This window comes from Miniopterus schreibersii, assembly GCF_964146895.1.
Source record: "Miniopterus schreibersii genome assembly, chromosome: 18".
NCBI classification, from domain to species: Eukaryota; Metazoa; Chordata; class Mammalia; order Chiroptera; family Miniopteridae; genus Miniopterus; species Miniopterus schreibersii.
Window position 1 is genome coordinate 18,973,029 of NC_138121.1, and position 70,937 is coordinate 19,043,965.

The following is a 70,937-nucleotide window of genomic DNA, read 5'->3' on the forward strand; positions in this document are numbered from 1 at the left end:
GGGGTCTGATAAATTCCAGAGGAAACGTCTCCCCAGCAGTGTGCCACGGGGGTTGGTGGGAGCGACACCCCCACCCCCCACCCCTTTGCCCCACGTGCAGGCAGTAACGGGGATTGCTGCCTGCAGAGAATTTTAAAACAGTAATAAAACCAAGTCAGGAAATGAGAGTTGCTCAGGGTTTTATTGTCACCGTGCCCCAGCAGGTCTCCGCAACGGGCTGGTGATAAACCCTCCTCCCGGGGGACGCCCACCCCATCCCGCACCCCGCATGGTGAAGTCTGGCGAGTCAGCATCCGTAAGGAGCAACTACTCTCTGTTGGTTTCTTTTTAAATGTTTTTATTTTTCAAAATATACAATTTATTTACACCTGTATTTCACAACTGTAGTTTGTATATTTATTCCAAAATCTTTAAATAACTCCGCAGTAAACAGTACAAATCACAGGAGCGCTCACACTGCTTCTCTTCAGCCTTTATGCTCATCGAGTTTTTTTTAAAAGTTTCAAGTAGTAACGGTTTGTGGGTAAGAAGGGAACAGAAATAGGACAAAAGGTTTACATAAGCTCAACACATAGGATTAGAAAGGGCAATCTGAGCAGCTACTCGAGCGTTTATATAGTTTATAAATAAGACCCTCTTATGAGCAGTGAGGGTTTTGGTTATGAGGAAGAAGGGGCTGGAACCTCATCTGCTGGTGGGGGGGGGTAGGGAGCAAATGGGGAGGGAGATAAGGCACCGAATAAAGGCTTCATCTTGGCCTAAGGAGGCACTGGCTGGAAGGGTCCTGAGTGAGGGGGGCAGGGGCCCACCTGTGCCAGGTGGAGGTCAAGAATGGCTGGAAATGGGGTGGGGCTCCAACCCATAGAGAAGCCACGTTAGCCTCCCTCGGAGAAAAGCTTTGTGATTCTGGAGGCAGGGAAGAGATGGCTAGAGCAGCTGGTGGTTCCTAAAAAAAAGGGGGCCTGGGCTCCTGCCAGCCTTGAAGCCAATGCCAGCTAGCCTCAGCCCATCTGCACAAGCAGGTGAGGGCCAGGCATGTGTCTCAGCCTGAGGCATCTGGTGGTACAGCTGGCATTTGTGACCAGCAGTGGGCAGAGGCACTGCCCTGGGATCTGGGATGGTCTGCGGGAGGCATCATGCTATCTCTTCTTGTAAGAGCCCTCCACCCACCTCAGTGTTCTCCGCTCATCAGGAGAAAGTCAGAGCCAGGAAGCCGTCACCAGGAAAGGGAGGTGGGAAGACTAGGGCCAGGGGCCCCGCAGACCCCACTCTTTGCTGTGGGGTTGGCTCCCAGGGAGCCCGAGGTGCTAAGACACAGGCGGATCACACACCTGTCAGGAAGTCACAGGGGTCCGTTTCCTTCATTCCCCTTGGGGCTGATAACGTTGGCCAGATCCTAAAGCAGTCCTGTGGGCTAAGACTCTGGGAAGAGATGTTGGTGGAAAGGCCAGGATGCTGCAGGGAAGAGCTAGTCCCTGAGAGCCATTCGGCCACCAAGTGGATGTGGCCCTCCTCTGGTGGGTCAGGAGGGAAGTCTCAGGGCCAGTCTCAGTCTTTAGGGTCTCCCCAGCACCCTTCACCAAGCCCAATAGCTGGACAAAGCCCATCCTGCTTGGCCAAGCAAACCTTCTTTGCAGGGTCTGGATGGGGTAGGGGTGGGGCAGGGACCACAGTGGAGCTGGGAGTTGTCATTGGATCTTCGGGTGGGGTTCTTCCGGCATAAGAGTGTGGAAAACGTAATCCCAAAATTTAGTGCTGATGCCAAATCCTAGAGAGGGAGACGAATAGGGAGAAGGTGAGGCGCTGTCCGGAGGGGGGGGGGGGGGAGAAATCTTCTTGGAAAGGGAGCCGGGGTAGGGCCAATACTTGGGAAGATTTTAACATCTATTCCCGCTGGCCTTCCCAACTCTCAGGGCCATCGTGGCAGAAGTCAAGAGCAGGGTACCTGTGTTTCCAATTTCCCAAGGATACATTGGAATAAACCCAAATTCTTTATCTGGCAGGACTTCCTGGGAGAGCCTGGCCCCTGCCTGCCTCTTCCTTCTCTTCAAAGAGGCCAAGTTCGTTCCCGCTTCAAGGCTTTGCACCTGTTGCTCCTGAGATGCTCTTTCCCCCAGACATCAGGTGCTGGCTTCTCTTAATTTAGGTCTCAGCTCTAACGACATCTCTGCAGTGACATCTTCCTGGACCACTTTACCTAGCGCTCTGCCATCCAGCGTGGTAGCCGCTAGCCCACATGACTGTTAAGCACTGGAAATGTAGCTAGAGCTACAGAGGGACTAAACTTCTAATTTCATTTAATTTTAATTAACTTAAAATTCAATTAAAAAGTATATACTCAGTTCAGTTACTAGAAATCTTTCAAGTATATTCAGAGCAATTTGGGTATGTGAATCTACTTTTCCTTTTTTAAATATAAATTCTAAATGCATATTAAATATTTCCAATGAAAATTTAACACCTGAATTGAGATGTGCTGTAAGTGCCAAATATACACCGGATGTGGAATTCTTAATATAAGAAAAAGAATGTAAAATGTCTCATTAACGATATTTTACATTGATTATATGTTAACATGATAATATTTTGGTTATATTTGGCTTAATAAAATATGCTATTGCAATTAATTCCATCCATTTATTTTTACTGGCTAATGTGGCCACTAGAAAATTTAAAAATCAATCTGTGACTTGCATATTTTATTAGACAGAGCTGGACCCCTCCCCTGACATATATGGTCCCTCTAACATCATCTTGCTTTATTTTCTTTGTGGCACTTATCATTGTCTGAAATGATCTTTTACTATTGATTGATTTCCTTGTTTGTCTCTGCACAGTCCCCCACACCAGAGAGTAGGATGGGAGCCCCAGGCTTGCCTTCTGTCCGTGTATCCCCAATACCCAGAACAGTGCATGGCCCTTGGTAGGGGCTCAATGGAGGTACTGGCCGATCCTTACCTGACTTCTGATGTGCAAAGTGATGCTTGACGTGGTGGGCCTTCATGTTGTACAGGTAGGAGCCCTTGTGAGGCGAGCCGAAGTGCAAGTAGTAATGGGTCATGTCGTAGAGGACATAGCCCAGAAGGCCCCCTGCAAACACCGTGCCCCCCACCGCCTCGGGCAGGAGAAGCTGTAAGATTGTGTAGAAGAAGGCAATCACCAGAGAAGCTGGCGCAGGGGGGAAGACCAGGCGGGACTCATCGAAGGGTGCCTGTGGGTGGAGAGGCTCAGGTGTCAGAATGCAGCAGGGGGGTCTGCCTAAGTCACAGCAGAGACATTCCCCACCCCCACCCATCCCAGCATGGGGCAAAGCAGCCCAGATATCCCAGGGAGGGGGCAGCGACTTATCATGTGTAGGCTTGGCACTTTCAGTGGCTTTGGGGAGGGCAGGCCTCCATGCTAGAAAGCCCTAGAGAGACTGTCCTGTTCCCAGTTTCCAAGCCAGGATAGGGCCTGGAACACTGTGCAAGAACACAGGGGTGGGTGTGATGTGGGCAGGATGTTCAGGGTTTCAAGTCCTGCTTTATGCTCAAGAGGCCACTTTGGCTCTGGAATTCGTTAGGTGCTAGAGAGAAGCCCTAACTCCGGTGACCAGGTGGGGTACTTAGACCAGGACCTGCCATTGTCTGGGAAGGCAACACACCAGCAAACTGGTGTTATGCAGATTCACATGGTAGGATGATACTGGAAGTGTTAACATACCCCCCCACCCCGTCCTAACAGGGGCCCTTCTTTGTTCCAAGGGGGTATTTTCACATTAAACAACAAGAGAAATAGGCCTTAGGCTCTGGGGCTTTAAAAGCCAAAGGCAAAGAGGTAAGATTTTAGTGACTGCTTGCTGAGGATTCTGAGAAGAGACAGACCCTCTCTGGACTGGAAGAAAAGAGAGAAAACAGGCAGTAGTCATAGAGTCATATGCCGATGAGGGCTTCTCCCTGCTCAGACCACGAGCAACAGGACCAGTAGTATGCTGGAAAGCCAGCTCCTGCAGGGAGGGAGGGATATGCTGAGACAGGCTGAGAACAGCATAGTGTAGGAACAGTGGGATGCAGCTTCCTCTGGGCAGACCTGGCTTCTAGTCTCTGCCACTGGAACCGTCACATTCCCCTTGAAAAGCCCAAGGGTGATGGGTGGTTGAGAGCATAGACTCTGGGATCCACAGAATGAGGCACAAGATCCTGGTTATGACCTTGGGCGAGTTCCTTAGTTTCTTAATTTCCCCAAGCCCCAGTTTGCTGCTCTGTGGAATGGGAAGAACTACAGCACCACCTTCAGAAAGAAGCTCCACAAGGGCAGTGATTTTTGACTCTCCTTCAATGGTGTCTAGAACAGTGCCTGGCACAGAGGGAGGGCTCAGTGAGCATTTGTTGAATGAATGAATGAGTTGTTGTGAGGATTAAAGATGGCACATGAAAGGTACCTGCAGAGTGCCCGGTGTCAATAATTATGGCATACAGACACACATGCTCACCCTGTCCACGCCCGCTTCAGGTTAGGACCCAGTCCTTCCTCTGAGCAACATCAAATGCCCTGATTTCCTCTTGTTCCCAGCCTGACTCCCGTGAAGGTCGGCAGCTCCTGTGAGTCAGTCAGAGCTGCAAGGCCCTGGGTGGGAGCCCCCCCGCTCACCTTGTGGTGCTGGCCGTGCAGGACGAAGTGCAGCGTGATGAGGTAATAGCTGTTGCTGGGGGGCTTCATGTGGAACAGGAAGCGGTGGAGGAGGTACTCTGTTAGGCTCCAGAGGAGCATCCCCAGCACGAACAGGCCCGGGAACACGGACTTCGGCATGGCCACGGAGTACTCTGCAGGGTTGCAAGAGAGAGGCAAGGTCAGGGCGGATGGCCCAGTGGGCAGCAGTGCCTGGTGGCTCCAGACGTCCATCTTACTGCCCCATCACCTTGGGATCTGCTGCCCTCTGTCCAGCAGCTATGGGGCCGGGCCACACTGCTGGGGCTCTTGGGTCAAAAATGGGAAGGAGGTGGTGAGGACCTGTGCTGGGCTTGGAGGGGTGCTCTCAGGGAACAATGGGGTTGCTGGCCAGAGACCTGAGGTTTCCTTAGGGGGACTAAGAGGAGCAGTTATGGCCAGTAATGGACCTTTGCCGGGTGCTATGGTCTGAATGTGTCTCTTCAAAATTCTTATGTTGAAAGCTAACCCCCAAGGTGATGGTATTAAGAGATGGGGCCTTTGGGAGGTGATTACCTCAGGAGGGTAGAGCCCTCATGAATAGGATTAGTGCCCTTATAAGAGGGCCCATGGCCTAGCTGGGTGGCCCAGCTGGGTGAGCATCCACTGTGCATTGAAAGGCTGCCAGTGTGATTCCCAGGCAGGGCACATACCTGGGTTGTGGGTTCGATCCCTGGTCAGACCACGTATGGAAGGCAACCAACTGATGTTTCTCTCTCACATCAAGGTTTCTCTCTCTCTCCCTTCCTCTCTCTAAGCATGTCCTGGGTTGAGGATTATAAATAAATAAATAAGTAAGTAAGTAAATCCCACAGAGCTCCCTTTCCTTTACACCCATGTGAGGACACAAGAAGTCTGTGACTTGGAAGAGCACCCTTCCCTGACCAGACTGGCACTGATCTGAACTTCCAGCTTCTAGATCTGGGAGCAACAGATTTCTGTTGCCTTTAAATCACCCAGTCTTTGATGTTTTATGCTATAGCAGTCCAAATGGCTAAGACACCTGAGAAGGGTGAGCTTGCCTCAGTGGCATGGGGGAGAGGGAGGAACGATCCCAATTAAGACATTAAAGCTGGGCAGTCATTGATGAAAAATGTTAACAACCAAGGACTGGAAAACAGAAGGGACAGGAAAACACATGTAGAGAAATCTCAATGGACAAGACTTGAAATCATAGCATATCTGAGGAAGATTTGAAAAAAAAACAAAACTGAAGATGATTAGCCTGGAGACCAGAAGACTGGAGATGTAATTGTCATCAAGTGTGAGGTTCCCAACACCCAACACCCAACAGCCTGCAATTTCTCCCTCACATCAATGACAGCCTGCAGTCACTGGGGCTCTCGTTTCTTTTTCTTTTTTAATTTATAGTTCTTTTTATTATTTACTTATTTATAATCCTTACCCGAGCATATTTTTTCCATTGCTTTTTCAGAGAGAGTGGAAGGAGGAGAGAGAGAGAGAGAGAAACATTACTGTGAGAAAGACACATTGATTGATTGCCTCCTGCATGCCCCCAGCCCCCAGGGGATCAAGCCTACAACTGAGGTGTGTGCCCTTGGTCAGAATCGAACCTGGGACCCTTCAGTCCGCAGGCTGACCTGCTCAGCCTCCCCTTGCCTTGCTCGGAGGCTCTTATTTTCTCTGCCTTGCCTGACAAGCTGGGAGGTGAGGGAGGCCTGTGGAGATATATCTCTCATGCCACCATTGCTAGCATCATGGCCACAGGCTCTTCACTGGACCTTTATTAAACAGCACATCTTGGCTCTCTGCAGAGGCCTGCACTTCTGACCAAGCCCTCAGATCACCCTCCCTGCCACGCAGAAGGGCCCCCTCCTATAGGTCAAGTCTCCTCTTGCTCCCTCACCCCAGCATCATCCCTGTTGGAACATCCGCTGGGAGCTGGTACAGAGTGGCATCTCTAGAGGAATCCTGCAGAGGGACCTGGGCCAAAGCTCCGGCAGCCCCTTCCCCCACCGGCCGCCAGCCCTGGCAGCACTGCCACTGTTGCTGATTGTTAGAGGAGCGCCGGGTGGACAGTGGGCGATTCAGTGAGCAGGCCTTCTGAGCAACAAGCCCTGTGCTGTGCCTGAGCTATTCAGCGTGGGCCGAAAAGGGTAACCTTGGCTTGCAGGGCATGCATGTTAACCCTTGGTGACCTGGAGCAGTTCTGGGCTCTGGGGAACTTCCCGCAGCTTGTTCACCAACCCCCAACCCCACCACATCCTGGGCCAGGTGTGTGGAGGGGGACACAGAGGCTCCCATCACTGTGGCTGTGGTCCCTCTCATCTAAACCATTCAGGTCCTCACCTTGCCACTCCCAGGACAGGTGGGCAGGAGAGAAGCCTCAGAGTGTGGGGAGAAGGAGCCTGTATCTGGCAGAGAGGAGGCGCTCCAAAGGTTCAGAGCAGGAACATTATGTGATCGGGAAAGGAAAGCCCACCTGAGCTACCCCAGCACCCCTCTCCTGCCTGTCCCCTGACCTGGCCTCCATCTGAGCCACCTGTCATGGGTCAGTGCCTCCTGAGGCAGACTGTGCTAGGACAAACAGACCACCTGGGCAGACAGTATGTACCTGGAGGCCCAAGCTAGGCAGTGAACTTTGGAGGCAGGCTGACAGAAGTGGCTGCACCCAAACTCACAGCTGTCCTGAGACTCAGCCCCATAGGCTCTTCGGAAGCTGCCCCATGTCAGCCCTTCTCTCTATCCCCTGATCCTTGAAACTGGGAGGCACTTGGCATCTACATCCCAGCCACATGACCCTGAATTGCTTGCTTGACTTCTCTGAGGCTCCATTTCCTCATCTTGAAAAGGGCATTAGGATAGCACCTTTTCTGTGGGGCTGTTGGGAGAGTTAACTGAGATGGTCCCTGGAAGGCATCAGGCTTGGCACAAGGTAAGTGCTCAGTAGAGGTTAGTGGGGTTGTTTCTCCGAGTCAGGGGTTCTGCTACCTGGACCTTTACCCAGGAGACACTGCAGGACACTCCCAGATCTTTCTCTTCCAGGTTCTAATTTTGCCGTGTTCATGGACCATTCTGAATCTAGCTCTCAGCTGTACCACCTGGTGAATGATTTCATTTAGTTTCTTGACAATCCCAGATCATGCCTTTTCTAGTAGTAGAGTCAGTGATAAGCCTCTTTCTTTATTGTTATGTCTCCTAACAAAATGGTTTCATTTAGTTTCTGCTAATATGTTGCTCCCCCCTTCTTCTTTGTAATCTATTTAGGGTTGGGGTTGGGGTTGAGGGAGTCTGACTATATTTTTCTTTGGAAGACTATTTCTACAAATAGGTCTCATTTAAAAAGTTTGTGATATGATTTTGGGTTCTGTTCTCTCACTGTCAGAAAGAACATCAAGGTCTCCCACCTCCAGGAGCCATGGGAGCGAATCAGGAAGGAACCAATATTACCTGTGGTAAAGGAAGCGAAGAGTCGGACGTTGCCCTGGGCGAGGGTTCGGTAGTAGGACCAGCTGAGGTACAGCATCAGGGGCAGCCAGATGATGGGGACGCTGTACCTGCAGGAGGGCCACCAGGGTGAGAGATATACATGCCCAGGGGCTCAACGGGGTCCAGTTTCCCCAGGCATACATCTTGACTGGAGGGGGGATGACATGATACCAAAGCATGTGCAGAAAGTATATGGAGACCTTGGATCAAAGGGACACTGCTGGGGGTGGGGTGGGAAGGGGAAAACAAAAGAAAGGTCATGAGTCTATCTGCCCGGGTCTCTGAGATGAGTTATTGGCAGAAAAGAACTGTGTCCCTGTGGCTAGTCTGTGCAGCTGAATAGATGCTGACCTCTTGTGGCAAAGGAGCTAATTGCAGGCAAAATTGTTCCCATGGACATTAGAGGCTGGAAACCCTTCATAGGAATCTGGAATAGAATAGGGGTGGCATTCAGAGTGGTTTCTGGCTATATGTTGGGGTGTCACTCACTCAATGAACAAACCATGCATAGGAATGGATTATACCTATGGCATGTTCTACTGTCCCCAAGAGTTTATAGTATATAGCTCTGGGCTGGGGGATGGGGGCAGCCAAATGCCCCTTCCCCTATTGTATCTGACTGATACCATCAGGAGAGAGGGACAGCCCACCATGGGCTCAGCGTGGGGCTCACCAGACAGTCTTGGTGAGGGCCTCGATGAAGTCTGAGTAGAAGAGGCGGATGGGCCTGCTCACTGGCTGGTGGACCCACTCATCATACTTCTCTCCCAAGTGGCCTACCTGCCACAGTAGGGGCTTCTGCCAGTCTACCAGGTCCTGCAAAAGACAAATTCAGTGGACACTTGATATTCACACCTGCACACATTCATTCTTCTATCTCCTAGTTATAGTATCCCAGTCACCATCCTCTACCTCATGTGGTCTGTGTGGGGCTACCTACCCTATCACTTCAGTGATTCAGGACTGATCAAGCTGCTCATCTCAACTCCTGGACACAGAAATGGGATCCAGGACAGGCTCATAACCTAAGCTGGTGCAATAAGCCATCAGACACCCTCTCTTCCTCCTGGAGTTGCTAAGTTGGCGGGGCATGACCCTGGAGTTGCTAGCAGAGCCTGCCTGAGAACTCAGTCAATACAGAGGGTGGCCAATCACTGAATCCAGGTGATGACACCTGAGCACCCAGATTCAGCCATGCCTGAAGCTTGAAGTCATGTCCAGGACTCTTTAAGTACAGGAGCCAATACATTCTGTACTAGGAATGAAATAGGTCCTTTCTCCTCTATCATACGCTTTCTCCTTGGTGTTGGTCTGGGCAATGCATTCACTCATCCATTTAAATAGCCATTCATTCAAAAATGTGCTTCATATTTCATATATCCATTTCTGTACTAGACAATGGGAAGAATAAACAGGAATGTGAGAGGTCATCTTTGATCCACATAGCTTAGTGCTTAATCAGAGTTCAGTCTCTGAAGTCAGGCCTGGGTACAAATCCTGGCTCTATCACTTACTGTGTGACCTTGGGCAGATTACTTGATATCTCTGAGCCTCAGTTTCTCCAGCTATGAAATGGAAGTAATAATGATGGTACCAGCATAAAGTGGTCAGCAAGATGAGGCATGCGAGGAGAGACAGTTTAGTATGGATACAGGCACGCTGAGATTGGAAGGCAGAATGACTGCTACAAATGCCTGGGTCCAGGGTAGAAGAAAAGGGCTTTGCAGAGAACTTGGGGTTTGGGTTGGAGCTCACACAACATGGAGGACTTGGTAAGGGGGAGAGGGAAAAGTGGGGGAGGGAATGTAGGCAGAGATGTGGAGTTGACAATGATTGTGGCCCCTTTAGTACCTTGACATTGATCTGTGAGGCAGAGGATTTTAGATGACAGAATACCCCACACCAGGCCCAGGAGCTGCTACTTCACCCTCCAGGCCAGTTGTCTCCAAGGTGGGGATGTGTGCACACACCAGGGCTACTCACAGGTTGATCCTCAGAGGCATGGAGAGAATATTAGAGACTCTATTTGATATAGTTATATCATTTTTAAACTGTATTTCAATATTTTCACATGCACATAATACAGTAGTACATGCAAATAATTTATAAATAATTAAAATGGAAATATAATGGAAATATAATGTGCTCTAAATGTTTTACTTATGGGGGTGTAAGATTGAAAAGTTTGGAAGCCGCAGCTCTAGGCAATGGAAAACCCTTAAAGATTTCTGATGAGTCAATGTACTGAAGAAGAGTAATCTGGACCAAAATCAGTAAATCAAAACCAGTAAAGGACAATGACGTTGTAGTGAGGGACCACCTTCAAAGCCTGGCTCTGCCATTTATCAGCCGTGGGATGCTAGGCAAGTGCCTTTACCTCTCGGAGCGCCTCAGTTCTCTCATCTATAGAGCTGATGTGCCACCACCCATAAGAGAGAGGGCAAGATGTGTCTGGTGTTTGGCGCATAGTGGATGCCAATAAATCTCCAATACAAGGGAGTTAGGTAGCTACTGCTGGTGAGAAGGGAGGTAGTATCAGGAAAGAAAAGGAGAGGAGAAAGAGATATACATGGAGGAAGAGCACTCAAGCCTGGGAGAGAGTCAACAGTGATTTTGAAACCTGCCTTCCTGCATCCATGGCTGGAATCTCATCTTGCACAGGCCTCCCCACCAAAGCTGGCTCAGTCCCAGCAGGTCTCCCAGCTCTGCTGGAGGCAAAGCTAACACAGCCATCACAGCCTTGGAGCAAGGACAGAGCAGTCCTGGGTAAACAGGGCCCACTGAGCAGTCTCCCTGTGCCTGCAACCAGGGAAAAAGGTCCAAAGATGGTTGTGATTTCCTGTTATGCGAACTTGACAGTCCCCAGGTGCTGGCTGTCTTCCTGCTTCCCAGACTGGAAGATGACTCTGGTCAGCCTGGAAGCATCCCATTCAGCTAAATATCCAATTAAATAAGGCAATCATCCAAACCCCATTTAGTTGTTTGACTTCCTCCAGTCCCCACCTCTCCTTGACTTTTCCCCTTGGGTCTAGCAGGAAATGGATTCACTGGGTGCATGCGCTCTCATTCCTTCCATTCCTCTGCCTGAGGTCTCTCCACACACACACACACACACACACACACACACACACACACACACACACACAGCACCACCACCAGGGGGGAAAAAAAAACTGGAGGAACCAGCTATTGCCCTGTGTTTACACCTTATCTTACACAGTCTACAGAGCCCCACCTCAAAAGAAGCTAGGCCAGGGTCATGGTAAGAGCTTTAGGCTTTGCCCCAATTGCAACACCATTGAGAGCCAACACTCACAGAGCATTTGTTACATGCAGGCATGGTTCCAAACATGTAATCATCTGAACTTCACCATGCCCCTAATGAGCCAAGTACTATTATTAGTGTCATCTTGCAGATGGGGAAATTGAAGCAGAGTAACTTGCCCAAGGTTACCCAGTTATGTCTTTTTGATAAATTGGCCCTTTTGGCATTGGGAAATAGCCATCTTGGTCCCTGGTAATACTACTTGTGCTGAATCTTAATAAAGCCACACCAGGCTTCCTTATGCTTGGCATTTGCATGGTCTATCTTTTCCCATCTTTTACTTTCAAACGGTGTACATCTTTACATTTAAAGTGCATCTCTTGTAGACAGCACATAGTTGGTCTTGCTTTTTTTTTTTTTAATCTAGTCAATCTCTGCCTTTTAGTTGAAGTGTTTAGTCCATTTTTATTTAATGTTGCAGTAGTCCCATCATCTTGCTATTTGTTTTCTGTTTGTCTCTTTATTTTTCCTTTTTGGCCTTGTTTGTATTAATTATGTATTTCAAAAATATTCTATATTATCTCTTCTATTTTGTTCACTGTGCCCTTTTGTCCCCCCACCCCAGTTGTTACTCTAAGGATGATAATATGCATCCTTAACGTATCACTATCTTCCTCAAATGAAAACCCTGGTTTTCATATGTTCTACTTTTGCATGTTACACATGACATTCTATGCCTGCTTTTCATTTGTATACTTCAAATTAACTCCCTTAGACAATGAATGTTTACAGCTATAGCACAGGGGTGTCACCCCAAGCAACAGGCTGGTCCCCAAAACGCACATGCAAGTCCAGGGAGAGTTTGGCTACAGCACCTAGTGCCAACTGTGTGTATTCCCTCCCCCTCCCCTCCCTCCTCCCCCACCCAGCTCTGCCCCTGCCCCAATGGGAAAGGGGGGGCCTTGGGCTCTCCGGGCTATGCGAGGAATGCAGCTCCAGCAGGGCCAGGCAGGGGGAAAGGGCAGCCTGCTGCCTGCTGCCCAGAGGGTGGGTGGAAGGGCATGCATACTGCCAGGCTGGGGAGGGGGCCTTCTTTGCTCTCCCCTTTCCCCACTTCCCAGGTCTCCCTCCTCCTGGGCAGCACAGGAACCAGGTGGCACAGAACTCTTTCCAGGGGCAGCCCCAGCTCAGGAGCAGAAACTGGGTATCTGCTTCTCTCCAGAAGGGCAAATGTAGGGAGAGGGGGCAGCTACTTTGTGCCAGCAGCTCCTCCCACAACCACATTCGCAAGCCATGGCAATTGTTTAAAGAAATGTCCACCCAGACCACAGAGCTCACAGCTCTGGGGCAGCTTTCTGAGCCAGGAAGACTGTGATGGGCTTCCAACCAGTGGGGGTTGGTAGGGAGGAGAGTGAGGATAAGGCTCGATAGGAATCTCAGAACATGTTGTTCTTGCATCCTGGTCACAGTCCCTGAGCTCAGACCTCACGTCCATTATCCTTTTTTGAGAACTAGGGCCTGCAATGGCCTCATTTTACAGATGAGGAGACTGAGATCTGACGCTCAGCTGTAGATGCTAGAGGTGGGACCTGCACCTCAGTCCATCTTAACCCAAGGCCAGCAGGCCTATCTGCTGGTTCAGGGCCCTATGGCTGTGAGTCTGTCAGCACAGAGGCTGTGAGGGACCCAGCAGGGGTGTTTAGTGTGGGGGTCTATGAGGGGCTCTTGGTGGCCTTGCGGGGTGGCTCCTCTAACTGGGAGCTCCTATCCTACACTCAAGTCCACAGAGGCACTTCTGGACCACCTGCCTCCTTCCTGTACCCAGGTGATGGGGTAGCTGGGGAGGTGGCCTCAGGCTCCCCCTGAGAGGATTCAGGGAGATGAGAGTGGCCGGGAGCAGGGGGAAAAGGGGTCAAAGCCTGGGAACAGAGGGAGGATTGCCATGCACCTTGCAGAACGCCAGTGTGCTTGGGACAGAAGAACAGCAAAGGAGCTCTGTTGTTGTCCCGCTCCCCCCAGCCTGCCCCCCATCCTAAAGCGAAGCCGATGGGTCTTCCACTGGTAGCTCGCTTTCTGATACCCCTTTGTACGCTATGCCGGACCCTCCTGACAACCCCACACCGTACCAGGTGGGATTAACTTCCTCCCTCTTGCTGAGGGGGAAAGAGAACATAGCTGCCTATGGTCGCCCAGCGGTTCTCCCAACTTGAGCCTGCCTATCCACTGTGCTGGCAGGACTCAGAGGGCCGCGCCCAGCCACCTACTTGGTTTCTCCCTGAGGAAGAGGAAGGTGGGGTGGGTATTTTCTGAGTACTCCTGAGTTCTTCAGAAGAGGGGCCAGGGTCTCTGGGCAAGGGGGCAAGCAGAGAGAAACTCGAGACCCTGGCCCAGCAAGGACAGTCTTGGGGAGGTGCCTGTGGATCCCTCTGGACAGCCAGACCCTCCAGGCCCCTACTCTGGGGCAGGTGAAAGGGAGATAGGAGGCCCAAGGGGACACAACAGGATGTGAGTGGAGGTGCAGAAAGCTGGAAGGTGAGCCAGGGCTGCACCCACAGGGTTGAGGTTGGCCTCCCCAGTGGTGGGCTGGCCAAGAGGGCCTTTGTTCAGATCCAAGGGCTATTTTCCTGAGAAGTGACTTAACTGAGGGTTCCAAAAGGTTAAACCCATGTGACCAACATCAACATCTGGCCAGCCCTAGTGACCCTCAGAGCAGCCCAATGCTAAGGAGTGTGTGTGTGTGTGTGTGTGTGTGTGTGTAGGTGGCAAGGGGGCTTTGAAAGCTCGCAGCTGCATTTGCTTTGTGATACACCTGGCTGGATAATCCTACCTGTCTCTTAAGGGAAGAGACTGGCCTCCACCCAGTGGAGCTAGAGCGGGTTCTGCTGGGGTCTGGCTCAGCCTGAGGGGCAGGATGGGAATAAGGCTGAGCAATGCTTTGGAGACACCTCCCTCCCGGGACCTGCTCAGCTTCCTCCCTCCCTTACACCATGGCCTCTCCCAGTCACAGGACTCAAGGGTGGGGGGGTTCCAGGAGCATGGAGGGGTGCCCGGCAGGGGAGGGAGCTCAGTGGTAAGCGCTGGCTGCGCTAAGGGGACCAGCAGAGTGACTCTGGGCAAGAGACTAAACTCTTCTTCTTCCTCTTTGCTAAATCAGGATCTGATAATCTTATATCTGTGTGTAGTGGCAAGATTAAATTAGATAATTGGATCATAAATTTAAAATGCTTGGCCTGCAGCATCTGGCACTTGGTCAGAGCTCAATAAAAGAAATGTTAATTTGGCCCTAATTTTGCTGCCCAGAGGGATCTGGGCAAGGACTTCTGCAAACAATTTCAAACACACCAGTTTCATCTGGTTCCAGAAAGCTGGCCCCCAAAGTGGGCAGGGCAGAGGAGGCTGCCGGAGGAGGGCTCTGGAACTGATACAGTGAAGCAGTGAAAGGAGGGGGTGAGGCAAATGGGAAGGGCATGCCCAGGCTGGCTGGGTTCCAGAAAACAGGGAGAGGTGTAAGGTAGTGTAGGGTGAGGGTCTACAACCTGGATTCTTGTCCCACAAGGAAGCCTGAGTCCTGCCTGACTGGGTGATTGGAGGGATGACTTAGAAATAGTTCCAATAACCTTCCATGCAGAAACCAAAAATCAGACCATACTGCACCCCCAAGCAGGGTGGGGACACCCTGGGCTGGTTTCCTGGCCCTTCTGCTATCTTTTCAGAACCTTCTCCCTGTGCCCCAGCACTCCAGTTCCCCTCACTCCAGCATGGCCCACTCTGTCCCAGCTCCTAGGGCTGGGGAGGGTTGGCCATGGGAGCCCAAAGCTCCCTTCCTCAGCAGGGCCCAGAGGAGGTCCCCTTGAATGCAAAACACAAAGGGTTAACTTTGGCAAGTCCCTCTGCCCCAGGGGTGGGTATGTAAATACATTCAGGCACAGGACCCCTGGCAAAGAAAAAGCTGCAGCCCTCTTGGCCTCTTTCCATAGCTCCTCCAGGTCCAGGCCCAATGGATCCACCCAAGCCCCTGGCCTGGGTCAGAAACAGAATTAGACAAGGGGAGTTGGGGGCGCTCCCAAACTCTCCACTCCCCCAAAGGGTCTGGGATTGACCATGTGGTAGATGAATTTTTTAAAAAGGAGCTCCCAGCCCCCCAATCTCCATGGGGGGGCTGGGAGCTTCTTGCTAGAGTGGGTCTCCACGCCCTCTCTTGGGCCAGCCCTTGCCCCTCTCTCTCAGCCCGGATGGGAGGAAGACAGAGGTTGTGTGAAAGAATGACAGAGGTGGGGAAGGTGAGTCAGGTGTGCCCTCTCAATGTGCTGGCAAGGAGGCAGGAGCAGGCCCTGGAGGAGGAGGAAGAGGGGAGGCCCCTCTTTCCCTCGGGTGGGGGCACAGGTGATGGTGGAACAGATCTAGGTGGCGTTGATCTCCACCCACCTGACCCTCCATGCAACCTTGAACTTGCAGCCCAGGTGGACACTTATGGATAACCCACTTGTGTCTTTTCCAGGAGGAAATGGCAAAATGACATTTCCCATGACCCAGCTTGGAGGGAAATGGCTTCTACGTCTGGTTCCCTCCAGGGCCCCCAGGTCATGCTGCTTCTCCACTCCCTACCCTCCCGACACTGAGCCGCTCCACTTCCAGCTGGGACTACTCAGGACTCCCCTGACCAACAAAGGGGGTCTGCCTAATCCCCCAAGAGAGGATGTTAGGCTCTGCAGACGAACACTGCAGATGGTTCGCCCTGCCCCTGCTGGTCCCAGCAGGTGCCCACACAGGTGACCCTTGCAAGCGATTGCTGGTCAGGGCAGCTCTGCCTGTGCACTGGTCAACCTGGGCACGTCTGGGCCTGCTGACCCTGCACTGTGTCCTTCTCAGCTTCAGGGGTCCGTGGGAACACACCTCCTGGGTGTTTGGGGCCTGGCTCTGCGCACACCTCCTCACGCGCAGTTTTCCTGCACCCATCCCAGCCTTGGTCATGCTTGTATGCTGTGGGCACCTGCTTCCCGGCCTCATCTTTCCTGACCAAACGTCACAAATAATCACAGCCTTTGGCTCCACACACCCTCTCCTCAGCCCTGGGAGCCCCAGTCATCATTCCATCCCATCTTGTGCCAGTTACCTTGTCCCAGTCGACCACTTTCAGCTTTGGCTCCAGCGCCGGGTCTGTGTTCTGAGTGTTCGCAGAGGCTGCAGCCTCGATCTCCATGGCACCCTGGAGGAAGAAGGTGCGGGCGATTACTTACAGCGGGCGAGGGCAGAGGGCCCCGAGCCGCCCGCACCCGTGCCCGCGGTGGGGCAGCCAGGAGTGGTGAGCCCCGTGGCAGGGCAAGGTGGGCGAGATCACGGACACTGAGAGCATTTTGAATGCAGGTAGACAATGATGTGTGTGTGGTATTAGTCTTTCTGCATTTTTTTTGCAGAAAAAAGTAATTTCTGCAAAAACAAGAGGCAGGAAGATCTGGGACAGAAAAGGAGCAGCAGAGAGACTGTAGGGAAATGAGCTGTCAGTGGGAATGCTCTGGGCAAGGAGGTCCCCAGCAGCCTCCCTCCTGTTCCCTGGCAGGTGTCACGCAGAGGGACTCACTGTGCCACTCCCAATGACTCCCCTCCCTGGTAATTCCACAGAGCCGGTGGGTCACAGGCTGGGCCATCTAGGTCCACGTGCCCACAAGAAAGAGAGGCAGCAGAGAGCGAGGGAGACGGTCCCTCCAGGAACTCCCATGTGTGGGTCAGTAGCCACACATGGGTGAGACTGGCAGACGAGTGCCCAAATGGGCTCAAGGTCAAATCACAGCAGCAAAGAGGCAAAGTCAGAAGGAAATAGAATGTACTAGGCAAGTCACATGGCCCCAGCTGGCCCTGATGTCACACAGGGTGAGGCTGGAGAGGGCAGGCTGGCATGTAGCTAAAACTCATGCTTCCTTGCAGGAAGGGTGGGGGGAACCACTTGTCATGGGGGGCCTGCCCTCTGAGCCCCTGTGACTAAAGGACACCATGGTGCTGGTGGCCATGGAGGATACCTTGGAAGCTGGGCATTGGCAGGAACCAGGAGACTGAGCAGCCAGTTGGGGTTTCTATTGTCATAATTCTTACATTTCGGCTTCTAAGTGAACCGAGAGAACCTGACAGCGACAGTGATGCTGGCATTTTCTGGGAAAACCTAAATAAAGCCATTTTCATGGTCTTGCCTTGGTCTGAGTATCTCAGTATTTTTAGTCTGTGTCACCATGTGTTGTTGTTTTTAAAAAAAGCATCTCTGATGACTCTTAAGGACAAAGAAGAGTGGACTTTATAGCATATCATACAATGAAACTCCTTAAGTATCCAATATAAATGTCATATAATAATCTTGCCCCTCCTAATTCTTTTCTTTTTTTTACGGGGGAGAGTGCGAACACAATCCCCCCTTCTAATTCTATTCCACCCTCGAAATACCACAGAGAGCCCCTGACCACCAAGTTCTTGATTCTCCCTCCCTCCTGAATAGTTATTTTCTCCTGGTCACCCCAAGCCCTTTCTTAAGTAGGATAATCCAATCCTCTGTGCACCCAGCCCCACTTATTGCAACTCCATCATCTCTCAACAAAACAAAAGGCTCATTTTGGGGCCTGCCCAGCCCAAGCAGGGGAAGGGTTCTCACATATATTATCTTTTAATGGGTTTTATCTGTGTTACACTTTTTAGACATCCCTGCATGGCAGACACAGATCTGTTTTGGGCACATCCACCTAAACAATCACTGGAAGCAGAAGAAAGGGTGGTCGCCTCTGGCCCTGGGCACAGCCGTCATCTACGCAGCCCATTTTCTGCTCACTGCAGTCTGGACTGTTTTCTTTCTGGGTGCTCGCGTCCTTGGCTCAGCTGGCTGCCTCAGGTTTGCAGGGATTGCTCCTGGTCCCTTCCCTCTAGGACTGTACAAGCTCTTTCTTTTTCACTGGCAGGACTATACACACCTGCAGACAGCTGGTACCCTCACCCCCTGCCATGAGCTTTTCCCCAAGATCCTCTTAGGACAAGACAGGGTCTCTAAGCATAGGGGTTGGTCCCCGTTCCTCTTCCAAAGCAGGTGTGATGGCACCAGTGCCAGAAGGGCTCCGCCTCCTTTGTACAGGATGCCACATGTCAGGTCACGGGAACCGAGCTCCCGTTGGCCCTTTGGCAGCCATACCGCATGGTTCATTCACTGAGCACAGGGCCACCCGAAGCTTATTTCACGGGCTGCTGCTGCTGGCACCGTGTGGAGAGCATGTGTGCTCCAGACAGTGATATGGGCCCCCCGGAGGGCCACAAAAGATGTGTGAGGAAGACTGGGGCTCAGAGTGGTGATGAATGGGAAGTACTGGGCAGTGGGAGGTGGAGAAAACCTGAGAAATGGGGTCAGCGAGGGGAGTTTGCAGGGACGGGAAGCCTGGCTCCCTACCGGTCTCCTCTATTTTTCAAGTCTTTCCCCTGCATTTCCAAACTCCTCTCCTGTTAAGCCCTTGGATTAACCCTAACATTGCCCTCTAGCCAGCAGGGATGATTTTCCATTTTCTAAACATGCCTTGCATTTTCCTTCTCAAATGTCAGTTACCCTGTCTGGGACGATGACAGAGGTTAATATTCATGATGCTTACTCTGTGCCTAGCCTTTTAATCTTCACAACTGAATGAAGCAGGCAAGATTATTACCCCCGCTTGACAGATGAGGGGACCCAGGCACAGGGCAGTCCCACAGCTAGGGAGAGGTTGGACTCCAGAATATTCTCTCGACCGCCATGCACATCTTCCTTAACCACTCCAGCCAGAAATATCTCTTCATTTTCCAACTTTGAGAAAATCATACTTTCTGTGTCTCTCACGGTGACAGTTGGTGTGTACAATTTCCTGCCCCTTGTCGTCTTTGGGTGTTTGGGTAGCTATCTTGTCTATCCAGTGGTGTTACAGATTCCAATAGGGCAGGAAACTACTGCTTCCTTTTCTCAGGGTGCCTAGGAGGGGCTCTGGATGCTATGAGGTGCTCCATTCACATTTCCTCAGTGGACCATGTTTTAGTGCTAGATCTTTGCAAAATAGCCATCAACTCCTGCAGTGCTGTGGGCTTGGCTGCTGGGGACGGAGCCCCGAAGCTCTGCAGGGCACGTGCTTCTTGGGAATAGAAAACAAATGGGTGGGCACGTTTGCTTAGATGAGAGTGGTGGTCCAGGATGCTGAACACACCCTCTTAGAACATCCCTCTGGGCTGGACAGGGCAGTGCCCAGAAACAAGGGTCAAAATTCCAATAATTTGGGCCATATATTCTCAGTGCCCTTTGGCTTAGTACACAGGATAGACATGAGCAGAACTAAAAGTACATTAAACTGATACAAGATTGCCAGCATTTTATTTTGCCAAATAAAAATATTTCCTAAACTACACATCATCAGCATTTCATAAATGAAAGGAAGTTTTGCCCTGGCTGGTGTGGCTCAATTGGTAGGACTGTCGTCCCATACACCAAAAGGTCATGGGTTTGATTCCCGGTCAGGGCACATACCTAGGTTGTGAGTTCCATCCCCATTTGGAGCATGTGAGGGAGGCAACTGATCAATGTTTCTCTCTTACATGGATTCTCTCTCTCTCTCTCTCTCTCTCTCTCTCTCTCTCGTCTCTCTGCCCCTTTCCCTCTCTCCAAAAATCAATGAAAAATGTCCTCAGGTGAGGCATAAAATAAGAGAAAGAACATTTTAATACCAAGTAGGTAGGAAATGCACACTTTCAGAGTAAAAGTCAGTGCTTCCCAAGGAAGAGCAGTTGGCAACTTTACATTGACATAAAAATAAAAAAAGATTCTATTTAAAAATATTAATGTAAAAAAATTACACTCCAAAATTTCCTTTCATGAGCATGAACTGTACGTCATTGTTTTTTTGGTTCAAGGTGGCTGGTGTGGGGCTCTCTAATTTATGGGTAACAGGAAGTAGACCAAACGCTCTCTATGTTCCAGTTCTAAGGTTTTACTTGAAAAATTACTAAGAATCCAGTTTTGCAGAGAGATGTTGGCTGAAATCGGAAACACTACTTTTGAGGTTTTTTCCTTCAACTGGAAATATTCCAGGTGAAGTGAGGGACGTGGAGGAGCCCCAGGGTTTTCTACCTCCTTTCCGGGAGCAGCTCACAGGCTGGCATCCCCAGCACAGAACAGTGAGGGATGCTCTCAAGACAGCTGTCCCTTTCCATACAGTCTGTCAGTGCGTTCTTCCACTCGGCACACATGGCAGCACACACAGTCCGCATCCATGTTTTCCAATGTGGCATAATAGTCACTGCAAGCACACACCACAATTTATTTAACCAGTCCCCTACTGATGAGCATTCAGGTTGCTTCGTGTCCTTTCCTGTAATTAGCAATGGGAAAGTAAGCGTTCTCAGACAAACATTTTGGTGCATCTGTGAACCAGCACCATTGGGGGTGCGCTGCCCACAGGGGATGAGGGAAAGAGGGGAGGAAGAGAGGCAAGTAGGGGTCACTTTCTCCTGCCTCTTCCTCCCCCCTCCTGCTGCCCCGGCTGAATCACAATTTAAAAGTCCTGGAACCACCACGCAGCCATGTCATGGGTGACGGGCTTTTGGCAAATAAATTCCCAGACTGACCATATAAACAAGGTGCTTTTTGGGTGGCCTCTCTAGGACCACACCCCTCCCTGGCAGAAGCCCAGGTAATTAGTCACAAGACTGGACACACCTCCAGTCCAGGAGGAGACTTCAAGGAGAGCCAGAGTGCGCGCAGCACGGTGGCACCGCCAGTAGCAGAAATGCCCTCAGGTATGAGGAAGTGTCCTCTGGCGCATCTTTCATTGACTATTTTTCTCGAGTCTAGCTGTGAGCTTTCAAAGGGTCTAATAACCTTCTCCACATGCAGACAGGACAAAGACCCTTCTGAAGACAGTCTCCCATTCCCACTAGGGGGGTTGCTCATATCTGAACCTGGAGGGGAGGGGCGGGGGGTGTTCCAGGATTCGAGTCCTGCTGGGAGCCGCCACGCCACACACTGATCTGGGCCACGTTTTCCAGACTTCCAGGCCCTGGTGTTTATTTTATAGTTGAGCCAGGCTCACCCTTGAATTCCACAAGCAAACACCATGCATGAATCAGACGTGTGTAAAGGTCATTCCTGGGAACTAGGGTACTACTCAAACATTAAAAGGCTTTGGAAAAAAGTTTCTTGGAAACTTCCACAATGCATTATTTAAAAGACTCGCCTGATCCTGGAAGCAAGCCAAAGAGAGCTTTAAAAACCAAAAAGCATCAGAAAGCGAAGACGATGTGTACTCTTTTCCAGTATTTGAAAATTGTTCTGGGTGATGCCTTCGGGTTAAGTAAGTTTCAGTATTTTGGTAAGGGAAGGGAGTAATTCTGTGGTCAGACATACCAGTTTTCACAGGCATGGTCAGCCCAAGTATTCATGGGTGTGGCTGGAGATGGGGTGTCCAACCCACCTGTGTCAGGTGGCAGTTTTCTTAGAGGGTCCACCTGAGGGACATCAGACTGTCCTGGGGCAACAAGAATGGAGGTTAAGACCCACCCCTCATCCTGGGGCCTCCTGACTCCTCCATTCCTGGAAAGAAGGCTGGGGGGTGGCTAGGAACATTTGTGTGGTCAGGCCCAAGGCTGTTTGGAGGAAGCCTGTTGAGTCTAGCAGGGTAACGCTAGAAACATCTGGCTCTCCTTGCACATTTCCCTGTGACTGTCTCCCAAGCTAGAACATAAGCTCCATGAGGGTACAGACTCTGGCTGTCTTGCTCACTGTTAGGTCCCCAGTAGCTGGCACAAGATCAGCATCAGTACTCAAATACTTGCTGAATTATCATTAATGAATAGATGGTGGCCTGTTTAACCGCTGGAGGCCCTTGGCCTGGAGAGGCCACCAAAGTGGGGGCAGGACAGGCAGGAAGAGAGCTGCTGACACCTTCCAAAGGCTGTGTGGTCTTGGAGAGAGAAGGAAGTTGGGGAAGCAGGCACTGCCCATTCTGAGCTGAGAATCAGTAGACCTGCTGGGCCATGTGGTGGGAGCGGCGAGGAAAGCATGTTGACCTCTTTAGCTTCCCCGCCCCCATTCCCCATCCCCCGCCACAGCACAAGCCACAGGGAGAGAAGCCAGAGAAACAGGATGCCGACCTTAGCTTCTCCCAGCACAATGCCAATTCCTGGCTGGTCACGAAGCATTACTTCCTCTCAGGTCAGCCCTCTCATGGAGATGGCCCTGTTGACACCACTGCCCCTCCTCCTGGGTTCCATCCTCACCTGCCTCTCTCACACTGAGTTCAGCACCCCAGGCCCAAACTTAGAGCACCCAGGAGTTGTTCCCTGTCAGATCTCTGAGATTCCAGCCAGTCTATGTAACACTCCTGTCCCTGAAGGAGGCAGTCCTCACTCAGGGCCACTGGGGGCAGGGGGAGAATCCAGGGTCAGCATCTAGCCCTAGATGCTGCAATTCAGGACACAGTTCTCATCCAGGCTCCATTACCAACAGGCCATGGGCCCTGAGGATCTTCCTCCTGGAACGAGAAGTCGCTTCTCTCTGGCAGGGGCACCCCAAGTTCCTGCTCTGTCCTCAGAGATTGGGCAGATGACGCCAATGAATCAGGCAGGCAGGGTGTGTTACTTAATATGGACTCATTTTGTTTGCATAATAAACATGTAGGAATATTCATCTCACAACGAAAGATGCTCACATTCATTTTCCTTAAAACACGAGACACCAAGAAACAAAAAACAAAGCCATGAGTTACCCTTTTTCTAGAGATGTTGGTACAGAGTGAAAAAGATGGAAGCCCAGACTGCACCCACATGGGCGAGCCAGACCTGCGGGTCAGCTGTACCAAGACCCTTGTTATCCTGAATCCTAGCACCTCATGACGTGACTTACTTTGATAGGGTCATTGCAGATGTAATTAGTTAAGATGAGGTCATTAGGGTGGACCCTAATCCAATGTGAATGGTGTCCTTATAAAAAGGGTTAATTTGGACACAGAGACACACACAGAGAAGGACATATGAAGATGAAGGCAGAGATTGGGTGATGCAGCTACGAGCCAAGAAACGCAAAAGATTTCCAGGAGGCCAGTAGGAGCCAGGGGGAGGCTGCAACAGATCCTTGCTCACCGCTCCCAGAGGAAACAACCCTGTGGACACCTTGATCTCAGACTTCTTGCCTCCAGACTGTGACACACACATTTCTATTGCCTTAGCACCCAATTTAGGGCACTCTATTATGGCAGCCCTAAGATATAAACTAACAGTCTCCCCTGGGATCAAGACACAGCCTCAGAGAGAGAAGGAATTCACCCAGGAGAGAGAACAACCAAGGGAGGCATCCAGGGAGATGTAAAGACCAAATTCTGCCTCTCCTCTGATGCTGAAGGGGTGTCAGAAACTGGGATCTGGTCATCAACACAGCCATCCTACCAGGCCCCCAGTGGCAGCCCACTGGTACAGCTCCTAAAGGGGGGGCATTCAAGTACCCCCCTCCCTAGCCCACTGTTTCCTGTCCAGGAGCTGGGTGGCCTTGCTCCCCTTCTTCCAGTTTTCCCTGTGCTGTGTGTGGGAGGCAGGTTGAACTGGGGGGTCAGGCAAACTGCAGCACTTAGCGTCTTGGCCTATTTTGTACCAGCCTCCCACCTAGCCATGTGGCTTCTGGGACAGCCGTGCCATCTCCCTGGTGAGTGTCATTACCACCCTGACATCTCATTGATATCAACACAGTTCTCTCTGAGAGATTGGCAAGAGGTGTTCCACAGACGGGGAAACTGAGGCACAGGGGGACCAAGTCCCTAATTCAAGGACTCTCAAATGATTGCTGGGAGAGCCAGACAGGAACCCCCTTCCAGTGCATCCTTGCTAAGACTTCCTGTGCCCTCCTCTGCCCCCTCTGGAGGACCCACCGGGGGCCCCAAGCCCTAGCGTGGACTCTGCTTTAGACCCAAGCCTTCCTCCAGTGCCCAGAGAGGATTTGCTTGGAGGGTACACGAGGGGGAGAGAAAAGAGAAGGACAACAGAGAGCCTGCACTCTGCACGGCAAACAAACAAGCCGCCCACAGAGGCGGTGAAAGGAGGCAGTGTGCTGGGGGGCGGGGGCTGCGGGGGGCGGGGGCGCCAGCATAAAGGAATGTTGTTCGGGAAAGCCAGGGCTGGGCACCGAGGGATGGACAGATGGCCTTTTATGCTGAAGCCCGGGTCTGGCCTGAAAACCCCTTTTCTGAAATGAGATGGTGCCCTAGGCCCTGTGTCCAGCTGCCACCAGCCCATGGAGCCCCAGAGGAAGGTGGGGGCTCGGGGTGTCCCGGCACACCTGGGCAGCACAGGCCCTGGGCAGGTGGAAGGGGCAGGTGGGGGGCGGGCGGAGAGGACCTTGCGGGAGCCAGAGCTGCACCTAGTCTTCCTTGGCGAAAAGCCTCTGTGTTAAGCCCACCTCTGAGGCTCCCAGGGAGCACACTCCTCAGAGCTGGCTCTTTTCAGTAGCCAGAAATTTGGGGCTAAAATGAGGATAGCGGGAGCTGCTTTTTTCCCTTTCTAGTAAATCAGAAGCCAGGCCCAGCCAGGTCCTGTGGCCTATCCTATCCTTAAGACATTTAAAATAAACCCTGTGCGTAAAAGCAAAACAAAACAAACAAAAAGACAGAAGTCATATATGGCTAGTGACAAACCACAGAACCCCCCCAAGCACAGACGCTCCTCACCTGCCCACAGTGGCTGCAAGGTGACTAGCTCTGCCAGCCTCTATCCCAGTGCAACCAGTAGGAAGAAGAAAGAAGAGGAAATGAGTAGGAAACTTATGCTCAAGGTGTGACCAACTTCTCCTGCTCAGGAGATGCAGGGAGCTGGACGGAACAAGACAGTCAGTCCCAGTCTCCTGGGTCCCTGACATCGGCTCCCCGTGGAATTGGCATTGCCTCTACTCATGAAATGAGCCCCCTGGATGACGTCACCGGCAACCTCATCACTGAAGCAGAAGCCAGCAGAGGTGGGCAATTCAGGACATCAGAAAAGGGGGCCAGTGGGTTGAAAATATGACATTACCACTCAAAACTCGCCAGAGTGCGCCCACAGGGTTTCAGACTGTTGACCTGACTCTACCAGATCCTGCCATGGACTGTCTGCATCCACACAGATCCTTCCCTCTCCAGCCTCTAACCTCACATGAGGGCACCATTCCAGGAAGCCACCAACAGCCAAGAGGACACATGGTTTTTTTCCTAATGAAAGCCTGCTCTGGGATTTGGAGCAGCCTGAGGGGACAATCCCAGCTGGGAGCCGAGGATTGGGGGTGTGACCTGGGCTTGGTCTGGTGGGCAAGGGGAGCTCTCTGAGGCTTACCTCCTGGGTCCTGCCTCACAGTCTCTCCTGGCACTACAGTGGTAGGAGGGGTGGGGGTGGGACCGGAGCTTCAACTCTGATGAGCAGCTCCCGCAGTGTGCAGCAAATGAGTGCCTGATCTTTTTAGAGTTGATGGCACATTTCTAGACAGTGGGCTCTCAGGATTTAGACCTCAAGGCACCACAGGTAGGCTGATGGAATGTGCTATCCACAGGAAAAAATACTTAAGCCACCTAAAATATATTATCTCCTCCCTGACCCCAACCTCCGTAATAAAAAAAGTTTTAGATCTATTGTGGGACACTCTAATTTGGAAGAATTACCCTCAAAATACTGTATTTTGCTGTTTTTTTAAAGGAAAAACAAGAGCATTGATTTACAAATTACCTCAAATATCACTATTACAGAAACAACATTCCTAAATTTTCCTTTTTAAGTCTAATGATTTTAAAAAGAAAAATAATTGTTCCATCATTGTTTACAAAATGGCAAATGGCTATATAGTCAAAAACAATAGAAGTCACGGAACTGTTCTGTAAACAAAACACTAATAACAAACAAAAACAACCTGCTGTACACCTACTAATTCTTTGTCCTGATTCAGAAATATGGATTCAATCAATTCCGTCTTCCCCGGCCAAGACATGGAATCTTCTCCCATCAGCAGTTGAGGATGTTTCTGTTCATAGCGATTGCTGGTTTGGCGGGCTCATCTCATTAGCATGGTTAGTTCTAGAAGACAAGGCTGCTGCACTCTAAGCCTGTGTCTTCGTTTCTACTCTCATTTAGCCTGACAACTTCCAAACCCATTGCACATTTCTTTTCTGTTTTTAAATAGTGTATTGATTTTTAGAGAGAGAGGAAGGGAGAGAGATAGAAACATCGATGTGAGAGCACAACCTTGATCGGCTGCCTCCTGCACAACCACCACTGGGGGTTGAGCCTGCAACCTGGGCATGTGCCCTGACTGGGAATCGAACCAGCAACCTTTCAGCCATTGCACATTTCTTAAACTACCCAAGTCTCTACAGTGAGCCCTAGAACTGGTATCTCCTTGTAAGCTATTGCCTATAGCCACGTTTCATCCTCAGTAAGCCCCATATTTATTCTTGTCACTATAATGGTGCTTCAGCTCCAGGGGATGATGTCCTTGAACAACCCCAGGGCAAGTGTCCTTCTGGGTGGTCAGTGTCTCTCTGACACGGCCACAGGTCAGGGACATCACTGAATATATAATCCGGTGTGGTCAAGCAGAGAGGACAAGAAGGAGTCATTGTGAATGACGTGAATGACACAGGGACCCCAGCTTCCTGGACCAGAGCCACCCAATTAGGATGCTGTTATCCCAGAGAGAAATGCTCTGTGACTCTGGGCCACAGCTCTAGACCATCACTGTCCAACAGAACTCTGGGCAATGATGGGCGTGTTCTTATCTGCACTGTCCGACATAGCAGCCACTAGCCACGTGTGTCTACTGGGCACTTGGAATGTGGCTAGTGTGACTGAGGGACTGAATTTTAATTTCATTTCATTTTAATTAAATTTAAATAGCCCCGTGTGGCTAGTGGCTACCATATTGGAAAGCATAGCTCTGGACTCATGTATTCAACCACTATTTGAAATCTCCACCTGGGAGTTCCCTTGGTACCTCAAACCTAATGTGGCCCCAGTGAAATCTGCCCCATTCTGAACCTGGGCTCCCAACCCAGTATTCATCATTCCCATAAATCAAACAATCCTGTTGCTCAGGTCAAAACCCTGGCATCAACATCTTTTTCGCTTACTCCCAACATCTAATCCATCAGCAAGTTGGTTCTACCTCCAAGACATTTCCATTTTAATCTACTTCTTTCCATCCCTATGGCCACCCATCCAGGCTACCTCCTGCCTGGACAACAGGAATGGCTTCTTAGCTCTCTTCCTGCTTCCACCCTTGACCCCCTTCAATGTACCCTCCACATGGCAGCCAGAACAAATTAAAAAATAATAGATTAGTTTTGTCAGTCTTCCACTTAAATTCCTCCAACCCATTCTCAAAATAAAATCTAACCCCCCCTACAATGACCCATGCAGGGCTCCTGCTTACCTCCACACTTTATCCCATACCACATTCCCCTAACCCACAATACTCCAACAATACTAGAGCCTCCTTTTGGATTCCTGATGTCATATCCAGAGCCTTTGGTATACACAAGTCTTTAAAGATTTCTTTTAAAAAAATAGTAGAAAGTGAAAGTAAGAACGTGGTATTGGGGATACAAGTATTCCCTATTCCCTCTGCCTGGAATGTTTGTTTGTTTTTTAACCCAGTTCTTCTTATGACAGCTCCTTTTCATCCATTAGATGAAGACTTCTCTGATCTCCCTCATCAGAAGTGCAGCTGCCACTCTGTCACAGTCCCCTGTTCTAAAATAGATGATCTATTCTGTTATATATAATATATATACACGGACTATATATATGTATATGTATTATATACACACACAATACATATGTATATTCTGTAGTAGCTCTTGCCACTACCTGTAGTTGTCCCATCTGCCTCCCTCCCTCCACTGGCAGCTGTGCTCCATGAGGGCAGTGACCGATTGTTTTAATTCCCAGAGGAGACATCCACTATGCTTGTGGTTGAATAGAGGAAGGAACAGTGGGGAAAAGGTGGCAGCCCTGCAAGCCCCTGGCACCACCTGGGGTCTCTGCCAGCCTCACCTTTGGAGACTGTCCATCCCTGGCCAGGGTGAGTGTCCCAGGGCTGCCCTTTCCAGGTGAAGATGGAATGAGGGCAGCAGGTCGATGCAGACCCCACATGCCCAGGCGGGTGGAAGGAGCAACCCTGAGGGACTGGAATGTCAGCGCCGTCCAGCTCCACGGTCTTGCCCAACAGGGTCTGAGCACATAGGAACCAGGTTCTGAAAACATCCATCCTGATCACCTAACAGGAGTTGACCTTTTCTTAGCCAAAGCTGAGGCTGAAGGGGTTTGTAGTCATCCTGTTTCAGTTTAAGCTATACGTTCTGTTTTGCAAATCTCATGTGATCTCATTGCAGCCCCCCCCCCCCCAAAAAAAACCAACCAACCCTGCAGAGAAGAAGGAAGCCAAGACTGGGAAAGGTTAAATGATTAACACAAGGTCACACAGCCAATGAGATGCAGAGCTAGACCCAGAGTGCTGTCTCAGGGCTGCAGATCCCAGGCTCCTTCTCTCTTGGGGGACAGTGGAACAGGGTTGGCTACCATTCAATGCCCGCTGCACACCTGCTCTGCACCAAGTCCCACACTGGGTGTTTGGGATGCTGATCTTTGGAAATCCCGAGAGATCTGCCCACTGAGCCACTTTCAGTGCCTCTGGTTTTCCATCTCCAGTTTCCCTCTGCCCTTAGCCTTCTAGAACAGAGGGCTGTAGACACTGGTGCTGCTGACTCACACAGAGTGCTTGTTAAAAATACACATTTCTGGGGTCTTGTTTCCAGAGATTCTGATTTTATTGGTTTGGGGAGGTTCCCAAGAATCTATTTATACATATATAATTATAATATATAAATCTTTATCCTAATTAATTCTTTAATTTAGTTACATGTGTTTTTCCCCTACTCAAATGAAACATCAAACTTTTCACGTCTTCAATATTGGAATCTCTGTCAGTTCTAGAGTCATTTTTCTGAAATATAACACAGTTCTCCAGAGCACCTTCCTGAAGACACAGGCAGAGACTGAAGTGCTGAATCTGTAAGCTGAGGATTGCTGGCCACGCCAGAAGCAAGGAAAGAGGCAAGGAACAGATTCTCCCTCAGAGCCTCCAGGAGCAACCAACCCTACTGACAGCTTGAGTTCAGACTTCTAGACTCTAGAACTGTGAGAGAATAGATTTCTGTTGTGTTAAGCCACCCAGTTCCTGGTACTTGGTTACAGCTGCTCTAGGAAGTGAATCAATATCACTTGAAATGTGATGCCTTGCTGCACACATCCATTCACGTGCTGTCGCTTGCTTTATTTTATTTTCCACTCATCCTTTGAGAACATATCTGTGAGTGATGTCCACAATGCAACTGCTTGGTATTCTTCCCAACATTTTATTATGAAAAAGTTTAAACATACAGTCAAGTTGAAAGAATCTCCCCTTGAATACTTGTATCCCCAATACCACATTCTTACTTTCACTTTCTACTATTTTTTTAAAAGAAATCTTTAAAGACTTGTGTATACCAATATCTAACTCTAGCAGTCATGATGTCACATCCTTAAGAGTGATTACTAATATGTATTAAATGTGTTTGCTTCTGTTGAAAAAAAAAAGGGTATAATTTCATATCATAAAAATTGCCAGTCTTCCGGGTTCAGGGAGAGGGGAGGTAGAAGAGGGGATAGAGGGGGTGAATTACCAGTCCTAAAGTGTGTGGTTTCATAAGTTTTGACAGTTACATGTCTCCTTGTAGCCAATGCCCAAGCCAAGATGTAGAACATTTTCATCATCCCACCAGACCTTAGGAATCTGTTTTAATAAGCTGCTCATTCAGTTATGATGAAAGGAAGGTGAGGGGGTAAGTATGCAGTTCCCTTGGCCAGAAGAACAAGAAGTTTGAGATTTACAGGGCTTTGCAAGAGAGGTGCCAGGTTCCCTGTTAGCAAACACCGGCTGCTTCCCTGCTCTGTTAGCCTCCGGCTGTTCACACACGCAGAGAACCTGACCTGCAGGCACCTCCTCCAAACCGCAGGCTGTGGACACAGTGCAGGAAAGGTACACAGGACCCATGGGCATGCTGAGTTCCAGCAGCAAGGCTGCTTCCAGCTGCTCCCTCCTCGCCCCTCCCCACCCTGCATTCCCCAGTGAAATCCCTACCATTCCATGACCGCTTGGACACCCACTTCGGACCCTCCCATGAGCTTGCTGGCTGGGGCCTGTCGCCTGCGTGGGCTTCCTGAGCTGCTTCCTCCATGTTCCAGCCATAGGACCTCAGGGTCAGGGTGTGCCAGGCAGCCTCAGCCCCTGAAAGTCAGACTCACTGTGTCTTCCCAAGGCCAGCAACATGGCCCAGAAATTACACTCAGCTCCTGTCCTGCCCTTTACTTTCTCTTAATGGAACAGGTGGGAGCAAAATCCTGGCTGCAGTGGAACAGAAGGAGAAAAAAGCCCAATGGCCAAAACGTAATAAAAAATGAGTAATTTCATTGAGAAAGAACAGAGTCCAAAAATAGACTAAAATATATCTGTGAATGATTGATCTGTGAGAAAGTGTTTTTAAATCAGTGGGGAAAATGGATTATTCCATACATCTACTGGGATAACTAGTTGGTCATTTGGAAAAAATTAAACATAAAATCATCTCTATTTTGTTCCATATACCAAAAAAATTATAGGTAGGTAAAACATTTAAGCAAAAATAACAACAAAACATTAAGCATAAAATTATTGGCAGGATACTAAAATATTTTGTTTTTATGTATAAAATCTTAAAGTAGAGGTGGTCTTTTTAAGAATGATAAAACTTGATACCTTTTTCTACATGGAAATTTTAAAGGTTTAAATGGAGAGAAAACATTAAAGAAGTCAAAAGACAAATGAAAGCTAGTGGACAAACAGTAATATATATGATGGAAAAAAGGATACAAAAATGTCCTTTATATATAAAGAGTGATTATAAATCAATAAGAAAAAGATCCCCATGGTTTAACCTCATGCCTAAGATTTATCCCTAACGGGTATGCAGTGGAAACACTGGGCACCTGGAGACCCACATTCCAGGATCTCTCAGAGCTACTTTCTCATCTATGAAATGGGAGAAGTGACATCTGCCTCACCTACTTTAAGGGTTCAAAATAAAAATCTATGGGAAAATACTTTAAAAATGTAAATCGCTATACAAACTTAGGTGTGTTACTACTAGTTGTACAGGGATCATTGTTATACATGTGTTTTTGGATCTGAGTCCCTGAAGATTCAAATTGCAAAGGACCACAAAACTCACCCTAACATGCAGCTACTCATTCTTACACAAACACTGATCCCCCAAGTCCCCTCAGTCCACTGAGGCAAAGTGATGGTTGGGGCTGCTATCAATGCAACAAAATGAAAACTGACTGTAAAGTAAGACTGAAAATCAATGCAAAACTACAGAAAACTTTACGAAGTCAATGAGAGTGATAGAAAACTGTTTTACTCACAACTCTATTGCCAAACAAGGATCTGGCAGAGTTAACATGGAAATACGGGCAGTCAACAAAGGATGAGACCCTTCAAAAGACAATGACCTGTTTATCAAAGGATCAAGAGAGATCCTTAGCCCTTAAATACCCTCGCTAAAATGCCCCTCTTTATGACCATGCTGTGAACGGCCAATGAGACGTTGAGAATGTGACATTGTGCTTTCATACCGTTTTATCAGAAAAACCACCCGTGCACAAAACAACAGCCTTTGGTTCATCATTTGCTCAATTGATGAACTGGGGTGCAACTGCAATTTGAACTTTGCCATCCCGTTAAAATAAACTAAAGGCGTACGTTTTAGTTTTGTTTTTAAAGACAATCAATTACTTTCTCCCAACCCCCTGCCTCATTTTCCGTAACATTTTGGTCTTCATTTAGCACAGATTCACTTTATGTGACCTTTTATCCTAAGAGTCAAGGACTTTCCTACTTAGGTTCAAGGAACAAATGAATTTTTTATGACACCGTCTCCAACCCGCACAAGTCATTATATGTGGCATCCAAAGGGTCTTGCCTGAGGCAAGAGAAAGCGACCACGAAGTCGGATTGGCCGGGCCTTCTCGCTGGTTTACAGGGGCCGACACAAGATCGTGGGCGCTGTATTTAATCAGCCAGGGCAGGTGTTTCTGATTCCTCCACGGCAGCCAGTCCCAAGTGTGGGCCTTGAAGTGACTTTAAAATCTGAGGTCTTTCTTTGATCTTTATGGATAAATAATGCCAGTTTCATAGACTTTCATTATTGCATTAGGCTAGGGGCTACTTATTAACAAGTAAGTGGGTTATTATGGTCTATTAACATTTGGAATATATAAAACTAAAACTAGCCATTCCTAGAGATCCTTAAATACTCGGATCCCATTTTCCAATGGGAAATCTGAGCATCATGCAATCATAAGCAAAGTTAAAAAGGTTCTGTGTACATATTCAACATTAATGAAACAACTTTTCTATTTGGAAAACAACCAAACAGTTCTACAGGGCACAGACGAATGTAGAGAACTAGAATTCTGCTCCTTTTATTTATTTATCTTTTATTCCTCACCTGAGGATATTTTTTCCATTGCTTTTCAGAGAGAGTGGAAGGGAGAGAGAGAGGGAACTTCGATGTGAGAGACACCTTGATTGGTTGCCTAAAACCGAGGTATGTGACCTTGGCCAGAATCAAACCCGGGACCCTTCAGGCTGCAGCCGACACTCTAACCACTGAGCCAAACCAGCTAGGGCAGAACGCTACTCCTTTTAAATTCTATTCCTTTTAAAGGAGAAATTACGAACTGATTCACTTAGGTAATTATCAACCAAGTTTGCACAGATTGTGTGATTCACTTTAAGTGTGTAGTTACATGAATTTGCATCAACAGAATTACTGTCTATTAGTTTTCCTATAATAGGACTTTAAGACAATCTGTATGCATTGGAGTGCAAATATATTAAAACAAATTCCCCCAAATTTGCTTATCTGGTACCGCCACTTAAATACCTTGCAATATGCTATCAAGGCAAGGAAACAAAGTATTTGGATAATTGTTTTGGGGCAATGCTTCACAACAAAAATTCCTGCATATGAGGTTTCTATTTCTCAATGATAAACTTTATGAGTGTTGCTAGCATCAAGTTTGTTGTCCTCCAACTTTATTTTTCTGACCAAGCTCTTTTTCCATTGGCAAGCAAGAGCAGGTGGGGAGAATGACTTCTAATGAAGCCCTTCTAATTGCCCATCTTAGATGAGTGGCAATTAGAAAAATTGGTCTGTTCTGAGACTGCACACTTTAGAGAAATTCCCATGAAAAGACACAGGAAAGATTAAACAGAGCTGGAAATCCAGGCAACCCAGGTCCTGCCTGTGCATGTCATCCAGACATGTACAGCCACATGGGGACTGGTCACAGGTCTGAGAGCAATGAGGGTTCTCAATCGGTATTTTCTATGGTTAACTTCACTTCTATGTTGGTAGGGGACTCATGGGCAAGACTGAACTGCAGTAGCCTGGCATGGAAGATGTTTTGCCAACTCTCCCTCTCTGGCTGCAAATAACTGAGGGCAAAGGCAGAAATGAGTGACTCAATTAACAACCTCCCATCCTTTCCATCAACTCCGAACCCTTTTAGCTAACAAAGAAGAAACTAGAGGTTTTTTTACATTTTGATTCCTGAAGTATCTTGTGGGTGCTAACATTACTACTTTCCTTTTCAATTATGCACACATCTCAGTTTTCCAAGCAGCCCATTAATTCATTTATTCAAACATTAGTGCCTGTTGGCATGCCCCAGTGTGCTAGTGTGTCCTAGAGAAACCCAGATGAATCAGGCAATTCTAGTCTTTAGACAGTTTACATGTCAGTAGAGAAGACACATAGTGAAAATACAGTAAATGAGAAAGAACATTATGTGACTGTAGGTACAGGCAAAGTGCTATGAGAATTTGAAAGGAGAAAAACCAGTTCTAGATGGGGAAGTAAGAATCTGTGGAAGAAACAGCATTTGAACTTGACTTAAAGGATGTGGCAATAGGGAGCCATTGAAGACTTAGGAATACTGCTGTAACATAACCATGTTCTCTTTAGAAAAGTTCACAGGCAATGGGGTGCAGGAGGCACTGGCAGGAAGAGACCTGCCAGGAGACTGCTGCAATAATGAGCATAATGGTGCTCTGGCTAAAATAGGGTAGGAGTGGAGAGATGTCCTGGAGGGAAGACTAAGGAGGCTCACAAGGATCAGCATGTGGTCTGTCCAATCCATAGGCTTGGCTCTTTTCTATTTATTCCCTCTTCCCCCCGTCTATAGCCTGTGGATTACCTAGGACAGAGAAGGCAATGGAGACAGTTGCTGTTAAGAGTAAGGGAAATGCAGAATCTCCCAGACATAGTAGCAAGTGAAAGAAGCTGTACAGCAGAGTACACACTGTGTGATTCCATTTAAGCTTTGTGTACTTTTCTGGGAAGTGAGGGGCAAGAGAAACTAACGATGGAGACTGAGAAGTAATGACCATGGGTATAGGTCATGAGGTGGGTGGAATGATGCACCTCCTCCAAAGTCTGTGTCTCAATCCCTGGAACTTGGGAATATGTGTCACCTTACACAGCAAAAGAGACTTTGCAGATGTCATTAAGTTAAGGGGCCTTGAGATGGGGAGATTATGCTGGATTGTCCAGGTGGGCTCAGTGTACTCACAAGGGTCCTTGCAAATGAAAGAATGAAAGATGGAGGCAGGACAGAGTCAGAGAGGAAGTGACATGAGAGCAGAGGTCCGAGTGATGCGATTGCTGGCTGGGGCCACGAGCCAAGGAAAACAGGCAGGCTCTCAAAGCAGGAAAAGGCAAGAACACAGATTCTACCCTAGAGCCTCCAGAAGGAAGGATGCCCTGCCAACTCACTTTATACTTCTGACCTCCAGAATTGTAAGAGAGTATATTTGGGTTAAATCGCTAAGTTTGTGGTAATTTGTTTGAGCAGCAAGAGAAAACTAGTACAGGTGGAAAACCAAAAGGGTGGGGTATCCAGGAGCCAAGTGAGGAAAAGTATATCAAGAAGGGGACAGCGATCACCATGTTAAGAGGTGCTGCCAGGCCAGGTGACACAAGGTGAGAACTGACCACTGGCATTAGGTCCTGATGACCATGGCAAGGGCAGTTTCAGCACAGTGGTAGGTTTCAGAGGAAACAGGGTGCTTATTACCTGTCTCTCTGAATGAACGAAGACAGCATGTGGACCAACAATGAGTGTGCGTCATAAGAAAAATAAATACAGAAGGGGAAGATGGTGGATGCTGCTTGGGTGTCAGTTTGGGTTTTGTCCTGGGAATGTTCCCAACGATGACGACTCCCAGGTATTTCTGGAACTCTTGTTTGTTTCCCTTTATTTCTCCTAGAGAGTCCTAATTTCTGATCTTCCCCCAATTTGGGTCTTGAAGGCCCTTTTTTTACTGAATTCTGGAGTGACACCAGGGAACACTCCCAAAGCCTGTGCTTACCCTGGTGTCACATGGAACCACAATGACCTGGGTCCCTGGATACTCTACCCACTGGCCCCAGACTCATCCTCCAGATAAGACTCGCCTGGCACCACAGCAGGCCAGAGCTTGAAAGTCCCTGGCAGGTACCGAAGGATGATGATTGCTGATTGGCTAGGCAGGCTCAGTTGGGAAGCCCTCTTATAGGTGAAGCAAATCTCAACCCCCTTCAATTAGCAGGCTTCTCGCATTCTTAGTGCTCTACAGGCGGGGGACAATTTGGAAAGTTTCCCAAGCATCATTTTTAAAAACTGAATTCTCAGCTCAGGCAAGCTTTCCAAGTTGGGCTGTGCTCAAGATGTTCTGGAGCCTTGGACGGGGTGGGAACCCCAAGTCTTCCTGCACTTAGATCCCCTCCCTATCATCCATCCTCATTTAATTATTCAAGCCCTGAAGCTCTGGATGGTCAGATCCCAAAGCCTGGCAGAAATGCATGTGGCAGAATCTGGGGACTTCTTGGCCACTGTCCTGTGGGATTCGGACATGGCACCCAGAGACATTCAGGCATCAGCGTGACACCAACAGCAGTGGCTGGAGAGTGGAGGCCTGCCTTCCTCCAGGGTCTTCTCAGAGGGCTTTCTCTGGGGCGTGGGCAGGTGTTTGCCATGGGAGGACAGCTCCACGTCTGTGTGTGAGACGGGAAGTATGAGATGCCCTTTCACAGGTGTTAGCCTCCTAGTGGCGGGTTTCCGGTGAGGGAAGAATTCTGGTTGGACTGTGATGAAAGCTGTAGCTCTCTCACCAGGAAAATGCACAACCATGCCTTTTTACACACAATTTCATCTCTTTCAACAGTTCCAGAAAATGATCCATGAACACCAGGGTTAAGAAGCTTTGCTCCATATGTTTCCCAGAGTGTGATATATACTCCTTGATGACTTTAGGGGGGCATGAAGGTGAGCATTTCTTATTTTAATAGCTCAATATTTATTTGTGATTTCACTGGTATTATTGACTAGAGTGACTAAATGGTAAAATAAAAGGTGAGTCAAGTTAGTGATAAATATTAAATGAAACAGTTCAACTGGTATGCCAGTTCAGAAGAAATGGGCACAGTGATTCAGGGATGACTCAAGTCTGGGAAACACAGTACTTCTGGCCTTGGAAGGTTTGGACCCAAAGTTTTTCCTTTCCTATTTCTTTTTTTAATGTTGGTTTCAGCTCAATAAATAAACTTAGTGTCTCACCAATAATGTGAGCTACAGTTGGAAGAACGTTGCTCTTATCTGAGCTCAGAGTGAGGAGCTTGGCCCTACTAGCCCTTGTGGGCCAGACCAAGAAGAGGGCCTCGCTCCCTACTCAACCATTGCTCTCCCACTTGCTCAAGGTGGGCAACTTGGCTTCCTCAAGTCCAAGGCCACAGCAATAGCAGACCTTTTCTCATCCCCACAGTATGCTGGCTCAAACGAGTTTGACTTGTTTTGTGTGTGTGCCTTCGTGTGAGTGTGAATGTGTGTGTAAGTGTGTACACAGAGGGGTGTGGCAAAGTAGGGAACAGGTGAAACCAACGGGGCCAGGCCTTCTCCCTGGAAATGTCATAGTAGAGCTCTAGGAGGCTTCCCTCCAAAGACCCCCTAGAGAGGCACCATTCAGAAATGAGCCCCAAACAACAGAGCAGGTTCATGACACTCCCATTCTCCATCAACACCACTCCTGGTCCTCACATTACAGGAGCTGGGCTCTAACCTCCTGGTCCAGCAGGAGGAGAGAAGGTAGGTGGAGAAGACAGCAAGGAGGTTGCTAGAAGGGCTTACTTAGCTAAAGAGAAAGACAGAAATGTCTTGTCTCCACTCAGGCCTTAAGAAGAGGGCTTCTCTCTGAAAGGATACCCCACTCCACATTTCTCCTCTGATTGCCTCTTTCCTTCAATTTAAAAACAACCCTATACCAGTTTTTAGAACAGACATCTGTAGACAGAAGCTGACAGGCAACTGGAGTATCAGATGAGTACGGCCTTTGGTCAAGTTTGAGCCACAGGTTTGTGCGTTGTTAGTTTTTAGTTTTCTTCCCACATCCTCAGGTTGGGGCTCGGGTATAAGGATGCCTGCAATATGGCCACAGTGGGACTCAGGGCAAGTGCAGGGTAGGAAGCAAATTTGGTCTCAGTATTCTGAGTACAACCTCTGAGGGTTGCAAAGCAAAGTCAAACCACAGTGCTGGCTGGTCAGCGGAGCTGGGAGGCGGAGCCACCCAGGGCAGCTGGCCAGGGCTGATGCTCACGATGGTACAGGATGGAGAAGCCACACCCCTGTCTATAGGACACAGTTACAATGTAGGATGGCTCCCATGTGCCAACACAAGCCTAGAAGTCTCTAGTATTCTGGTCCCAACCTCTCATTTGCTCCACTCCACTTTAGTTATATGTATAGCTAAACCTTTTGCCCCTTTAGCACGACCTGACACCAAGCATCAACTTCCAAGATTAAATTGGACTCCCACTGCAGAACGCTGAGTCCTGGCACTGTACCTATGAAATCTCCCAAATTTAAATCCCCCTCTTCCCTCAGTCACAGCACCACTCGGGCTATGGAGCAGTCTCCTCCCTCGCACTCACTTGGGCTCCCTCCATTCCTCTGGCACTGCAGTCAGGGTGCTCTTCCGAAGATGCAAATCTGACCACGCCCCACCCATGCTTGAATCCCTTTCCTGGCTTCTCGTTGTTCTAAGAATCAAGTTCCAATTCCTGACTAGGAGAACGCAGGCCCAGCTGATCTCTGGCCTCCTCCCACTTCCATCTCCTTGCCCATCAGCCTGTGGTCACATTAGTTTTATTTCTGTCCCTTGACTGTGCCAAGGCCTTAGCCTTCAGAGCCTTCTCATGTGCTGTTCCCTCTGGCTAGAATGCTTTTCCTACCATACTTCACCTCTCAGTGTAAATGTCAATTTCTCAAGAAAGCTCTCCTTGAACCTCTCCCCTCCAGATCCACTCTCTGAAAGCACCAGATAATCAAATAATTACTTTGCAATTAGTATGTCCCCTCCCCCTCCTCATTAGCCTGTTAGCTCTACAAAGACTGATATTGGTTTTATCCATTGGTGCTTCCCCAGTGCCTAGCTCAGTGCTGCCAACTTTTAAGGGATTAAGTGAGTGAACGAACAAATGATTGAAGAATTAGGCAGCATGGCCCTGTGAAGAGCCACCTGGAACAGTGAGAGGCAAGTCCTTTCATCAAAGATCTAAAAGCACTTGCTAGGGCCATCATGAAAGCAAGAGCTAGAAGGAGGAACAACTTCTGGTTTGTGTCCAAGCATGATGGCCCAATTGTCACCAGTCCTACAGCCGGGCCTGGGGAAGGCCCAAGCTATCAGCCTGACCTCTGGCCTGGCCTGCCCGGAGCCCGGTGGATAGCAGCTATCTCCATGCCCAAGGATCCTTGGAATAGAGACAGCATCGATTTTGGAATCAGAGACACTCGGCTTTTCCACTACCTAGCTATTTGACCTTGGACAAATTAGAGAGCCACCCGCAGCCTCAGTTTCCACATCCTAAAATGGGGATAACAAAACCTGCCCCAGGCTCATTTACAGGCTAAATTGCCATCATGAACCTGTCCTGTGCAGCAGCACACAGCTCAAAGTGCTAATCCCTTCTTCCCCAGCAAAACTGCCTTAGCCCTGCCATTTCACCCTGTTGGACACCCAAGCCAGCAGGCAAGACAAGGGATGAAGGGAGGTCTGAGGGGTGGGAGGACATAATCCACCCTGATCTTTCCACCCGCCTAGAAGAGCAAGGCTAGGGCAGCTCCAGGAAATCCCGACTAGCTGATCCGACCTGTGCCCTTTAGGAGCGGGAGTAGGGTGAGATGGGGAAGGGAAGACAGATGAGCTTGGAAGCTACTATTCAAACAGAGATAAAGAACAGGTGCAAAGGGGGAGAGGCCAATAAGGGAACGCGGAGGAAAGACTGGGCAGGTGAGGGGCTGAGAAAGGGTGGTCCAAGTTGTCAGATGGTAGAAGCTGCAGGAGGAACAAACAGGGAGGAGGTGGGTAACTTGGGCGGCGGGAGAAGCAGCACGTAGGAGAGGGTCCGGGGGAAGGCTGGAGCGGAAGGGCAAGCTCCTCGTGAGGAGGTCGGGGGCCCTGGCCGGCTTGCTGGAGGAAAGAGAGGAGCAGCGGAGGCGAGGGCACAGGCTGTCACCTTGAGTCCTCCCAGAGGGCCGGTGAACCGGGCTTGCGGGGAGCGGAGAGTTGGGGGGAAGGGGAGGGGAGGGGGGAGGGGCCGCGACCCCGGGCCCCGCCGTACCTGAGGGTCTCCTTGCAGCTCGCCCACGTAGTACTGCTCGAGCCAGCGGCGTGCGTTGGCCGAGTGCCGGTGCGGCGGCCCGTCCAGGTCGGCGCGAACATCCTGGCCGGCCCGTTCCCGCAGCAGCTGCTCGCCCCCCGGGTGCTGCCGCAAGAAGCCGGTGAGGTCGTAGAGGCGGGCCCCGCAGCGGACCCAGCAAGCGCCGGCCGCCAGGCGCTGCTGGACCTCGGAGGGTGAGAAGGAGGCGGCGGGGGGCGGAGCGGGGGCCATGGCGGGAGACGGGCGCTCGCAGCTCGAAGCCCCGGCGTCCTTTCGGCGGCCGCCCAGCGCGCCTCTAACGTCCCCTGAGCCGCCGCCGCCTTGACCGGCCAGCCGCCACCGCACCTGCTCATTTGCATGCCGCGCTCCCATTGGCCATGGCGCGGGACACTGCCCGAGCCCGGAGGGGGCCCTCGTCCCCATTGGCCCGCAGGGAGCCTGGGGGACCCGAGCGGGGAGGGCCTGGCGCTGCCGGTCGCCGGCCAGGTGGCCCTGGGCAGGTAGAGGGCGCGCCCGCCAGGTGTGTCCCTTCGCTGGAGGAAAGCTAAGAGGGCGGAGGGCGGGCAGATGCGGACGGAGCAAGTCTTTCTGTCTCCGCTGGCTGGCTGGCTGGACATCCTCGGTGGCCTGAGAGCCACCGGAGTAACTCTGCTGCTGCTACTTTATGGGAGAAAATTGCAGTTTTCCATTCTTAGGCTTCAGGAGGGGTTGGGGCGGACGCGGGCAGGACCCGGGCTAGAGCAAGGCGAGTGAGCACTGGCTTCCGGCGCAAAATGTCAGAGGACGCCTCCAAACTCAGTCATTACAATATCTAACTTTAAAAAAAAAAAAAAAATCTTCACCCTAGAATATGTGGGGGTTTTTTTGTTTTGTTTTTACTGATTTGAGAGAGAGAGGAAGGGAGGGGGAGGGGAGAGAGAAAAGGTGAGAAAGTGAGAGAAACATTGATTAGTTTGCACCCCTACGGATGGAACCTGCAACCTAGCTATGTGCCCTGACCGCAAATCCAACCGCAACCCTCTGCGCACGGGAGGAAGCTCCAACCAACCCAGCCACACCGGCCAGGGCAATACATAACATTTTAACGTAATATCTTAAAAATCATATCGTTGCACAATATGAATGTTAGTGCCACTGAACTGTAAATTTTTAAATGGTTAACATGGTAAATTTTATATTATGTATATTTTATCACAATAAAAAAATATATTATAAAAAAATTCTTTAAAAAAAAATCATATTGGTGAACCATAGCCTGTAGGCTGGCCACCGGTTTCTGCAAATAAAGTTTTGTTGGATCCGGGACTAGCGAGATGAGTGAGGAAGGATGGTGAAAGTGAAGGGTGAGGTCTTGTCTTTAATATATAAAGTTTTGGGATTTTGTTCATCATGAATTTTTTGCATTAATTTTGAATTTAAATTTTAAAAAATATTCTTTATCTTGATTACTGAGGGTTTTGTTTTGTTTTTTGGCGTGCCCTTAGGTTTTGCACCCAGAGTGACTGCCTCACTGGCCTCACTCTGGTCTAGCCCTGCAGGGAGGGCCCTGAGGAGAGAACAGAGAATCTTGTCTCCATATTACACAGGGGAAATAAGGACCTAACGGAGAAAAGCCCGCCAGTTATGCTAGATGGAAAGGAAAACAGTGTGCTCTCCAGTTTTATTTATAAGAGAGAACTGCACACAATGTTACTTGCCCAGCGATTGGGGTCTCCCTTGAACTCATGATCTATAATCAAAGGATCCCGGTACTGAGGCCGCACCATCCAACTAGCCTCAGTCTCTTTCAAGAAAGAATATTTTCAGAGCCACCCCTGTTTATGCTCTCCTGGGGCCCAGCATCTACGTTAGGCTAGCACTGTGGGGAAGTTTGGCCCAGATGCCTTGGGCCATGCCAACAATAGACATGCCCAAAGTCAGGAGAGTTGCCTCTTTCTTCTCTCTCTTCCAGGCCTCTCCTGGCTCACCCTCAGGTAGTAGGCAAGAGTTGGGCTGAGTTTATGCATCTGCTATGGACCTGCTGCCCAACAGGCCTGGAGGCCTTAGGTCACTAATGCTGCTTTTCTCAAGTGACAAATACGGTCACCCTTATACCACTTCCACACCTACTCTGTTCCAAATACCTTGCATGTGCAAAAGCAGCCAAACACACACTCGTAGGTGTCCTCAGCTTCCTCCTGCTGACAGTATCTTTGGGACATCCCCACCTGGATTTCTCACCATCCCCTTAAACTCCTCTTGTCCCAAATTGAACAAGCAATTTAGTCATCTGTTCAGGATTACAACACATTTTTTGCCATAGGTAATTCCACTTCTAGAAATTTGATCTTAAAGACACACTGTATAAAATGTATGCATAATAATATTAATGGTAACCTTGTTTATAGACTAGAAACAACCCAAAAATTCCTCATTAGGGAAGAGTGAGTAAATAAATGTGTATTCAGACAGTTAAATACTATGTAGCCATTAGAAAGAATGAGATAGATTTATGTATACTGATATGGAATAATCTCCAGGACATTGTACGTGGAAAATGACCAGAATGGTGTGTATAGTGTGCTAACAATTATTTTGCTATTTTTAATTCTTTAAACTTTAAGAATATTTTTAATGTAACCAAAAGTGTATATATAAGTTATAAAGCAAAAATAGTATAATTAACTCAATGAATTTGCCTCCCAACCCAAGAGCTAGGACATTACCAAAAACTTGCACCTACTTCTATACTCTAAAACGTTCATCACTCTGCCTCCTCCCCAAAGGTAATCACTACCCTGACTTTTGGGCTTATCCCCTTCCCTTGCTTTTATTTTTAGTATATTTATCATTTCTATGAGTATGCCTATGCAATATGCTGTTTTGATTAGCTTATCTTTGAGTTTTATGAAAGTCACATGGTACTGTATTTTGCTTTATGTGACGATTGCATGTTTTACTCAATAGTGTTTTAAAGACCCTGGCCCGGTAGCTCAGTTGCTGAGAATATCATCCCAATACCCCAAGGTTGCAAGTTCAGTCCCTGGTCAGGGCAATGAATCGACCAATGAATACATAAATAAGTGAAACAACAAATCGATGTTTCTCTCTCTTTCTCCCCCTTCCTGTCTCTAAAATCAATACATTTTTTAAAAAATAGTGTTTTAAGATTCATCTATGTTGTTGAGGGTCACTGTAGTCCTTCAATTTTTCACTGCAGTGTCATATTCTACTATGTGAAATTCTTTACCCACTTTCCTTTACATAAGAATCTGAGGTGTTTTTTCTGTTATAAGCATTCTTGTCCATATGGGTAAGAGTTTCTATAACCTATATACATAGGAATGCAGTTGTTGGATCATAAGGTATGGTGGTGTTTCCATTTACAAGAAAATATAAATGAACCTCTAAGTGACTATACTATTTTACATCCCCAAGAAAGATGTATGCACATTCCTAGCCCTAAGTTTGGGAACAAGGCAAGGATGCCCACTCTCATCACTTATCAGAGGCCCTAAAAGTGATGCAAGGCAAACAAAAGAAATGAAAAGCATAAAGAGCAGAGACAAAGGCTTAAATATTCTCTACGTACAGATGACATGATTGTTTATATAGAAAACCTCAACTAATATGCAAAGCAACTATTCCTAATAAGTGAGTAGCAAGTTTGCAGGATCCAAGGTCAAAATACAAAAGTCAGTTGTGTTTTAATTACTAGCAGCAAACAAATGGAAAATAAAAATTTTATTTTGCTTTATTTTTAATGTTTTCTATTGATTTTAGAGAGAAAGAAAGGGAGAGGGAGAGAGAAACATCAATGTGAGAAAGGATCAAACCCACAACCTGAGTTATGTGCCCTGACGGGAAATTGAACAGGCGACCCTTCAGTGCACCGGAAGACGCTCAACCAAATAAGCCACACCAGCCAGGTCAAGGAAAATGAAAAATTTTAAATCCCACTTATAATAATGTCAAAAGCATAAAATATGTGAAAATAAATTTGAAAGATTGGGCTTGTCTCTCCCTTTGCCAATACAACATTGTTTTTATTACTATAGCTTTATAACTCTTGACATCTGGTAAGGTTAACAGAGCTTCTGACACATAGTAGGTGCTTAACAAATACTTGTTGAAATCAAACCCCACTCCCTAATTCAGATGTTCCCCTCATGCCTAGACTAGTGCAATGGCCTAACAATCACTCTTCTTTCAAGCTCCACTTCTTCCAACCCGTCTTCAACACCACTGAAGAACTGAAACTCAATTTAGCACGTCATCACCCTGTTCAGAAACTGTCAGAGCTGCTCTCTTGCAAAAATGATGCGACCCAAATTGAACCTGAGATGCAGACCCTAACCACCTCTTCAAACTCACCCCCCTCTCCTTCAGATCGAAAGATCCTTGTATCTCTCTGCCTGGCAGGCCTGACCCCTAGGTTCAAGGGCCACCTCTCCATAGAATCTTCTCTGATTCCTTTACTGCCTGTAACACATGCATTGCCCTCAGCATAGGGTACCCTGTCCTGTTACCCTCGCTCCCTAATGGCTGGAAGTGCTTGAGGATAGGAAATGTTTCTCGAGTTAGTTTGAATCACCAGCATTTAGCACGCAGTAGAAAATCGACAAATATTTATTAATAATTATACCAATAAATATAAACACAAATTCCCTTCAAGCACACATGCACACACAGAAAAACACACATATATGCATACATTTTAAGCACTTTTTTGAACACTAAACATTTTGCCTATGTTAGGAAATCTAAAGGTAATACCCATCTTTTTCTTCCTCGTGTTATTGAATATGTACCTCATTCATTGTGGGACAAACCCTAGGTTTATTGTTTACTCTTGTGTGGGTTTTTTGTTTCTTGGCTGCTTGATCTCACTTATATGTGGAATCTAAGAAAAAAACAAACTCACGGAAAAAGAGATCAGATTTGTGGTTACCAGAGGAAGAATCTTGGTTTTTGAGTCAGAAGCCCTGAATCTTCTGTGGGTCGTAACATTGATCCTGGTGACTTTAGCAAGTTTCTTAAGCTAGTGAACACCAATTTCTTTTCTTTTTTCCTCAAGATTTTTTTTTTGTTTGTTTAATTATTAAACAAGTAATATGAATAAGTAATGCATTCACATGGTTCAATATTTTAAAAGAATAAATGTCCTGCAGGGTCTAGTTGTTTCTTTTTACTGAGGTAACATTGGCTGGTAACATAAATTTCAGGTGTACATTATAATTCTGTATCTGTATACTCTACTGGGTGCTCACCACCATGAGTCTAGTTTCCTTCCACTACCGTATATTTCACCCCCTTTACCCAATTAGCCCTTCCCCCACCCCTTTGGTAACTACCATTCTGTTGAATATATAAGTTTGTTTTGTTCTGTTAATATAAAATGTATCATTTTAATCATTTTGACATATACAATTCAGTGGCATTTAGTACATTCACAATGTTGTGCAACCATCACTCCTACCAAAATGTTTTCATCACCCCAAAAGAAAACTCCATACCCATTAGCTGTCACTCCCCATTCTTCTGACCCCCACTCCGGCCCCTGGTAACCAGTAATCTGCTCTCTGTCTTTATGGGTTCTCAATATTTCATATAAATGGAGTCATATATGTGACCTTTTGTGTCTGCTTTCTTTTATTTAACATAATTTGTGGGGTTCCTCCATGTTGTAGGATGTATCAGTATCTTATTCCTTTTGAAGGCTGAATAATATTCCACTGTATGGATATGGTACATTTTCTTTATTCCTTCGTCAGTTAACAGACATTTGGGTTGTTTCCATCTTTTGACTATTGTGAGTAGTGCTGCTATGAATATTTGGCTTCTTTCTGTGTAAAATAGGGATTTTTAAAAAAAATTCTGGCCTGGCTGTCTCAAGGGCTGTTGTGTAACCCAAATGAAAACACATTAAAAAGCATCTCTCGAGTTGACTGGCCCCATGCATGTGTGTAGTGGGAGTTGCTGTTGGTGAAATATTTTAGTTATGGTCAGAATGATGGATATAGTTATGGGCAGGTTCACCTGTTTTGGCCTCATGGATGGAAAGACAGGTGTTTTTCCCTCCCTGGCCCCAGCCCTCCCTCAGTGCCAGCTTATCACGCAGTGCCCAGTGCCGGGTCTGTTGGAGACCAGCTGCTCACAACTGAATTTAGAAGTCCACACTTGGCCATATCAGATAAAGCAGTCAGGGAAAAAGGGCCAATTATGTACGAGGACAATAGTTTATTTGGGATTCTGAATCATAATTTGCCTTTGCTACCACTGGGCCTGAGCTATTCACAGGTGAGTGGAATAACATCTGAACAAATCTGCTGGGTGGGATGGGCATGAGTGATTAGAGTGACAGAAAATCCTCAGTGCTCCATGCTAGACCGAACTGCAGTGCAGAGGGTGCTCGCATTGCCTTCATCTTGGCCAAGTGCCCAAGCTCTCTTGAGTGGGAACACTAAGGAAAGAGAAGATACCATCCATATGCCGCCACAGAGGAAAAAGAACATGTGAAGCTGGAGAGTATTTATGAAGCAACTCATTAAAAAACAAAACAAAACAAAACAAAAAAAACCTTTCCAAACTGCTGTGGTTTCGAGTGCAGAGAGCAGAGGGAATATATACATTAAGAAACGATAGCTTAGTGAAACTTAATAGAAAAGGCCCCCAGGAAGTGGGTAGAAGGCTGGGATCGGTATAAATTACTCTAACAATCCCAGGGTATTTGGTTGGAGGTCCAAGGTCCCCATCCGATCTGTTGGGACATCTGCACACTTGCTGGGACACAGTTGGTGTGTGAGGCTGGAGTTCTCCTCCCTGTCCACCAGATGATAGCACCATCCATACCACCCACCTCCAAGTTCCCATGCTCACCCCCTAGATCAAAGGTGGAAAGGAGCAAGGGAAGCCAGAGCCATGGAGTCTTGGGGCCTTGTAGAGAGGTGGGGGCCTCTCTGCTCACTTGCTGCAGACCTCAGTTGGCCCCAGAGCATTGATGTGAGTATGTCCACTGGCATCTTAATGATGGCAGTTCTCGTTCCATTCTCACTTTGGCTGTTGAACATAACCTCCTTGCGGATTATGGTCCCTTCCCTGACATCCACGCTCCTAATTCTTTGCCAGCCTCTTTGATGGCACCTTGTTTCCCCCCTCATTAGCATATTTCCTTTATCCCACTACCTCTGAGGTAGGGATATTACACAAGTAGACATCTTTCCTAAGGCTTGTTGATGACAACCCACCCTCCTCCCAGCAGTTAATGTCCTTGCCATTTATCTCCATCTACCTTTCCACTGTGTCTCCAACTCTTGTCCACTTAGCAGAAGAGCAGAGTGACTTCATTACCCTTAATAACACCCCACTTTTTCTTGCTCATTTGTGGTGGTGCCCTCTTTGGGGTTGGCAGCTATTCCCTTTCCATGAGTTGATAGTTTGTCTATATTTCAGGATCCAGCTCAAACCTCCACTACGTTGAGTGTTCTAAATATATCTGTTAAGCCTAGTTGGTTTATAATGTTGCTCAAGTCTTCCGTTTTCTTGCTGATCTGCCTAGTTGTTCTATCTATTATTGAAAGTGGAATACTGAAGGCTCCAGCTATTATTGTTGAACTGTCTATTTCTCCTTCAATTTTTCCAGTTTTTGCTTTATTTATTTTCAGGGCTCTGGTATTAGGTGCATACATACTTATAAATTTTATATCTTCTTGATAGATTTATCCATTTATATTACAAAATATCCTTCTTTATCTCTGGTAAGCATTTTCTTTTTAAAATCTATTTTATCTGATATTAGTATAGCCACTCCAGCTTTCTTTGATTGCTGTTTGCATGATACATATTTTTCCATCCTTTTACTTTCAATCTTCTTGTATTTTTTGAGTATAAATTGTGTCTCTCATAGACAGAATATAGTTGAATTTTTGTTTTCTGAATCCAGTTTAACCACACATGCCTATTCATGGAATTGCTTAATCCATTCACATTTAGTGTTATTCTTGATATTATTGAAATTAAATGCTGTTTTACTTTATGTTGTCCCTATGTTTCATGGCATTTTTGTTTTAATCTTATATTTATTTATTTATTTATTTTTAATTTTTATTTTTGTTTAAAATATTACAGATGTCCCTTTTTCTCCCCAGTGACCCGTTCCACCCCTTCCCTTCCCCCTCCCCAGGCCCGCTCCCCACCATTGTCCGTGTCCTTGGGTTGTGCATATATGCATATAAATTCTTTGGTTACTCTCTCCCCCTCCACCCACCCACCCTCGTCCATCCCTCTGACAATCGTCAGTCTCATCTGTGCTTCCATGTCATCGAATCTATTCTGTTCATCAGTTTATTAAGTTCTTTAGATTCCACGTATAAGCGAGATCATGTGATATTTGTCTTTCGCTGCCTGGCTTATTTCACTTAGCATAATATTCTCTAGGTCCACCCATACTGTCCCAAAGGGTACGAGATTCTTCTTCTTTACAGCTGCGTAGTATTCCACGGTGTAAATGTCCCACAGCTTTTTCATCCACTCATCTACTGATGGGCACTTGGGCTGTTTCCAGATCTTAGCTATTGTAAACTGCGCTGCTATGAACATCGGGGTACATATATCCTTTCTGATGAATGTTTCAGGATTCTTAGGGTACATTCCTAGGAGTGGAATCACTGGGTTATTTAATTTATTTTTAATCCTCACTCAAGGATATGGTTTTTTAAATTGATTTTTAGAGAGAGAGGAAGGGAAGAGAGAGAGGAAGAAACATCATCAATGTGAGAGAGAAACATCGACTGGTTGCCTCCCATATGCTCGAGATTGAGCCTTCAGCCTAGGTATGTGCCCGGACCGGGAATTGAACCTGTGGCCTTTTAGTGTATGCGACGATGCTCCGACCATCTGACCCACCCAGCCAGGGCTGTTTCTCTATATTTTCTTTACTTCTTTCTTTTGCATTAAGTGAATGTTTTCTAGTGTAACATTTTATTTCCTTTAATCATTTTTTCACTATATTTATCTGCATTCTTTCTTAGTGGCTGTTCAAGGGCTTACCTTATACATTTTAACTTATCAGAATCTACTTCAGATTTATATTAACTTAATTACAGCAAGATGTTAAAATGTTACTCCTGTATAGTAGTTCTAGTCACTCTTCCTATTGTTTGTGCTATTACTGTTATACTGATTACATCTATATGCATTTCAAACCCAATAATACACTGTTATAATTAATACTTTATATAACTTTGTCTATTAAAGAAGCCAAACAAAGCAAGGAAAGTATATATTTATGGAGCTATATTAACCTTATTTACCATTTCCAGTTCTCTTTATTTGTTCCTGTGTGTGCCTATTACCATCTGCTATCGTTTCCTTTCTCCAGTACAACTTTGGCTCTGTCAACCTCCTTTGTACTGTTATTGTCACATATATTACGTTTCTATATGTCACAGGTCCAACAAAACAACGATATACATATTGTTTTATACAAATGGAGGGTATGGCCTGTCATAAGAGTAAGGATGACTCATCCATGGCAGAGAGAGTCTGGCACAGATGTAAGCAGATGTTTTGACAGTACAGACATAGAATCATTGTCTGACTTCTTTACTTTCTCAATAAAGTATGAGGCAAGGCCCCAAGTAATGATGGAACTTGGGGCCAAAAAAGAGGGGTAAGTTAGCATTGGTGCTGCAGACAATAGGCCAGCTGGCTGGGTGATCATCTCTACAGCTGCCTGGAGCCAGATTGATGTTTGCTGGTGAAGTCTCACGTCTAGGTACTACACTGACCTAATCAAACATAATGCTATGTTTACATACATGTACAATGGTTATTTTGGCCAGAGGCAAGCCCTCATTTTATGCATAAAATCTATGCATAGAGTAGCCCTTTCCAGTGCCTGACCCACAATAGGAGCCCTAGGAATGTTATTAAATTAATTTGGATATAGAATATACATTTCCTTGCCTACAAAGAGATTATTCTGATGGACTATCAGGAAACACAGATTTTGAGATGTATTTCTAGGGTTCAGGATAGCTTTCTGGAGCTCTGTCCACACATTTTACCCAGAATCCACAGCACACAATAGGGACATAGACATAAATATCTGTCTACACAGGTATACACAGTACTGAAAATAAACAAATAAAGCTGGACATTAGTTAAAGCAGTAAAAACAGATTTTACTCAGTAACGACTAACAGTAGGGAAAAGAACTGAGCTCCTTTCTGATTTGTGCAGATGTGACTTGGCATTTTAAAGGGAGGGGGAGAGAGTGGGGACTCAAGTCAAAAATGACAAAGGGTTGGTCAGTGTCAATGCTGATTAGGCCAGCTGGGTCTGCTGGCTGGGAATTATGAAAGTTAGGATTCTAACCTCCCTCAGAGACTGGGAGACAGAGGCCCCATCCTTCCTAATAGGAATGGCTTTCTGGTCCTTGGGAAAGACGGCCCTGAGTTGTAGGAGGTACATATACATCTTAAAGGGACAGAGGAAGAAGTCACAGCTGTAAGCCATTTTTAGTAAATGCTCTAAGAAAGGGTGGTAAAGGAGGGCCTAGGACAAACAGTAAAATTTCCTGGCAGGCCCAAGCTTTCTCCGGCAGGCATTTTAGGGGTGGGGGGGTAGGGAGGTGGGGAAGGCACACTGGAGTCATCCTAGGGACGTGCCTTATGCTGCTAGAAGCCACGTTAGCTGAGGGTTCTGCTGTTCTACACACACTCACATTCTCATTCAGTACCTTAGTCCACCCCAGCTCTGCAAGGTCCATGTTCATCCCTGGCCTGTGTTGCCCAGTGGTTAGAGCATCGAAGGGTCACAGGTTCAATTTCTGACCCTGTTGGGGCACATCTGGAGGGCAACCAATCGATGTGTTTCTCTCACATCGATGTTTCTCTCTCTCTCTCCCTCTCTCTCCCCCCCTTCCACTCTCTAAAAATCAATGGAAAAAATACCCTCGCGTGAGGATTAACAAAACAACAACAATAACAAAAACAAACAAAAAAGATCCATATTCAACTTTTTCCTCTCCTTTGGAAACCCTATGGGTATTTTTAAAAAATATGTCTTTATTGATTTCAGAGAGAAGAAGGGAGAAACATCAATGAGAGATTGGCTGCCTCCTGCATTCCCCCTACCGGGGATCAAGTCTGCAACCTGGGCATGTGCCCTGACCTGGAATCAAACCGTGACCTCCTGGTTCATAGGATGATACTCAACCAACTGAGTCACACCAGCAGGGCCCACGGATAAGTCTTGAATGGAGCAATGTGTAGTCCTGAGGGCCGAATCCTGACACAAACCCAGGGCAGAGGCCTGCTGAGGAAGGATATTGGCCACGCAGTGAACTTGCAGCAAGGCCCCTCCTGTCTGCTACCACACCCATCTTTGTAGCTTCTCTGAGCCCAACCACACATCCAGGGAACACAGCAAGTGGCTTCCCAGCTTCAGCCCAGGATGTGGACTGTGGGTCCACATGGGGGAAAGGAGAAGCTCTCCAGAATGCCCATCAACCATTCAGCTTACGAATAACCCATCCCTCTAGCACTGAGAGCACCTAACCCAGGATCTGGTCTGCACAGCCAGTCCCTCTGGGCACTGCTGCTGAATGCTGAGATGCCACCATCCACTCTGCCTTCCTCCTTCAGTGCTCCCCAAACGGCAGGATGATCTTACTGCAATAACACTGAATGCCACAGTAAGCAAGTCACCTCCTTGTCAATTCCCCACCCCCCATCCATCTGCCTCTGTCTAATGCTACTAAATCTTCAACACCTTGCTGGAGATTAGAGCCTTTGTCAGTGAACCAAAGCCTAACTAGAATTTATTGACAGCAATGTAACTGTTTTGTTTTTGTTGTATTTTTATTTCTTACAAGGGGTACTGGACTTTTCTTTGGTGATAGTGATGCAAAGTTTTCTTTTCGTATGTATTTATTTCTATTTTTTAAAAAGTGGGTCCATTAAAGAAAGTTACTGCATTTTTTTTTTTGAATTTTTGTAAGAGTTTATTTGAGCCAAACTGACAATTGCTGGGAAGCAAGATCTCAAATTCTCTCAGAAAGATACTGCATATTTAAATGATGGGATGGCAAAATTCATGAGGGTAGTTCTGACTGTGCTTAGAGATAAAAAAGCAAGGCCCCTGCATATGTCCCAGGTGGGTGTCACCACCCCTGTGATAAGCCTCCTGGGACAGGAAGGCTGTCTGCACATGGTCCTGATTAGAACTAAAGGTAACTCTCTCTCTGCCCAGTGACCTTGGGCTGTATCCCAGCATCATCTAAACAGAGCCACATCACGGGGTGTCACGCACCCTGGCGCCTGGGGAGAGGTGCAGGGGAAGAAATTTAGATGGGAGTTGGGGGAAATCATCAGCCTTTGGGGTCCCTGGTGCAGAGGCGGGGTCGGGGCGCTGGATGGCCTCGGGGCTGAGGTGGACCCGAGCACAGCGCCTGAGCTCACCGCCCTTCCCCACTGGGTGGTGGACTCATGCTCCCAGTGGGACAATCGTGGGCTGGAGCGCAGGTGGCCGCCTCGCATCCTGGACCAGGCCACTCGATTTCCCCTGTCACAGCCCTGCCTGAGGGCCCTACACACGGCCAGGCGCCAGGCACGAGAAAGTCAGTCCCATTCCCCTTCAAAAATCAAGTTCCAGAACACCAGGAAATGCACATGACCCTTACCAGGAATCCTTTAGCTTTTTTGTGCATGGACGCTGTTAGAAGCCTGGTGAAGTTGTGGTGCTCTTTTCTGAATGACGTTTTCATAGGAATAAAATACATAGGAATAAATAACAAGGTCTAGTAATTTGAAAAAAGTGATGGGCACAAGTGACTTCTCTAGCTCTCTGCAATGACTGTAACCTGACATGGAAACGCCTTCAGTTTCTATTGGTATTGTTAACACCACCATGGTTTATTTGTTGCCTATATCCATCACTGAAAAAAATCCTAAATATGACTTAGCATATTTAGTAAGAACAAAGACTTAATTGTTTTCTCATACATGTTTAATGACTCCAGGAATTCTCCTTAAATCCCACAGAGGGTAGCTTCAGCTCCTCCATGCCAGCACTTGTAGACAGGTTCCTGTTCTGCCCCAGCTTCAGCGCTCAGTGCTTCCTCAGCCATGACCCCAAGAAACTGGCAATGAGCACCGCTGGACAAAGGCATAGCCCAGGCCACTGGGGACGTAGGAGTCATTCCTAGAAAAAAGTAGAGATTGGCAGGAGCCTAAAATATTATCTAGGTGCACCCATTTGGTTTGCAGACTTTGAGACACAGGAGGAAGGAAGGGCCCAGCGTCTCACCACTCATCAGGGGCAGAGCCAAAGGTCCATCTTCCATATCCATTTCCCTGTTTGAGCCCAGAGGACAAACTGGGAGGGGCGTGGTAAGAGGGACCTCCTCAAAGCAGGCCAGGGGACTCGCCAGAGCCTCTCTAAGTCACCAGATAGCCATGATGGGGAGTCTGGTTTCTGTGGGAGTAGGGTTGAAATTCTCAGGTGCTCACGGTAGACCTTCCCAGAAAGTGACATTTGAGCCAACACCTGGAAAAGGGAGGAACTGAGCCAGGAGAGTGGCAGAGGAAAGAGTGTTTCAGAGAGTACAGAGGTGGCAATACACCTGGCGTGTTTCCAGAAGGAAGCCATACAGCTGAAGCAGACAGAGCACAGGGTGAGCAAGGACAGAAGGAAACAAGGTCAGAGAAGTAACCGGAGGCCATTTCCCATAGCGTAGCTTTTATGCTGCGGGAAATGTGGACCGAGCAGAGGGTTTTGGGCAAAGGAATACAACCTGACTTCCGGTGTAACCAAGGAGATCACACATTCTAGTTTGCCCGGACCAGCACTGCTGTCCAATATAATTATTATTAGCATTCCTTTTTTGCACTCAAAGAGGATGGTAAATTATAGTCACTTTAGCAAGATCACCTGGCTGCTGTGTTGAAAGCAGACTGAGAGGAGCAGAAGGAAGATCAGTCAGGAGACGCCGGCAACGATCCAAGCAAGGAGTATGGTGGCTTTGACCAAGGCGGTGGCAGCAGAAGTCACGAGAAATGGAGGGATAGATCTAGAATTTATTTCCTGACATGTTAATTCGAGATATCTATTAGATTCCAAGCAGCCATTGGCCAAGAAGTGAATGTGGAGGGTCCCTGATGAGCTCCCGGTTCCTTGTGCCCTGTCCCTTGTGCCCACTCCTGCCTGGCCCACAGAGACTTGTTGAAGAAGCAGCTGGATATAAAGAAGAAATTATGCTACCATCTTGGAATGGTGGGGACAGCCCTGGCTGAGCCTGGACCAGAGAATCTCATGTGTCCAGCAGTGATCCAGCTGTAGGGGGCTGCACTCTGCCAGTGTCTTCCTGTTCCAAGCAGTAGCTCAGAGTTTAGAGGGCACTTTATTCATTGCTGCAAAGTACTAACTGGATCTTCATGCTGTGACTTCTCTTGGTATGTCCCTGGGCTCCCATCAAGAACCATTTCCTTTTAGTGGGTTCTTTCCATGTCCATCCCCCAAGGTTTCTGTAGGTTTCCTATCAGAGAAGATCACTTTACCCCAAATTTACATTTTCATTTTGCACTGGGCCCCAATGCAAAATGCAGGGCCCCATGTTAAAAAATTATTAGGAATTTCAAGATGGGGATAGCAGAACATTAAACAAGTACAAGGCCCTGTGCAATGACACAAGTCACACATCCATGAAGTTGGCCCTCCCTCTAACTGAGGCCAAATACTAAGATTAAGGTTCAGATATCAACATATCCCTTACTTTGATTTGATACTTTACTAGAAAGTCAAGACTTGTCTGGCTGTCAAGTTTTCATAGGGTAGAGATATATAATGATGTCTTCCATGTTTTAAAATGTGGACAAAGGTTCTGAAAGGAATAAGGCCCACAACAAGTCAGAGCCCTTGACTCTCTTGTTGATGGCTGGAGAGAGGGAGCACCAGCTCAGATGCCACCTCCTCCAGGAAGCCTCCCTGATGCCTTGGACACGGCTCTCCTCTGTGTGTACTCCTGTGGTAGTTGGCACATTACTCTCCAAATAGCCTGGTTCAGAGTAGGTATTCAATAAACTGGTTAAATGTAAACCGAATGAAGCATGTTTTACAGGAAATTATGTGGAAGCCACTAACACAAGCCACCTATGGAAACTTAAATTTTCTACAAGCTCCATTTAAAAAGATAAAAAGAAATGGGTAAAATTAATAATATATTTTATTTAACCCAATATACCCATTCTATAGAAACCTTTAATGTGATATCTTACCCCTTTGAAATACAGTATGTGTTTTATACTCAGCACATCTTTTTTTTCTTAAGAGACAGAGGAAGGGAGAGAGAGAGAGAAACATGGATTTGTTGCCTCTGATATGCGCCCCAACTGGGAACCAAACCTGCAACCTAAGTATGAGCCCTGACTGGAAATCAAACCCACGACCTTTCAGTGTACTGGACAACGCACCAACCAACTGATCCACACCAGCCAGGGCTCTCAGCACATCTTAATTTGAACCAGCTACATTTCTAGTGCTCAGTAGCCACATGTGGCCAGTAGCTACCATATTGTGCCACACAGGTTTAGGGCATCTGCTTCACAGTAGCCACTAAGCTGAGTACTTTCTGTCCATATCACCTTAATAAGAAAAACTATAATCAGCTTGTACTGCATGCTTCATACTTGTGCCATGACAAGCATTATACTAAGAGCTTCACTTGGATTACTGCATGAATCTTCACAGCAGCCCTGTGATGACACGCCACTGTGATGCTCACTTTCTACACGAGGGACCTGAGGATTAGAAATGTTAACAAACTAGCCCAAAGCTGCACAGCTACTGAGCAAAGGAGCCAGGCCAGGAAGCCTTAGGCAGAAGCTGGACTCATGAAAAGCTCCCACATGGTCGCCCCAAGTCCCCACACTCATCTTGTAAAGTAGGTTCTTATTATGAGTCTTTTTGAAAAATATATCTATCTGTATACTCTCCAGGTTGAACTGGTAAAGACTGAGCTCTAAATATGCATTCATTTTGGCCAACTGTATCCTCACCACCATAATATCGAATGCTTAATGTATTATTAAGAAATAGGGTGTGAGCTCGATTGCATCTATCCGCCTTTAGTTCAGAAGTAAAAGACCATAATTTACGTCCCTATTAATTTGATTTATGATTCTAGTTATACAGGTTGTTAATTTTCAAGAAGAGATCAGAGCAGGAAATGGCTGCTTTTACTTCTATCCATGTTTTGCAATGTGATTTAAATGGTTCTCACAAAGGCTAAAATCCTTTAAACCACATCACCTTCAATATTCTCCAGTAGCACGCAGGGCATTGCAAAAATAGCTGTTTTATAGAAAACAAGAGCATTAAGCTCCTGTGGCAACTTCTATATTATTGGACATGGGATCCCTAAGATTAGGGAGGTTTTCTATTGTCTTTGGGTGAGGAGAAGGCAAGAAAAGAGCAATATGACCCTTGGTTGCAGGTTCTGAAGTCCTTAAAATTTCTGGTGTCATCTAAATTCCACTGTTTTGCCTGCTCAGTATGGCTGATTTTAAAATGTGGTGACCAAGTGATGATTTGAAGTAGTGGTTTCTCAAATTTTAGGGTTTGGTAAGAATCACTTTGAGATGCTTATTTTAAAAATGCACATTTTTGCTTCTATCTTCTGAGATGTTGATTCAATATCTTTAGGGTAGGCTCATGAATCTACAGAACCTCCAAAAATTCTCTCCTCCGTAACACAATTAGAAAACTGGCAAAAATTTTCAGAATTCTATGAATTAGCCAAAATCCTGCAGCAATCCAGGGAATATTTATTCAAGAAAAGTGGCCAAGTCTTGGCAAGCATTGTGTCATTTTAACTTGTCCTAGTGCTAACCATCGCTTTCCACTTCCGCAGTAACCTTGAAAACCAATAGCCTGAAATCATGGGGAAATCCAGTAGTCTGGCAGCCAGCAGGGGGGCTGGTGTTGGAGCTCCTTCAAAAACTCCTTCCCAGAGAATTCTCACAATTTGATCTGTATGATGGTTCCCTTAAAGACCACTTGCAAGGTTGTCTTTATTTCACCTGACTTGGAGCTCGCACATTGAAAAAAAAACGTTTTCCTCAGGGGCATTTGTCAAAAACATTTAGAGACAATTGCTTAATTTCCTTGCTTGAGGTGGTGAATAACAACTGGGGCAAACCATCTGCTTTATTTTAAAAAGAGCTTAAAAGGAAAAGCTGGGTTATGAGATTTTCATAGAGCTGCGATGAGCTCTACTACATGATTTGGCCTTTAGAAAGCCATACATGTGTTGTGTTGTGTGCATGCTCAAGAATGAGATGATAAAGCCCTAAATTCTCACCTCTGGCTGACCTTGAAGCTCTGCCCAAGCAGTCACTGAAGGCTAAGATAGAGTTATCAACTGCCTGGCTATGTATTGAAAGCAAGCCCCCTACAGGCACACATGGCCCTTTGGCAAAGACTTATTGGTTCTAGGCATTAAAGAAAATCTCTGTTCAGTATAGAACCAAACTAAGAAAGTCCAGCTTAGGTTTAGGCCATCAAAAAATTATTCAAGGAAAGAACAATTTCTTTTAATGCCTAAGAATAATGCTTGCTTAACTGTTTTGATGTGTTGCCACACAGGTGAACATTTTTCTATGCAAATTTCCAACAATTTTCCTGCATTCTTGCTCACGCTGCTCAATTTATTCATTTATATTTGGCACGAAGTCAAATGTCTACTTGGATGCCTTCTGGAGTACCATAGTGCTCATTAATGAGGCTTAATTTTATAGATAAATACTTCCTGTATAAAATACTTCTTGATGACTGCCTGAACCAAATCCTTTCAAATCCTTTTCTAGTGTCTTGGTGTGACTCATGAATGGTGAAGCCACATTAATCCTTGCTCTTCATCAGCGTTGTAGGAAACAGGAACAAGGCAAGTTCCTGCAAGCATGTCACCGTGTGAGCTGAGTAACTGGAGACCTGGAGGGGGTTGGGGTTACTATGTTTGAAAAGCAGTTGTTGAAGAGATTCATAGTGGAATTTATAGAACGCTTCAGAGAAAGTCGAAGGCTTCCACCTCAGACTTAAGAAAAGGGATTTTTCTTTTCTAACTGCACTTTTAAGAATGATACTACATGTTCCATGCCTTGTCTTCGTCAGATCCTCTACCTGACAACAAGAATAGCATATGGAAAGTTAAAAGGAGAAAAATTCAAATGGGAAATATTCCTCCCCATCTCACTTTCCATGATTCTTATATTCATTCTTACCCGGCTTCTCACTTTTATTCCATCCTTCCATAAGGTATATTGACCGCTTTCGAGATTTCATTCATTCATTCAACAAACATTTACTAATGCACCACCCCATTCTTTTAGGTATTCAAAGATGACCGTGTTAGTCATGATTCTTGGTTGCAAGCAGGAGAAACACTCTACACAAAAAGAGAATATTCTGGAAGAAGTAGATGGGAGGCAGGAGAACTGAGCTTGGAAAATGGACAGAAAATAGGGTAACTGTGGACAACGAGTGAGCAGGAAGAGAATCATCACTTTTTATTAGAAACCACTTGATCAGGATGCTCCTACCACTCCCACCATGGGCCACCGCTGGACACCACCATCACCATGAAAAAGGCCTAACCATCTCATTGTCTTTGTGTTGCGAGCTGATATTCTGTGCCTGCCTCGGGTGGGAAAAGTAATTGGCCGAGCTAGGTCCTATGTCCATGCCCAGGTGGCTCAAGACAGGGAAAGAGTCTTTCTTGAACTTTTATGCTTCCATGGGGGAAGTAAACTAATACAATGGCAGGAGGAGGAGAGAGTTCAAAAATAGGAGGGACCTTGGAAGCCAAAAACAGCTACACATTTCAGCAAGTAAGGCACTGAATTGTCCTTTAGAAGTGCCTAGTCCTGAAGGAAGCACACAATAAATAGGTCAAACCCAAAGCAGAATAATAAACACAATACCAGAAACATGATCAAGAAAAAGTACAGGCCTAGCTGGTTTGGCTCAGTGGTTAGAGCGTTGGCCTGTGGACTGAAGGGTCCTGGGTTCAATTATGGCCAAGGGCACATACCTCAGTTGCAGGCTCGATCCCTGGCCCTGGTCGGGGTGCATGCAGGAGGCAACCAATTGATGTGTCTCTGTCACATTGATGTTTCTCTCTCTCTCTCTCCCACTCCCCTCCACTCTCTCTGAAAAGCGATGGAAAAAATATCCTCGGTGAGGAAATTAAATAAGTAAATAAACAAACAAACAAACAGAAAAAGTACAATGCCAAGGTTCCAAGCACAAGCTCTGGAGTCAGATGAACTGGAGTTAAATCTTGTTTCTACTAGCCTCACTTGTAAAGAGGTTAATAACAGTAATCTCTTTGGAGAATTGATATTAAATAAAGTATGCAAAGCAGTTAGTATAGTGCCTGATACACAGTAACACTCCCCAAAATGTTAGCAATAATTATTATAACAGAGGGCCATGGGAGAGCTACCAGAATTGGCTGCAAAGATCACGTTCACTCACACAAAACCCAGACCTAAGGGCTCTATCTACTCACATCTTTCCAGAAAATGGATTTATTCGAACTTTGTCTTTGGAAGCAGATAAATGACCTTGCCTAAAGCAGAGCCATAAACTGCAATCATCTTCCCATCTTTTCCCCTCAGTCCTTCATTTAATTCATAGAAAAAGGAACTGGGTGGGGTGGAGACAGGTCATAATACTTGCATCAGATTCTCAGAAGGTTTAGCAATTTTATAAGCTTGAGTCTAAATTCTGTCCACCACTGAGATTCAGCTATGTCTAGGTACATCTTGGCAACATTACAGGAAAAGAAGAGCTGACAGCCAGAACACCAAGTAGCTGTTTGCATGAAGGGCTAAGAAGATTATGGGAGAGGCTATCTCTTGGTGGAAGGAGAAGCAGAACTGCATGCTCGACCAAAAAACAAAGCCTTAGCCACAGAACTGAGTCACCCCCAGCACTCCGAGCCACCTCACCCTCAGCGCACCCCTGTCCCAATCCAAGACCCACGCCTGCATCCTAGGGCAGGGAATGATCCATCTGGCTGGTGTAAGCAGGGCTATTTGAGACAGTGCACTAGCAGCTCAGACCCTCTCTACCAGAGAGCAGGAAAACACACACCCCTACTCTGCCTTAGACTGAGAGGTAGCCTTGGCCTCTCTAGGGTTTGGGGACATCACTAGAACCCTGGTGGGAACTGGTGGGAACAGCAGCAGGACATGAGGAGCAACTGGCTTTGCCAAGCACAGCTCTGAAATAGGGGACTGGGGGACTGATGAATGGAAGTAAGGTGGTCTGCGCCCATCTCCAGAGTCCACCAAGTGGATACCTCCTGGGGGCCAACTGGATTTTGCATGCACACACACAGGTAGGATGGGCCCCATCCCTGGAAGCTCTTAGAAATACTTAGGGGCAAGAACCAGTGGGTTTTGGTTTATTACTGCTAATGTGATTCCTTGAAACTTTCAGCATCCAGCCTCCGGTTTGGTTTCAAAAAGCAGAAAACTGATTCTAAACAGATTTCCTACTTTAATTTTCTTTCCTGTGGATAATTCTTTACACTTTGCTCTACATTTTTTTTTTTGTTCAGCCAATGTTTGTTAAAGCACTCACCATATGCCTGGGGTTATGCCAGACCTGAGGACATAGAGGGGATAAAAGTGGGCCTTTTCCATCATTAATATTTATTTTTCCATTAAACAAGTATGAGCATCCTTGCAAAATTTGGTGGTAGAGTCATGCAATGAAAAAAAAGCAACCAAATATTTACCCCTTAGAATAAGTCAGAGGAAAGGAGAGACATAGTTAAGGACCAATTTCCTCTTAATGACAATATTTACCTTATTCATAATGCCTTAATTACCCATTAATAGCAATTACACAATTAATAATGCTAACAATGTTGTTAATCACCAACAATAAGCACCCAGTAAATGCACCCACTTAGAACCTGGATATTCATTAGCTGCTCAAACATCGGTCCACCAAGCCTCCTTCCATGAGAGCTTTAGAACTTGCATAGTCTAAAAGAAGAGAGTGGCCCTGTCGGGCGTGGCTCAGTGGTTGAGCATTGACCTAGGATCCAGGAGATGGAAGTTCGATTCCTGGTCAGGGCACATGCCCGGGTTGTGGGCTCAATCCCCAGCAGGGGGCATGCAGGAAGCAGCCGATCAATGACTCTCATCATTGATGTTTCTCTCTCTCTCTCTTTCCCTCTCCCTTCCTCTCTCTGAAATCAATAGATATATTTTTTAAAAAAGAGAGTGTTTTCCTACAAAGACTCTTTCCCTAATTATTCTTTTTGAAAAGCATTTCTAGCTAGAACTAGTAGAGTCTAACAAATTGGTTGACACATATTACCCCTTGACAGTTGTTTGCTTCCATGTAGAGAAGTAATAGTTCAGGATTTTTTCTTAATTATATTCACTTATTATCAATTCATTTATTTTATGGTCTCTCATAATAGATTTATTTAAACCTAGAGTATTAATTTTAAAAGCTCTGGAGAGTTAAAAGGAGTGATAAAGAGTGTGACAGAAAGAATTAATGAAGGCTTATCCTACCCACAAGAAAGTAAACCTTGAGCTATACAGTCACAATTTTCCTAAGGCAGCAACTGTGACTTTTGCCTTATCAATATCAACTGCTTGTCTGCATGACCAGCAGTCCTGGCTACAGTTCTAACTTCTGAAAGTTTGCCTGCTTCACACGTCCTTGGTCATTAATTTCTCCTTCTAAGAGCTGGCCAGGCTGCAGCCAAGCAGGACGTTCACCCTATGTGCAGCTCAGGACTCTTTTGATCAGTTGTTTCTGCCTCAATCTGCATTTTTCTGGGCCGGGGGAAGAACCTACAACAATTCTTTTTATGTATATATGCGTGTGTGTGTGTGTATGTGTGTATGTATGTATGTGTATGTATGTGTGTATATGTGTTTGCTTAACACTCTACAAGTTTGTTATCTTACAGCTCTGGAAGTCAGAAGCCAAAAATGGGTCTTTTGGGCTAAAATCAATGTTTTGGCAGAGCTATGTTTATGCTGGAGCCTCTAAGGAAGAACCTGTATCCTTGCCTTGCCCAACTTCTAGAGGCCGCCCCTATTTCTTAGCTTATGGCCCCTTCCTCCATCTTCAAAGCACATTACCCCAGCACCTGATTCCATCCTTATGTCTCTCCTCTGCTTCTGACCCTCCTGCCTCCCTCTTATAAGGACTCCTGTGATGACACTGGGCCCACCCTGGTTAATCCAGGTTAACCTCCCCATCTCAAGATCCTTAATTTAGTAACATCTGCAAAATATCTTTTACCATATGCTATAGGCTGAATGTTTGTGTCCCCCCCCCAACCCCAATTCATATGTTGAAGCCTAATGCCCAATGTGATGGTATTAGGAGATGGGAAGCAATTAGGTGATGAGAGTGGAGCCCTCATGAATTAGGAGCTCTTATAAAAGAGCTCCGTCACTCCTTTCACCACGTGGGGACACAGCAAGAAGCCAACTTTCTATGAACCAGGAAGCAAGTTCTCTGAATCTGCCAGCACCTTGATCTTGGACTTCCCAGTCTCCAGAACTGTGAAAAACAAATTTCTGTTGTTTATAGGCCACCTAGTCTATGGAATTTTGTTACAGCAGCCAGGACAGACTAAGACACCATGTAAGATACTATATGCACGGGTTCCTGGAATTAGGATGTACACATCTGTGGGGGACCACTATTCAACCTTCCGCAGTGAGATTTTATACTATAAGCTGCCTACAATGATGCTTTTACAAATAACTAGAAAATGAAATTTTACTTCCTGTTTTGATTTTATTAGCTCAGCTCTTGTTGCCCAACTTGGCAGAGCTAACCAGCCACGGGAACCTCTGAGAGTTTGCAAAACCCCTGTAGGATTGAGATGTGTAACTATCACTTGAAAAGGTTAGATCAGATGCCGTGGCCTCTGTACTTTATGAGCTGAGCGAGGCATGGCTGACTTACTTCTTTGGGATATTTCCAACTACACTCCCAAGATCCCACAGAACCACAGAATGTTCCTAATGACAAAGTCTTAAAAGATCACCAGAGTCTACAGGGGTGGGGGGAAGCTATTATAATAAAAAAAGATAGTCATGTTTTTATAGTCAGACCTATGAAAATAATAATGCCTCACGCTAGAATGTCATAACTTAGATTCTAGTTTGCATTCTGTTTTTAAAGATGTATATAGAATTTTTAAAGCTACCACATATGTAGAATTAGGCAATTATATAAATTGTTTCATTTAGAAGTTTGCAGAATAGATTATTTCAAATGTAATAGAAACTGCAAACGTTTCTATAAGACAAAGACAAATCAACAATAGAAATGGGCTTACTGAGCTGAGAGGCCATAGTAATCTCCACGTTTAGATTGGAAATATGTTGCTTAATAGTAAAGGAAATAATACAGGTTACTTTAAACAATACGTTTACCCTCAAACCCCAAGGCCCATTCCAACAAGTCAGCAGATATTAGCATTTTATACACCAAGTGAACAATGACTGTGAAGATACTTTTGTGTTCAAGGTATGCAGGTGTCACAATCAATTTGTTGCATCACAGTATTTGTGTACGTGAGCTCTTTTTTTTTCCCCCCTGCCCAGTGATCCCTCACCCATAGATGTGAAGCAATCGAAGAGAAGGTAGGAAGTTAGAGTGGACAGGACATCCACCTGAGACAACTAAGATGTACACCAAACACCAGCGTCCCAGTCACATATTGCCTAATTCTGACCTAGTAATAGGGTGGAGAAGCAGCCCTGAATTAGAGTCCTGGCTTTTCAACTGAAAACTTATCATGAGAGATAGTTGCTTAATTTCTCATTGGCTAGTTCTTTACCTGAAAAATATCAGTAAGAATGAGAAACTTTGAGGCTGGGTGACAAAGGTGAAGGGATTAGGAAGTACAAATTGGTAGTTACAAAACAGTCACAGGGATAAAAAGTACAGCACAGGGAACATAACATTGTAATAATTATGTATGGCGCCAGGTGGGTACTAGAATTATTGGGGGTAATACTTCATAAGTTATATAAATGTCTAGTCACTATGCTGTACACCAGAAACTAACATAAAATAATATTGAATGCCAACTGTAATTGGAAAAAAAAAAAAAAGGCAATGAGAAACTTGACCAGGGAACACTGCTCACATTTTATTTGGAGTTCTAAGTTCGATTTGTTAACCAACGCCTCTGGAATGGGGGCTGATGGGGTGCACACAGAAACAAAACACAGAGTGCAGAATTCAATGAGCTAACAGGACCCAACCTGGGGGTAAGAGAACAGGTACCAAATTCCATCTTCCTAAATCAGAAAGTAAAGCTAGGCAAGGATGAAATCTGAATGACCAAAATGTATAATGCGCCGGGTCAAGAAATTTATAATAAACTCCAGTTCAGAGGTGTGGAGTTGAGAGCCAGACACCGAGACAGGCCCAAGCTTGTCCACTGGCGATGAGGTGGGCCCAGGCTCCCACGGCTGCCCTTCTTGGCCTGTGGCCTTGAATCACGCTCGGGTGCAGTAACAAGCGTGAGATGCTTACTCAGCTCCCCTTAAATGGATAAATGAAGAATGATCTAGAAAGGCATAAATAATAAACACAGAGATGATGAGGAAATAAAGTCTTGATATAAACTGTGCCAACCCTGACGTGAAAAGGTGTGTCATCACTGTACTGCTTTTTGGAGGCTGTATCCAGTTTTCAGTGGTTTGAATGAAACACGTCAATCTGATATACTAGAGAATTTAACATATAATTTTAATTGTAATCCTTAGGAAGATTTAACTAATTAAGTGTACAGTCAACATTCAAATGCAGAAGAGTCTGATTTTGTAAATGTAGAAGTTTGATTTTTAACATGTAGAAATGCTTTAAGATTTTTTTCTTACTAAATGTACATTTTGAAGTTTTTAGATTTATAAGTTATCTAAATCCCTAGCATGATTTTATTGTTAGATTTGTAAGGCTCTCTCTTAGGTGCTGGCAATATTCAGACTTAAGGAGAGAGCTTAACTTTCCTACAAAAACTGTAGAGAGTAAGTTCTTTATAGAAAAATACCGGCTAATGAATGCAGAAAGAATAGTAGACTTGGAATAGCATCTTTCTGCCAACCCTGATAATGTAATAATTCTGGGCAATGACCCTCACCTGCCAAAACCATCAGGTGAAAAGCTGAACAATAGATGCATCCGGCTGACAAAAACTGAACTCATAGATCATTCTTCACATTACAAAAAAAGAAACCACCAGACATTATGTGTCTCCTGATGTACATATACAACACTACATTGAATGTATTCTTACCCAAAACCAAACCTGAATGTGATCAAGTCTCTAGATTATGGTTGCCAAATTTAGAAAATAAAAATACAAGATGACCAAACATTGCATGAAGCACACTTACTCTTAAAAAAAGTTGTTCATTGTTTGATTGAAATAGCATAGTGGTTAAACAATCACATACTTTACAAAGTGGTCTCCTTGATAGTTTAAGTACCCACATGGCACTTTATTACAATATTATTGACTATATTTCCTATGCTGTCCTTTATTTTTTTAGTTTTATTTTAAAATTTATCTTTACTGCTCAAAGTATTACAGATGCCCCTTTCCCCCCACAATGATCCCCTCCACCCCACATCCGCCCCACCCCCAGGCCTTCCCTGTACTATAGTCTGTGTCCATGGCTTATCCATATATGCACATAAGTTCTTTGATTAATCTCCCCCCACCCACTCCCCTACCCTTGCCTTCCCTCTGAGATCCCTGTCTGTTCCATGGTTCTATGTCTTTGGATCTACTTTGTTCATCAACTTATTTTGTTCATTATATTCCACATATGAGTGAGATCATGTGATACTTGTCTCTGACTGGCTTATTTCGTTTAGCACAATATTCTCCAGGTCCATCCACCCATGCTGTCCCAAAGGGTAAGAGATCCTTCTTCTTTATAGCTGCATAGTATTCCATGGTGTACATGTCCCACAGCACTTTTATCCACTCACTTACTGATGGACACTTGGGCTGTTTCCAGATCTTAGCTATTATAAATTGTGCTGCTATGAACATAGGGGTGCATAAGTTCTTTGTGATTGGTGTTTCAGGATTCTTAGGATATATTCCTGGAAGTGGAATCACTGGGTCAAATGGCAGGTCCATTTTTAATTTTTTGAAGAAACTGAATACTGTGTGCCATGGTGGCTGCACCAGTCTGTATTTCCACCAGCAGTGTACTAGGGTTGTCTTTACTAAGAGAAATTTTAAATCCCTTACTGAAATACATTTAAATCACTTTTTTATTTTAGAAGAGTTTTATTTATTTACTTTTATCCTCAGCAGAGAATATTTTTTCCATTACTTTTCAGAGACAGTGGAAGGGGGAGAGAGAGAGGAAGAGAAAGAGAGGGAAACATAGATGTGAGAGAGACACATCAATTGGCTGCCTCTCGCCTGGGGAGGGGAGAGGGCCAGGGATCAAGCCTGCAATCAAGGCACATGCGCTTGGCTGGAATTGACCCCGGAACCCTTCAGTCCTCAGGCCGATGCTTTAACCACTGAGCCAAACCAGCTTGGCTAGAAGAGTTTTAGACTTACAGAAAAATTACAAAGAGGGTACAGACAGTTCCCACATACTCCACACGCAGTTTCCCTTTGTATAATTAACACCTCACATTCTATTTGTCACAATTAATGAACCAGTAGAGACATATTATTATTAACTGAAGTACATGATTTATTCAGATCTCCTTAATTGTTCCTACTGTACTTCTCCTGTTCCAGGATCCCATTTAGGACACTAAATTACATCTAGGTATGGCTTGGCCTCCTCTTAGCTGTGACGCTTTTCCAGACTTTCCTTGCCCATTTTTTCTTTAAAAAAAAAAAGTTTTTACTGATTTTTAGAGAGGGAAGAAGGGAGAGGGAGAGAGACAGAGAAACATCAATCAGCTGCCTCCCGCACACCCCCATACCGGAGATTGAGTCTGAAACCCAGGCATATGCCCTGACTGGGAATAGAACTGGCAACCTCTCGGTGCATGGGACGACGCTCAACCAACTGAACCACACCGGCCACAGCTAGCTTAACATTTTTATTTTATTTTCTCCTTAGTTCAGCTTCTGTCTTTCTCACTTGCTTCTAGAATAAATATTGGTAGACTCCTCTGAACCACCTTACTGACCAGGCTCCTGGATTTGATGTGACCACATCCATCTTCCTTATTAACAACTGTATTTTAACTAAGTTTCTCATTTTAAAATGCAATTTAAAATTCATGATAAAAGCTCAGATTTTAGCAAGGATGTGTGAGAAATGTTCATTCTTAAGAAAGCGAGACGCAGGATTTCAAGGGGCTTTGCTTTTCTGATGGTACATGTTTGTTCAGTCACTGGATCGATGAATCTAAGGCGAATTACAAGCAAGCAGATCTTTCATTTCACAACTAGAGAAACAGGTATAGACTAGTCTGGATTAACCTTCATCTTCAACCTAATTTCAGACGGAAAAATCCGATCAGATTCACCAACTCTAGATCTCTGCTGCCACCTAGTGAAAACAACTTGTCAGTTTTACAGACAAATGTTCAGGAGGCTCTGTGCTCTAGAAATTCCACTTTGAGCTCCTTTGGCCATCTCTATTTCAGGATTTCCAACTCTATCAAAGCCTTTTGAGAGGAAAACAAGGAAGAGTATATCCTCTATTTGTACTGCACAAATGTTTAAGACCTGTTGTATCAAATGTGTCCAAAATGTTTACAGAAGGAAAAGTTTGATTCCTTTAAGATACAGATTGGTCCAGGCCTTCTAAAGCCATCAAGCACATTCATTTCTGGGACATTCTCCTGATGGGAAAAAACAACCCAACTATTTTAGACACCCTTTCTTTCATTTCTGATCTCCATTAGGAAAAGAATAAACAGAGACAGTCTTGGAGGTGCTCCCCATCAAAGATTCTCTCTAAATTAACACCTTGCTGACAGGCTATTTCAAGCCAGAACTTGTCCGTGTGGCCGGCTACTTTGGTCAGCAAGGTGTTTAAAATTAGAATCTTTTGTTGCCCTTGTATAACCATACCTCCCACCTACCCCTCCCCATCTCCCTGACAGACACTGATCTGTTCTCCAGCTTTATATTTGTCATTTCAAGAGTGTCATATAGCCCAGCCAGAGTGGCTCAGTGGTTAGCGTCAACCTAGGATCCAGGAGATGGTGGTTCGATTCCCAGTCAGGGCACATGCCCGGGTTGTGGGCTTGATCCCCAGTAGGGGGCTGCAGGAGGCAGTCGATCAATGACTCTTATCATTGATGTTTCTCTCTCTCCCTCTCCCTTCCTCTCTGTGAAATCAATAAAGATGTATTAAAATATATATTTTTTAAAAGTGTTATATAATGAAAAGCATACAGAACATAACCTTTTGGGACTTCCTTTTTTCAATCAGCATAATTCCCACAAGTCATCCAGGTGGTTATGTGTATCCCTAGCTCTAGAGTTTACTTAACCATTCACTTGTTGAATGACATCTGGGCCAATTCTAGTTTGGGGCTATCACAAATCTGCCATTTTAGTATTTGTTTTGTTTGTTTCTTCTATTTTTCATCTTGCCTTCCTGCTTGAAGATAGTTCAGAATTTCATCTTGATTTATTTACATTATTTTTTTCCTTTCCAAGTTTTTTATTGTGGCAAAACACAGATTACGTAAAATTTACTCTCTTAACCATTTTTAAGTGTACAGTTGGTGGTATTAAGTACACTCATGTTGTTATGCAACCATCATCATTGTCAATCTACATAATTCTTTATCTTGCAAAACTGAAACTATATCCATTAATAACTTCGCATTCTCTCTTCCTCCCAGCCTCAGGCAACAGCCATCCCACTTTCTGTTTCTATTATTTTGACTATTCTAAGAACCTCATGTAAGTGTAATCATACAGTATTTGTCTTTTTATGACTGTGGTTCATTTCATTTGGCATAATGTCCTCCAGATTCATCCATGTTGTAGCATATTGTAGAATTTTCCTCCTTTTTAAGGCTGAATAATATTCCATTGTATAAATATACCATATTTGGCTTATCTATCCATCCATTGATGGACACTGGGTTGCTTCCACATTTTAGCTATTATGAATAAAGCTGCTGTGAACATGAGTATAAAAATCTCTCTTTGGGACTCTGCTTTCAACTCTTTTGGGCATATACCCAGCAGTGAAATTGCTGATAATTCTATACAGAATTAGATGGCAATTCTAATTTAGGTTTTTTTAGGAATACGATACTCTTTCCACGGTGGCTGTACCATCTTACATTTATAGTTTTCCTAGTGGTGGTTCTGGGAATTACAATATACATATGACTTACCAGTCTACTGGTATTAATGGTTTACCCCTTTGAGTGAAGTGTGGAAATCTTCCTTTCATTTAGGTCTCTTTACTTCCCCACTTTTAAATGTCATTTTTTGAATACCATATAGCGTTATAATTTGTTTCAATCATTAAATATGATTTATATAACTCATGAGGTTATTATATGTACCCATATTTCTGCCCTTTCCGTTGTTTACTTTCATCTTGATGCTCCAACATCCCTTCTCTTATCATTCATATCTGTTTAAGAACTTTCTTTAGCCATTCTTTTAGGGTAAGTCTGCTACTGACAAAATTCCCTTCATCCCTGAAGGGTAATTTTGCCAGATATATAATTCTAGGTTGACAGTCCTTTTCTTTCAACTTTTTTTTTTTTTAAATATATCTTTATTGATTTCAGAGAGAGGAAAGGAGAGGGAGGGAGAGAGACAGAAACATCAATGATGAGAGAGTCATTGATCAGCTGCAGCCCACAACCCGGGCATGTGCCCTGACCGGGAATCAAACCCAGATTGCCTGGATCCTAGGTCGACGCTTAACTGCTGAGCCACGCCCGGCCGGGCATTCTTTCAACTTTTAAAAAATGTCCACTTCTTTCAAGCCTCCATTGAGAAATTCATTGTCATTTGAGGGTGCTTTCAAGATTTTTTTGTCTTTAGTTTTCAGAAGTTTAATTATGATGTGTCTTGACATAAATTTCTTTGGGTTTATCCTATTTGGACAAATTAATAAACTTAAACATTTAGAACAACAAACAGATCTCAACTGGATGATTTGGTAGGTTTATGCTTTTCACTAAATATGAGGAGTTTCTGGCCATTATTTCTTTGAATACTTTTGTCAGCCCCTCTTTTGTCATTGTCCCTAAGGCTCTGATCTCTTTTGTTCCCCAGTAACTTTTTCTTTGTTCTGATTGGGCAAATTCTATCCTCAATTTCATTGATTCTATTCTGTCATTTCCACTCTACTCTTGACTTCAATAAGTTTTTAAAATTTGTTATTTTCAGTTCTATAATTTCCATTTGGTTATTTTTTTTATAACTTCTATTTCTTTGCTGAAATTTTCTATATTTTTGTTTCAAGTGAGTTTGCAATTGGTTGTGGATGCAGTCTCCGTCATCACGTCCACCCTGTCAGCCCTTCCTTGCACAGGAGGAAGAAATAATGAGTTTGGGATTTTCCTACTTAACAGAGGGTAAAAGAGTAAAAATTAAAATAGACCAGACACAGAACCTCACCTATCCTTTATGTTATATATCATCAAGCAAATATAAGGAAACCTTGGTGAAAGATATGGTCTTTGGTAATGACCGA

General features: G+C 46.1%; 1 protein-coding gene across 1 annotated transcript; it reads right to left on the reverse strand.

Moving 5' to 3' along the window:
- Positions 1-345: 345 nt before the first annotated feature.
- On the reverse strand, positions 346-40,512 carry FA2H (fatty acid 2-hydroxylase). Its single transcript, XM_081118806.1, has 7 exons — positions 40,183-40,512; positions 16,515-16,607; positions 8,810-8,952; positions 8,098-8,204; positions 4,630-4,802; positions 2,959-3,211; positions 346-1,768 (listed from the first exon to the last, which is right to left on the reverse strand). Exons 1-7 carry the CDS (start codon positions 40,450-40,452, stop codon positions 1,689-1,691), a joined length of 1,119 nt encoding a protein of 372 aa, XP_080974932.1. The 5' UTR covers positions 40,453-40,512; the 3' UTR covers positions 346-1,688.
- Between the last annotated feature and the right edge of the window lie 30,425 nt (positions 40,513-70,937).

Bases quoted from the DNA above. Each gene is read 5' to 3' on its own strand.
- FA2H (XM_081118806.1), bottom strand. From the start codon at position 40,452: ATGGCCCCCGCTCCGCCCCCCGCCGCCTCCTTCTCACCCTCCGAGGTC. The intron at 3,212-4,629 runs GTGAGCGGGGGG...CTCCACCCACAG, and splicing joins TGCACGGCCAGCACCACAAG to GCACCCTTCGATGAGTCCCG. The intron at 1,769-2,958 runs GTAAGGATCGGC...CTCCCTCTCTAG, and splicing joins CTTTGCACATCAGAAGTCAG to GATTTGGCATCAGCACTAAA.